The 72089-nt window shown below is 38.4% G+C and overlaps 2 protein-coding genes across 2 annotated transcripts; one reads left to right on the top strand and one right to left on the bottom strand.

The window, feature by feature from the left end:
• Positions 1-7810: 7810 nt before the first annotated feature.
• Positions 7811-8593, bottom strand: LOC121388137 (neuromedin-U receptor 2-like). Its single transcript, XM_041519376.1, has one exon. It carries the CDS (start codon positions 8591-8593, stop codon positions 7811-7813), a length of 783 nt encoding a protein of 260 aa, XP_041375310.1.
• A 16731-nt stretch (positions 8594-25324) lies between these two features.
• LOC121377670 (histidine N-acetyltransferase-like) lies at positions 25325-41500 on the top strand. The gene is made up of 4 exons (XM_041505748.1): positions 25325-25364; positions 32087-32258; positions 34153-34386; positions 39577-41500. The coding sequence occupies exons 1-4, from the start codon at positions 25336-25338 to the stop codon at positions 40210-40212; spliced, it is 1071 nt and encodes a 356-aa protein (XP_041361682.1). The 5' UTR covers positions 25325-25335; the 3' UTR covers positions 40213-41500.
• The last annotated feature ends 30589 nt before the right edge of the window (positions 41501-72089 follow it).

Raw genomic sequence — 72089 nt, 5'->3', positions numbered from 1 at the left:
GTCGTTTGTCCGGTTGCGTTTGCGGCTCCGTTTACGACTCCGTTTGCGGTTGCGTTTACAACACGTTTTGAGTGAATCCATTTGACGGCAAAGTATGCGTTTATACAGCCTTTTGGTGCTAATCTACACGTGGGGGAAAATTACACATGGGATTCCCCTAAAATTACCGCACGGCGAAACGGATGAATCGCCCCAGGGAGCGATTGAAATAAGCGCATGCGGTTTCGGATAACTAAACGCAAACGGACCGCACTAATGGAATCACTCTCACCTGGAACAAACTGGCTTGATTAAACCGCACCGCACCGCAAACGGAGCCCCAAACGCAACCGGACAAAAGGAATCTCAGCTTTACAGCGCTCGGCTGATACGCGATCGATCTAGGATCGAGTCCCGTCGATGGGCCCATTGGGCTATTTCTCGTTCCAGCCAGTGCTCCACAAATGGTGTAACAAAGGCCGTGGTATGTACTATCCTGTTTGTGGGATGGTGCATAGAAAAGATCCATTGCTGCTAACTGGGAATAAAATGTATTGAGTGCGTCGTTAAAGGCATATTGTCATAGATTTAAGGACCTTATTTCTCTAAGATTGGACATCAAATGAAAATTACAGTAACTTGTGATACCAACCCTCTCCAGTGTATCACCTAAACTGAACCACGATGGAGGGAAATCCATGTCAACCCTTTCGACTATGTCATGTCATGTCATAGTGTTTTACGTGCACATTCAAAACAAGCTGTTGTAGCGCACGTCTGTCGTGGGCACAAGAGCCGGCCTTGGCCTGCTCCTCCGTCCATGACAGGAAAGGTAGCAGGCGGGTGGGGGTGGTGGTGGTGCTATGGAATTTGAATGGAGCAGTTAATGCCAAAGAGAAAAGGGTGCGCAATTTTGATTGAGGGAATTTTGAACGGTCGGTCGAAAGGTAAATGCCGAGCTAATATAGGTTTTGATTTAGTGAATCGAGAGTAGCTCGTTAATTTTAGACCTCTACGATGCTGTGGTGTTTCGGCTATTTTAGTTTTTGAATTATGGACTATTGCTATAATTCAATTATTTTTTACAAAATATCATTAACAAACTTGGGATATGTTGGTTATATGTAGATGGATGAATTAAGTACTTTTAGGGACAAATCAAATGTATATGTGTATTTTCAGGTAATACTTTATTGATCCGTCAGATAGGTCAATGGTCTGTGGCAGTATGCCTTTAAATAAACCATTTCCTTCCTTCTGCGTCAAGGTATCGGAAGTCCACTGGGATAGCTGACACGACAAAGTGCGTCTCGATTTCACCGCCTGCTGAATATCGTTTTAGAGACAAACACAGACAGTAATGTAATCTACAATGTAGATGCTTAACACAAATGGTTTTGCCAAATTACTAACGTCAGTAATAGCCACGGGCCTAGTTTTGCACGTAAACGTAAATCTACGACTAAACCACAATTCTTATTACTATTATAGTACAACAAATATAGTTAGAAATACACATATTTCATTTTCTTTTGTCTTTAAAATAATCCATCTTCCGTAATGATGACATTTTCTGCGTAAAATTGATGCCAAACACGTGTAAACGCACGACCGGTATAACTGCTAGTAGCAGACGTAAACTTACGATGTTTAGTGAAATAGACCCCTGGTCGGAGTTTTTAGGTGTTCGATTAGTACCAGTCGATGTCACACTCATGCGTGCTACGCTGTACAGCTCCTGAGTACTCCGCCGTTCGAGAGCTAGACGGACATTTGGACGGTTAGGATCGCTCTCTCAGCCAGAGATAACTGTATAGCGAAAACACGGAATGGCTGCCTACCACACGGAAAGGCAAATATTCCCGCTCCAATACAATATAATAATAACGCTAACTACCTTTACATTAGTCATTTTCGAGTTAGCTGATAACAAATATTTCAAATAGTAACCACTAATACACACACTGCAGAAAGAAACCCGTCAGCAGCTACATAATTATTTAAGCGGAACATTATTGAAAGGGGGCGCTGTCGGCTGTCTTCCTGTAGTGTGTGTATTATACGTGTTCCCGAAACTTTCGCCAATGTCACCTTCAGCACCTCCTTGCATTCATTTCAACTTATTGTCGTGCTTATATCCAAATAAGGTTCAAGCATGCTGTCCTGGACACATACCTCACTTATCTGGGCTGTCTGTACAGGACAGTGGGTCAGTTGTTAGTTTGTTAGTGATTAGTGAGAGAGAAGATGGTGTAGTGGTTTTACACCTACCCATTGAATCGTTGAAACTCGCTCTGGCTGGGAACCGGTACCGGGCTGCGAACCCTGTACCTATCAGACTTATGTTCCATGGCCTAACCACGACACCACCGAGGCTGGTAACAGGATTTTATATTGGGGGTACCCACATTCGGGTTGGGCAACCACACTGTCTAGGAGTCATGTTTTTTGGCAACAGAAAAATGTAAAATGTCGTGCTGGGGGACAGGTGTTATTGGGGGGGGGGGGGGGGGGGTGGTGGCCACCGGCCTCAGTGGTTCCATGGTTAAGCCATCGGACATAAGTCTGGTGGGTACAGGGTTCACAGCCCGGTACCGACTCCCATACAGAGCGAGTTTGTACGACTCAATGGGTAGGCGTAAGACCACTACACCTCTGCTCTCTCTCTCTCTCTCTCTCTCTCTCTCTCTCTCTCTCTCTCTCTCTCTCTCTCTCTCTCTCTCTCTCTCTCTCTCTCTCTCTCTCTCTCTCTCACAAACCACTAACAACTAACCCACTGTCCTGGACAGACAGCCCAGATAGCTGTGGTATATGAGTATGTGTGTGCGTACGTGCCCAGGACAGCGTGCTTAAACATTACTTGGATATAATATGCACGAAAGTAAGTTGAAATGAAAATGAAATTGGGGGTCCGTGGCACCAGTGACCACCCCACCTCCACCAACCACCCACAACCCCCACACCACCCGCGGCTGCTTTATCGGTTTTATTTAGCACATCTCAGCCGATTGTAAACATTGTCCATCGTTTAATATGTTTTATGTATAGCTGCTTTAATATAATCGAAATGGTTCCCCATCTACAGTCGTTTCGGTTATTTAACTTCCATTGTCTGGCGTCAAAATCGATTAGTGTTGAGATAGCTCCAGTGTCCTCTAGCGTTGTTCTATTATATGTGAGAATAACACATATAATAGAATAACGCTAGAGGACACTCGAGCAAGTGTTGAGAATATATACGGACGACAGAGTCAAAATCCGGGAAAGGGGGGGGGGGGGGGCACTACTTTTATAAACAAATGAAACACTATACAAATTAAACCTTGAGATTTGTATGCTATTTTCTGGAATTATAAAAAAGTGAGATTCTCAGGGAGGGTACGGCCCTGGACGAGCTGTAATCTTTGCATTTCCTTCGTACATTCAGAGCCGGTTAATCCTAGTAGCACACGTAGGACGTGCTGTGTACCCAGCGCTTTAGAGGGTCCGCGTTTCAGGGGGCCCCGCGGTGATGTGTATATTTATTTTTCCCAGGTCATTTTTCCCACTCGCCCCGAGGGGGTTGCAAAATATATATCCTGGGAATGGGGAGCCGCTATTACGTGTGCTACAGGCCACGCGGATGCTTAAACCGGCTCTGCGTACATTCTAAAACAATGTGAAATAGAAACTACCAGTATCATGTTGAAATGGTATCAAATGGTGCCCGTGTGCTATACATAGAGAATAATACATGAATGGCCGTTAGATACCATTTATCTCACAACGAGTTGTTTTAAAATGTATCTGACGAGCGAAAGCGAGTTGTGAGATAAATTGTATCTAATGGGCACGAATGTATTATTCTATTTCTTACATATCCTCAAAAACCAGGTTTTAAGCAAATTTTAACACCTTTTTCGACTAAAAGTTATTTACAGCCGTTGCACTTGTAGCTGACTTACGCGTCACAAACACATGAATGTCAGGTTAACTATACACCACAGTCTAATAGATTTCCATCGTGTATTGATTCATTGGTTGTATTGCATTGGTGACCTGATTGATCATCACCTAGGAGCAGCCAGTCGTATGTCTTGAAATTGCTACCACACATACATGTGTTCACAACCATGTGTAACCAAAAATAACGCATGGTGTTCTCACCAACGGGTGTGTAAGAAATAGAATGAACACAGTGCAGGTTTTCCGTTGTGTTGTTTTACAGGAATGTTAAATGAATAACACAAGTCACAAGTTGGTCAGGTAGGTTCTTATTGTTATTTCAAACATGAAACATTTTTCACAAGTTAACAACATGGTAATACAGACAATATGGGTCTCAGCTCTTGGGCCAATAACACTAAGTCGTCTGTTTTTGATGTTAGAGAACATCAATACGCATGAACAGAACCTGTTCTCCCCTAGTCTGACGTCATGTATGTATGTATGTATTTATTTATGTATGAATATCTATATATTGTATGCATGTCGAGGTTGACTGTTACATACGTAGATATTAACGCACTGGAACAGGGGATAATTAAATCCTTTCTGGCCTCACAAATTGTCCCATGACGTTGCTGGGACTCGAACCTGTGGCACCGAATCGCCCGCAAATTGCAGACTAACCACGATGCGCTCTGAGCTATTGTATGTATGTATGTATGTATGTATGTATGTATGTATGTCTGTATATATATATGTATGTATGTATGTATGTATGTATGTGTGTGTATGTATATATGCCCACAAATGACTGTCAGGTCAGATGTCGGGAATTAACTTGCTTATATCAATTTAATGTTCAAGCACGCTCGTATGTATTTATTTATTATGTTTTTATACTGTCAACATGTGTTAACATTTCGACATTATCCACATAAACAAAGTGGGACTATCCTACCTGTTCACTCCTATTCCCTCCGCGTATTAAAAATAGTTCTGACTTAGAATACGTTTTAATCATGGTTGAAATATACTCTGATTTTATTTTAACACTACTAAATGACATGTAGCGGTGTTAAATCGACGATAACGTACCTCGAAAATGAAATCAGAGTATGTGTATCTCCTAATTATCATATAGGTTTATGACATCGATTTACTCCACTGCCACCGTAAGGTTGTACTATACCAAATAAAATCCCATCGGCGACCATGTTAACGTTTCTGTTTTTAAAAACACTGTATGCAATATATCAATCAAACTGTGACCCATAAATATCAGTACTACTACCCATACCTCAGAGTATTAACTGAAGAAAATAGTACCTTTCGCGGCTCATTTTCGGTATAACCAGATGTTTTTACAACACCCCTAGTTTTGCACACAATTTGGGTACTTTTTTTTTTTACAGGTACCCCATACTTGTTTCAAGCACAAGGCTACTTGACACAGTGGTACTAGACGAAATAAAAGTGCATACATTGTTTGTTTTGCCCAGATGAAACTAATTTATTTCTACAACCAACACACACATTCATCATCAATCACAGCACTTGTGGTGTTAACTTCTCTGTCAAAAGTTCGGTGCACCTCCTACTTTGGTCCAGCCGGAAGTTATTTGGTTTAGTACTACCATAACATGTGGAGGAAGACGGGTAATTAAGGTTCTGTTGGATCAAATCAATTCACATTGCCGATAATGTTAACATTTTCTATCGGAACTGATATTATAAACAGCATAAACAGTAAACGTATAAAACGTTTGGCACTTTACATTTCATCTACCTTTAAGAAAATGGATTGTCATGTGGTATTTAGAGGTATCTAAGAATGTCTGTATTAGCAATTCCAAGTTTTGCCAAAAATCGCACATCCATTTTTATTGTACCCCATGCTGGTTTCAAAACTAAAAGTACATTAATATATTGGGAATAGATAACAGTATTTGTCTTAATAATTAATACCACACTGTGTTAAGGTCTAAGATTACTACCCATCTGACAACCAAAGAGACCAAGTGAAAAATGATTTTATTTCTAACTACAGCAGTATATAATACAAGCAAAGAAAACAGTATGCAAATTAAGGTGTTCTGACCAGGTCAGCCCTTCCTCCCTGGTGCCAAACATTAAACATAAACACTCTTATCTCAGCACGGAAAGAAAGAAAGAAAGAAAGAAAGAAAGAAAGAAAGAAATGTTTTATTTAACGACGCTCTCAACACATTTTATTTACGGTTATATGGCGTCAGACATATGGTTAAGGACCACATAGATTTTGAGAGGAAACCCGCTGTCACCACTACATGGGCTACTCTTTCCGATTAGCAGCAAAGGATATTTTTATTTGCGCTTCCCACGGGCAGGATAGCACAAACCATGGCCTTTGTTGAACCAGTTATGGATCACTGGTCGGTGCAAGTAGTTTATACCTACCCATTGAGCCTTGCGGAACACTCACTTGCGGAACACTTTGGAGTCGGTATCTGGATTGAAAATGCCATGCCTCGACTGGCATCCGAACCCAGTACCTTGCGGAACACTTTGGAGTCGGTATCTGGATTGAAAATGCCATGCCTCGACTGGCATCCGAACCCAGTACCTACCAGTCTGTAGACCGATGACCTAACCACGATGCCACCGAGGCCGGTATCTCAGCACTGAGACAGACACTTAGGTTTGTTAATTACACACATCCGGATCAGTATCTCCCCTCACAAGTAGAAACTATTTTATATGGCGTAATTCCCCCCTTTGAACCTGAACTACGAATATAAAGTTAACCCCATATATTCTAACAATAATTAACTCCATATATCCTAACAACTGAAATTCACAGCTGTAGCTGCTTCCACTCCATAAATAGCTGAAGGTCTACAAGGTATATAATAAAGTTTGTTTTGTTTAACGACAACACTAGAGCACATTGATTTATTAATCATCGGCTGTTGGATGTCAAACATTTGGTAGTCTTAGAGAGGATACTCGCTACATGTTTCAATTAGTAGCAAGGGATCTTTTATATGCACCATACCACAAACAGGATAGTACATACCACGGCCTTTGATATCACAGTCGTGGTGCACTGGCTGGAATGGGAAATAGCCCAATGGGCTCACCGACGGGGATCGATCCCAAATCGACCGCGCATCAAGCAAGCTTTTTATCAGTGGACTACGTCCAGCCCCAAGGTATATATATATATACCTCGAACTTAGACACGGAACGTCTTGGTTTGCTTTATTTCACATTGCTATGCCGTGAATATCCTATTGATTCTGTCTTGTGTACAGATACGATTTTGATGTTGTTGTTGTTGCTGAGATTTTATGATGCCGATAATCCTGGAACTCCGCTACTCTGCATTTGCTATCATTCTAACACCTTAATAATCCTGGAACTCCGCTACTCTGCCATTTGCTATCATTCTAACACCTTAATAATCCTGGAATTCTGGTATTATAGCACTTGTTATCATTCTAGCACCTGCTATTATTCTACCACTTTAACGATTCTGGAACTTCCGTCATTTGCTATCATTCTTGCACTTTAATGATCCTGGAACACCGGTATTCTGTCACTTGCTATAATTATACCACTTTAATGATCCACAACATGTGGTTTCTCTGTAGAGCGACAAACTAACATTTTCAGTTCATTGCGAAACATCTTGTAAGAAACTAAATAAATTAAAATATTGAATGCATAGCGGGTAGTTCCGATCTCCTTAATTATTGTTTTTACTAGCAGGTATGTCTGGTAACGATTCCAGGCCAAGTCCTGGGAGAGCCTGGGATCGAACCCCGATAGCTTCTGGTGTGAAGTACAAAATACAGGATGAGAATGATCGTCACGGGAAGGGTTGTGACGATCTGGTAGAACGAAACGGCCAACAGCATCACAGTCATGGCGGAAGTCCTCTGGTGCTTCCTTTGTACTTTTGTATCTCCATCCTCGAGAATCTGCGCATCTGTTTGATGACGAAGATGTTTAACACAAGGGCTCCGACCAGCACGGGGAAAAAGAAGACCACTTCCGTACACACATTCCATATGACGAAGACATTAATATGGCCGCCCCGCGTCACTTCCTCTCGTAACGCACACTCAGCGTCAGTAGCGTTGAAGTGGTAAAAGTATCCGTAAATCAGACTCATACACACCGACAGCGTGACAAGAAATGCTATTACAATTTTGGCACGACTGGTGGTACAGTACTGTTTTCTCTTCAAGGGGTGACAGATGGAGATGTATCGCTCCACAGCGAAGCTGAGCACAAGGAGGGGCGATAAGAACTGAGTAGCGATGTAAAGAACAGGGAAGATCTCACACAGGCCTGGGCTGTCTAACGTCGGAACGTTCCACACGCTGTGCAGCTCCAGCATAGAATGTAAGACGAGGAAGATGAGGTTGCCTAGCGCCAGGGCGGCCAAGTAGTACCCAGACGAATGGCGCATGCGTGGCTGAAGCCAAACGATAAAGGATATGACATTTCCAGGAAACCCTATGACGTACATGATCGGCGTGACGTAGCGATCTGCGTAGACATTTTCTGGGGAGTACCTCAACTCCAGGTCCAAGTGAGTTGAAAACTTGATGTTGTTTATCCGGGAGTCCCTGAACGAGGACGAATTAGCGTCAACCCAGAACTGCGTGACCGTAATGGGGAGAGAGCCAGTCACATTCATCTGGAAGAAAGAAAGAAATGTTTTATTTGACGATGCACTCAACACATTTTATTTACGGTTATATGGCGTCAGGCATATGGTTAAGGACCACACAGATATTGAGAGAGGAAACCCGCTGTCGCCACTTCAAGGTGGATATAGAAACGTGTTAGAGACGATTAGCGACAGGACTTTCTACAGGTTCTAATAGACTAAACCAATTCCTACTGCCGATAATGTTAATGTTAATGAATGAATGAACGAATGATTAACGACACCCCAGCACTAAAAATACATCGGCTATTGGGTGTCAAACTGTGGTAATGAAAACAAATAAAGTGATGATCAACATCAATATAACAATTCAAGATTTAAATAAAAACAGTGTAAAGAACTGTGCAAAAACACAAATATCACAGATAGATACTGACTTTTACTCAAAATTTCAATTGTGCTGTATTGGCCATTCTCAAAGAGAATGTTACACCCCTGCACCACGGTGAGGTTACAGCACGCGCAGGGGCCGATAATGTTAACGTTTACTAATAAAACTGATGTAAACAGCGTATCAACACACCCAGGAAGTACAGCACCTCACATCTAATCTACCTGCAAGAAAATGGGTTGTCACATACCATTTAAGATATTTAATTACTGTTTTTATTAGCAATCGTCATTTTTGCTGAAAATTGCAGTTCCACTTTTTGAGGTACCCCGCATTAGTTTCAACCTCTGGTGTATACTGCATAACAACTGTACAACAAATAAATGTGTATTGATTTATTGTCAGTGGATAATGTTATTTGCTCAAATAATCAATGTCAATGACTACCAATCACACCCACAGTTGCTTTTACTCCGTAAATATTTGACGGTACACCTCGAACTTTGACACGGAACGGTCTTCTTTAGTACCGTGCAACCTTCAGTGGAGGCACTGTGAATAATTTTTTCATTACAACTTATTTTCGTGCTTACATCCAATTAAATTTCGAACACACTGTCCTGAGCACACACCTTAGCTATCTGGGCTGTATGTCCAGGACAGTGGGTTAGTTGGTAGTGGTTAGTGGGAGAAAAGAGTGTGTAGTGGTCTAACAACTACCTACCCATTGAGTCGTTAAAACTCACACTGGGTGGGAGCCGGTACCGGGCTGCGAACTCTTTACCTACCAGCCGTATGTCCGATGGCTTACCCATGACACCACCGATGCCATCCATTCCATCCCCGCCATCAAGCATACTTTGAAATTTGTTTTTCGTACTAAAGTTTAGACGAAGGCTAAAATAAAATGTGTTGAGTGCGTCGTTAAATAAAACATGTCTTTCTTTTTCCATACCCCCAATAGACAAATCATAACTTTGTTCTACAATTGGTACACCAGAGGTTGTGGTATATTCTATCCTATCCGAGAAACGTGCATACCTTACACAACATCCCTTACTGCCGACAGAACATGTAGCCTATATGGCAACACTTAGGGCCTCCACGACTCCACAATATTGGGCTCGAGTACTCGAGAGTCAAAGTCGACCCGGACCCGAATACCCGACACATATACCAGATGAGAATGAGACTAAAGGGCCTGCTACACGATACGATAGAATCGGACCGAGTTACTCGTACGAGTCACTGGCACGAGCCACACGTTACGATATGCTTGTTGGTGTTGCAATCCGAGTGACTCGTACGAGTCACTCGTATCGTGTAGCAGGGCCTCAAGGAATAAAGTAAAATAGCTTTATGCATCTTAATTCCAGGGCTGAACAGGAATGCCAAATAATGCCATTGCATTTTACACATTCAACTTTTGTTTTCCCTCCATACCTCAGCCCTATAATGTAACTGGCGGCAAGCATATGGCAAAATGAATTAAACAATATAATTAAATGATAGTGCTCTTCCTTGCACAGGTACTGGAGACCTCATCTTCATAAATCAAGGCTAATATTCGTTCCTCGTATTCAGCCTTGATACATGTCGTCAAGAAATCGTGCCACAAAATGCTTAAATTTCATTGGATGCGATGAGATCTGATTGCAACGAATCGCAACGCTCCTTATAGATTCCCTTGTTATGTAAACTCCATGTTGGCGGGCGAACACTGATATTGCTTTCAAGATTGTCACATGTTACCGATGCTGTGATTGGTCAGCGACGTCATCGTGTAAGGGACATAATCGGTGTTACAAATTTTCTTCCAATAGAGGGCGCTAGTAGTGGATATCAGTAATCTTGACTACATGTATCAAGGCTGAATACGAGGAACGAATATTAGCCTTGATTTATGAAGATGTGGAGACCTGTGAACGGACTCGAGTCTTGCTAGACTCGGCCCGTGCCCGAGTCCTCGTGGAGATCCTAGGCAACACCCGAGTATTCTCTTTCACACATTACAACCTTAATGTCGACCTCTGATGAGGATAAAGAAGCCGCTTATAAGCGCCCTTCAACCTTAGTAGATTGACCGTCCCACTCTAGGAAAAAATAGGAAGCGGAGTCAGCCTCTACTTCTCTTTTGTAGACTTTATTTTACATTGATACTATCTCGTACCCTTCGGAGCCGGGCCCGTCCGCACCACTATACCAACCCATGACGACTGGACTATATACGCTAGTCTGATACTCTCTCGTTCAGACGGACCCGGCTTCTCAAGATCTATATTTCAGCACAGCACTACACCTTATATTGATACCATGTCGTATCCTCCGGAGCCAGGCCCGTCCGCACCACTATACCAACCCATGACGACTGGACTATACGCTAGTCTGATACTCTCTCGTTCAGACGGACCCGGCTTCTCAAGATCTATATTTCAGCAGTGCACTACACCGTATATTGATACCATCTCGTATCCTCCGGAGCCGGGCCCGTCCGCACCACTATACCAACCCATGACGACTGGACTATACCCTAGTCTGATACTCTCTAGTTCAAACGGACCCGGCTTCTCAAGATCTGTATTTCAGCACAACACTAATGACTCAATCTAGGGTTTTCTTGACTTGATGCAAACCATCTCGTTCCTATAAGCTGTGCACCCTAACGGCCTTAACGAGGCCACACACGTGGACATATAGATCGGCCTTTAAACTGGTACACCTTCAAAATTTTATGTCGAAATTTCTTTTTTTCTTTTTTTTTAATACAATGTATTATTAAATAGTCTGATCCTTTCTTATTAATCTTATTTGTTTTGGGGCTTTCCTTCTAAAATGCTCCAAATTATATAAATATTCGGCCGGGCAGTCAATTCCTTTTTATTTTATTTTAAAATTCTATTAACTGTTTCATTAATTGCTATATTCGAAATTCTGCCCATTTCCAACTCTACCCCCACCCCTCTTCTGTCTCGGACCCAGTCACTGGCGAAATCATAAATTGTGCCCAGGAAGGACGTGTTTGAACCTTAATTGGATATAGGCATGTTAATATGCCATCCAATCGACCTTAGCATGGCATAATGACGAAACACTGTTATGTGATGCTAATGGGAAAATGCTGTTATTGCAGCCGTTTATTGATATTGTGAAGTTGTGAGGAATGTAAAATTTCAGAGAGACCGTCACACAAACAATATATTGTATTGAGTGATTTGTGTTTTGCAGAACATAACAATTTGATCGACATGGATGGTACAGTTTTCATTTCGATACATTGCTGACTTTTAATACGGGTCTCGTTCCAGCCAGTGCACCACGACTGGTATATCAACGGCCGTGGTATGTGCTATCCTGTCTGTGGGATAGTGCATAAAAATTAACCCTTGCTACTGAAACCCATTAAAGAAGTGTATTTTATCCTGGAATGAATGAACCAAACAATGCATCGTCCATTGGCTTTCAAAGGTAAATATATATATATATATATATATATATATATATATATATACTCTTCAAAAAAAGAAACGCAAAAGGGTACAAATGGGTTATAACTCCGATTTTATGTTTCCTACCGGTTCATGCTTTGTGAATATAAGGTCATTGCATGTCCCAAACACATTCCCACGGTTACATTCGATAAAACGCAGCTACTGTACAATAAAGTTCCAAAATGTAAATATTCGCAAAAACGCAGCCACGTGCAAACCATGTCACCACTGCACGTGCGTTGTCTGCACGTGCAACATGAACACCGACAGTATAAAAGTGCAGGGTGTTCGCTTGCCTGGCCTCTGTATCTGGCCGACAGTTGACAATCCAGGACATGCCACGTCTCAGTGAACCGCAGAGAAACAATGCCATCGGCCGACTAGACGCAGGCGAATCCAGAACGGCGTTGCCAGGGCATTCCATGTGTCCCCAAGCACCATCTCCAGACTGTGGGACCGTTACCAGCAACATGGATCAACACGTGACCTCCCTAGATCCGGTCGACCACGGGTCACTACCCCCGGGCAGGACCGCTACATCCGGGTACGCCACCTTCGGGAACGATTGACTACTGCCACCTCCACAGCCGCAGCAATACCAGGTTTGCGCAGGATATCCGACCAGACCGTACGGAACCGCCTACGTGAGGTAGGAATTCGTGCCAGACGTCCTATTCGAGGTGTCATCTTAACACCACAACACCGTCGACTCCGACTGCAGTGGTGCCAGATTCATCGACAATGGCCTCAACTGCGATGGAGACAGGTGTGGTTCAGTGACGAGTCCCGATTTCTGCTCCGACGTCATGATGGAAGATGTCGCGTGTATAGGCGTCGTGGTGAACGTTATGCGGCAAACTGCGTGCAGGAAGTGGACAGATTCGGCGGGGGTAGTGTCATGGGTGGGCAGCCATCTCACACACTGGCAGAACTGACCTGGTCCACGTGCAGGGCAACCTGAATGCACAGGGCTACATTGACCAGATCCTCCGGCCACACATCGTTCCAGTTATGGCCAACGCCAACGCAGTGTTCCAACATGACAACGCCAGGCCTCACACAGCACGTCTCACAACGGCTTTCCTACAGAACAACAACATTAATGTCCTTCCTTGGCCATCGATATCACCGGATTTGAACCCAATTGAGCATCTATGGGACGAGTTGGACCGACGCCTCCGACAGCGACAACCACAGCCCCAGACCCTGCCCGAGCTGGCAGCAGCCTTGCAGGCCGAGTGGGCCACCATCCCCCGGGACGTCATCCGTACTCTGGTTGCTTCAATGGGCAGGCGGTGCCAGGCAGTTGTCAACACACGCGGAGGCCACACCCGGTATTGACTCCAGATGACCTTGACCTTGGTGGTGTGTCCTATCACTTACTCACAATGGACTAGAGTGAAATGTGAACAATCCTGCAACATTTGGTAATTATCGGACTCACCATTCAATAATTAAATCAATTCTCCAAATGTTACGACAATGTGGTTTTGCGTTTCTTCTTTTGAAGAGTATATATATAAATTAACTGTTTATCAAAATCAGTACAAAAATTCTAAAGTTAAATAAAAACACATCGTTCCAAATCCATTTAATATTACACAAAACACTAGGCTGTCGGAAAAGACAATGGTGGGCCAATTGATCGTTTTTAATACGTATACTAAATTTGAGTAGGTTCTTATTGGTATAACATGTTTGACCGTACGTTTTGTATCGCACGATATTTAAAAAGATAGAGAAAAAACAGGAAATAGTTAACATTAAACAATTCAAAACTTCAATCAATTTTTTATTTTTTTTTAAAAGCCACAAAAAAAAAAAAAACATAAAAAAAGCCAAAACAAAAACATTAAATCAAGCATCTATTTACGTTGCAAAAAAAAAAAACAGAATGTGAGTAGGTTAATCAGTTTACACATCATGATTCGACCACTGACTGATCTTCTCAACTGTGAATTACAAAAACAATTAAAATGTTCAAAAAGATATATCTGTGCACAAAACAAAGTCCAAATGACGTATTGAAAAAGAGAAGGTACATTAAGCATGCTCTAACGAATTAATGTCCGGTGGGTCATCTATGGCTAGACGATACGTAACCGAAACACTGCCTCTATCCAATAAGGTTTGTTTTTGTTTAACGACACCACTAGATCACGTTGAATTATTATTCATCGGCTGTTGGATGTTAAACATTCGGTAATTTTCAAATATAGTCTTAGAGAGCAAACCATCGACATTTTGTGTTCATTATTAGCATGGGATCTTTTATAATGACCATACCACAGACAGGGTAGGACATACCACGGTTTTTGATATACCAGTCGTGACGCACTGGTTGGAACGAGAAATAACCCAGTGGACCCACCGATGCGGCTCGATTCCAAAGCATATACAAACAAAATGACTGGACGCAGGTTTGCCGAATTATTACGTCTACTTTTACGCTCCTGGTTTCGTACAACGTTGTAGTGCTTAGTTTTTGATTAAAAGAACCTAACACTTATTGCCCAGATAAAACTGTAATGGAAAAACTGAGCTATCAAACGTTGGGTGCAAGGTTGCACGTCCCCTGCGCGTACTGTAACCTCACCGTGGTGCAGGGGTGTAGCATTCTCTTTGAGAATGCTACAGCACAAATTGAAATTTTTAGTAAAAGTCAGTATCTATCTGTGATATTTGTATCTTCGCACAGTTCTTTACACTGTTTCTGTTTGAGTCTTGGGTTTTTTGTATTGATGTTGATCATCACTTTATTTGTTTGCATTACCATAGTTTGACACCCAATAGCCGATGTATTTTTCGTGCTGGGGTGTCGTTAAATATTCATTCATTTAGGTTGCACGTTTAAATTTCGGGGCGGGATTTAGCCCAGTCGGTTGAGTGCTCGCTTGAGGTGTTTTCGTCGCAGGATCGAACCACCTCGGTGGATCCATTCAGTTGATTGAGTTTTTATCGTTCCAGCCAGTGCACCACAACTGGTCAAAGGCTGTGGTATGTGCTTTCCTGTCTGTGGGAAAGTGCATATAAAAGATCCCTTGCTGCTTTAAGAAAAATGTAGCGGGTTTCCTCTGATTACTACAGTACCGAATTACCAAATATTTTACATCCAATAGCCGATGATTAATTAATCAGTGGGCTCTAGTTGTGTCGTTAAACAAATAAAAAAAATTATTCAGTTTTTCTTACACATCCGTTGGTGAGAACATCATTCGCAGTCCCCTCTGCACACACACACGCACACACACACACACACACGCGGTCTCGTACGCTTATGGACTGTTCCCTTCTCTGGTATCACTTAGAACCAATGTTCAAAAAGTTTGTTTTTGTTTAACAACACCACTAGAGCACATTGATTTATTAATCATCGGCTACTGGATGTCAAACATAATATGGTCATTTTGACACAGTCATAGAGATGAAACCCGCTATATTTTTCCATTAGTAGCAAGAGATCTTTTATATGCACCATCCCACAGACAGGATAGCATATACCACGTCCGTAGATATACCAGTCGTGATACACTGGCTGTGACGAGAAATAGCCCAATGTGCCCACCGGCGGGGATCGATCTCAGACCGACCGCGCATCAAGCGGGCGTTGTACCACTGGGCTACGTCCCGCCCCAAACCAATGTTCAGTGCATGTCATTATAATACAACTATGACACTCCAGAAACGCCTCTTGTCACAAGATCCCGTGTTAACGTTCCTCAAGTGGTATGTTCCCCCAATTCGCATCCCGAAAGATAAGATTTGACTGAGAAAACAACACCTACCTTTCCGGTTTCCTAGACCGCCACAGAGGACCAATCAGTAAACTGTTCCTGGCTGTAGCTATGACAAGCTTGCTCTTGGACTTGGTTCCCGGTGAACCCTGACTGGCACTGCGCCCGTTTAGTTGCGGCTCGTAGAAACCAATTGGTGTTACGGCGAAACCCGACATATTTATCATCATTTGGGGAATTGAACATGTTTAGTTCTTACACGTGAAGAACACGAGATGAAAAATGACCAGGCAATTATCAGCGCCTAGTCTGAGGGACGCAGCCTGACTTATCTCGGTTTGCTGTTCCATAGATTATTTTAAACGGCAGCTGTAACATGTATGACACAATGGTAATGGTAACCCGGTTGTCTCGTAGGATTTCAGTTTCTATACGTATTCTAATCACACGCTTCCTAGACAATCGATTTTTGATTACTTATGAAAGAAATATGCAAATGTGTTAACAATTGGAATTACTATCGTATACGCCTTAGATTCTATCAGTGTTATGAATGACAGGGCGAGATGTTGGTCTGTGGTAGAGCTGTCGCATCACGGACAATGGGTGATGGGATCGATCGACCTCGTAGGACCCGCCGTTTTGCCCTCGTTTCAACTAATCCCCATGTCTGGTATATCGAAGGTTTTGGTTTGTGATGTCGTGTATATTATGAGATGCTGTATATGATTGCTTGTTGCAATTTGTTAGGAGTAGGTTATATTGTAGCTCGCGTGTCCTCTAGCGTTATTGAATAACGCTAGAGGACACTGGAGCTAGTTATATTGTAGCAGCATGTATCTCTCTCTCTCTCTCTCTCTCTCTCTCTCTCTCTCTCTCTCTCTCTCTCTCTCTCTCTCTCTCTCTCTCTCTCTCCTCTCTCACACACACACACACACACACACACACAGAAATTACAAAGTTAGACATCAATTAGTTGCAGTTTATAATGTTCTGAGGTGTCGCTCGACAAACATACATTTCCTTTATGCAGTCAGTGACGTGCTGATAACACAAAATACAAACTCGTGCACTAATTGTACGTTATTTACTCGTAATGTATACTGTTTGTGTTACTGGCAACTCAGCACCAAACGAGAAACTATTTATGTAGTACAGCACTAACATTTCTGCTGTTCATGCGAACTTGCATGACCTGATTTTCGGCGACTTCGAGGCCTTTGAATCTATGTCGCTATAGTCTGTTGCTATAGGTAGCATTATACCAAATAACATCCGGCTGGGTCAAAGTTCGAAGTGCACCCAGTTTTTGACAACGCATTTAATACTGACAATCATGTGATTGGCGATTAGTGTTCGGTCCGAATATTCGCTCGCTAATTTGCTATTCGAAATATTAAACTAGTATTTTCAAGTATTCGAATATCTGGAGTTTTAGGTCGTATGGGGTAAATGTCCCTAAAAGAGACGTAGCCCAGTGGTACAGCGCTTGCTCGATGCGCGGTCGGTGTGGGATCGATCCCCGTTAGTGGGCCCATTGGGCTATTTCTCGTTCCAGCCAGTGCACCACGACTGGTATATCAATGGCCGTGGTATGTACTACCCTGTCTATGGGATGGTGCATATAAAAGATCCCTTGCTGCTGATCAAAAAGAGTAGCCCATAAAGTGGTGACAGCAGGTTTCCTCTCTCAGTATCTGTGGGGTCCTTAACCATATGTCTGACGCCATATAACCGTAAATAAAATGTGTTGAGTGCGTCGTTAAATAAATAAAAAATCTTTCTTTCTTTCTAAATGAGATGGACAGTGCGTTTTATTTGAATTCTGTAAGCTATTTTCCGTTCCAACCAGTGGTCCACAACTGGTTCATCAAAGGCCGTGGTATGTGCTGACCTGTATGTGGGAAAGTGCATATAAAAGACCCTTTGCTGCTTATCGGAAAGAGTAGCCTATGTGGCGGCAGCGGGTTTCCTCTAAAGAAATATGTCAGAATGACCGCATGTTTGACGTCCAATAGCCGATGAAAAGATAAAAATCAATGTGCTCTAGAGGCGTCGTTAAATAAAACAAAGTTTACTCTCTTCTTTTATTCCCTTTTTTTTTTTTTTTTTTTTTCTTTTTTTTTGAAATCTATAAGATCGAGCCTGCATTCTGCTTGACACCTGCATTCAGTCGGGAACATAAAGCATGTCTCGAGTTTTATAATATAGTATTCGTAGTGACGTCTGATCCAGGCGGTTGAAATTCATACGCATTTCAGTCATCCGCATCAGTATTTTCGATATAACACGGAAATGGGGCTCATCTACACTAGTTAATCAATATGTCGATCTCAAATCCTATAAACAGGAATTAAAACAAAAACTCTACGATAAATGTATACAACAGTGCTTTTTCTGATATTACAAACCCTTCGACGGACCATTTCTATACATGATTCAAAACGAAATTTTACTTCGAAACGTATTTGACGAGATTTAATTTAGTTTTCCAGTGTCTATTTTTGTACAATAATCATTAACCAAAATCGACACTGGATAACTAAATTGCGTAAGTTAAATTTAAGATTACCACTCGAAACTGATAGATGGTTTAACATTCCTGTTGAAAACATGTTTTGTAAACATTGTAATACTGATATACGAGATGAATACTATTATTTATTCAATTGATAAAACATTACTGAAAACATTAGAATCTTTTAATATTGTAGAACTAATCCTAGCGTTTTTAAAATGAAATGTATATTCTCTTTGTGTAATTCACCATTACTGAAAAACCTTGTTTTATTGATTAAAAAAATATCTAGCCTTGTGAACTTGTGAACTGATGTTTCTCCTTCGCACCTATTAGCTATTTTGATAACATACTCTGTGTTCACTGACCGGCCTCGGTGGCGTCGTGGTTAGGTCATCGGTCTACAGGCTGGTAGGTATTGGGTTCGGATCCCAGTCGAGGCATGTTATGTATGTTATTGTTCTCTTGTTACACAGGAGCGGGACGTAGCCCAGTGGTAGAGCGCTCGTTCGATGCTCGATCGGTCTAGGATCGATCCCATGTCGCTGGGCCCATTGGGCTATTTCTCGTTCCAGCCAGCCACCCTGTTTGTGGGATGGTGCATATAAGAGACCCCTTGCTGCTAATCGAAAAGAGTAGCCCATGAAGCGGCTACGGCGGGTTTTCTCTCTCAACATCTGTGTGGTCCTTAACCATATATGTCTGACGCCATATAACCGTAAATAAAATGTGTTGAGTGCGTCGTTAAACAAAACATTTCCTTCCTTCCTTCCTCTTGTTACATACTGTATCGTGTTCGACTTGTTAAATAAATTCATCCGAATCCGTTCCGTCGGCAGTTCATGGCGCGTCTCAAAATCATTTAAAGCTGAGCACTGTCGGGATGCTACATTTTTTGGCAAAAAAGAAAAACCCAGAAGAAAAAATAATAATAATAAACATGTGAACGGATCTGGTGGTTTTCTGTATGAGTTCCGCCCGCATATTTGTTTTCAGTCATTGCTTTCGTGTTTTTCGTAATTTGATATTGATAATCTAGTAATACTAGATGAGAAGTCAAAATATATAGCTAGATTATATACAATATACAGTAACTAGGCCGACTGCATTATGATTTATAATTGTTTACTGTCGTAAATTGCTTTTAGGAGGTTATTAAAAGTGCATTACACAATTCAAACTATTAAAAAACCTGTTAGTTTGATGAGTCATTTGTTGTCTAGTTAGTATTCGAATACTCGAATATTCGCTGGTCATTTTCATCCAATATTCGAATACCATTTTCGGACCGAATACCGAAAACTATTGGTGATAAATGTGACAGTGTTTGTTGTCCAAAAATAAAATAGTTTTATCTGAATAGTAAATGTATTTTCTTCTCAAGTAGTCTTGTGCTTGAAACATATATAATATCAGGTACCTGTAAAACTAAGTACCGTCGATAGTGTGCGAAACGATTATGCTTAAAAAGAAATTATTGTGTTTCAGGGAACGGAACGAAGGAAATGTTTTATTTAACGACGCACTCAACACATTTTATTTACGGATATATGGCGTCGGACATATGGTTAAGGACCACACACACATAATGAGAGAGGAAACCCGCTGTCGCCAATTCATGGGCTACTATTTCCGTTTAGTATCAATGGAATTTTATATGCACTATCCCACAGACAGGATAGTACATACCACGGCCTTTGTTACACCAGTTGTGGCGCACTGGCTGGAACTAGAAATAGCCCAATGGGCCCACCGACGGGAATCGATCCTGTACCACTGAGCTACGCCCTGCCCCGTGTCAAAAACAATTTGGCAGAGTAGATCGGTGTTTTCGTTTTGTTTTGTTTTTGTTTTTGTTTAGTTTTTTTACTAAGACTAATCCTACGGGTCCAGATAAAATGTTATGTTTAACGGATCACTGGTCGTACTAACTGATTAAAACTGTCACAGAATGGAGCACATAGGGCGGGGGTGGGGGGAGGGAGAAGGGATGGGTAAAGACGGAATGCAATATTGTGTAATTCTGTATATGTTAACATCACCTACAATATTTCGCAGAGAAAAAAACCTGCAGCAGACATGTTAATTGCTCTGTCTCCGGACCTCCCCATGCGATCAGCTACGGAACAGGTTTTTTTCATCTTCGTAGGCTACAACTAACGATATTATCAACTCAGACGAAGGTAGTTTGGCCATTAGTGGCAGATTCACTAATGGAAACATTACGATTAATGCTCCAAACGCTTTCACCACAGCGACACAGACAGTGGTAATGGAATGGGTTTTGTATTCGAGTGCGTTAGTGAAACAAACGGCGTATGAATATAGTACGTACGTTAGCTGATTGAAACTATAAATAATTCAGTGTATTAAAGTTATACTCTGCATGTTATTACTGGAGCCGGCAGTGTAGGGTTTAAGCCATCGGACTTCCATCGGTCTACAGGCTGGTAGGTACTGGGTTCGGATCCCAGTCGAGTCATGGGATTTTTAATCCAGATACCGATTCCGAACCCTGAGTGAGTGCTCCGCAAGGCTCAATGAGTAGGTGTAAACCACTTGCACCGACCAGTGATCCATAACTGGTTCAACAAAGGAGATGGTTTGTGCTATCCTGCCTGTGGGAAGCGCAAATAAAAGATCCCTTGCTGCTAATCGGAAAGAGTAACCCATGTAGTGGCGATAGCGGGTTTCCTTTCAAAATCTGTGTGGTTCTTAACCATATGTCTGACGCCATATAAACGTAAATAAAATGTGTTGAGTGCGTCGTTAAATAAAACATATCTTTCTTTCCATCGGACTTAAACGCTGTTTTCAGACCTGACTCAGCAGTATATTATTATTATTATTATTATTATTATTATTATCATTATTGTTGTTGTTGTTGTTGTTGTTGTTGTTGTTGGGACGGGACGTAGCCCAGTGGTAAAGCGTTCGCTTGATGCGCGGTCGGTCTGGGATCCATCCCCGTCGGTGGGCCCATTGGGCTATTTCTCGCTCCAGCCAGTGCACCACGACTGGTACATCACAGGCCGTGATATGTGTTATCCTGTCTGTGGGATGGTACATATAAAAGATCCCTTGCTGCTAATCGAAAAGAGTAGCCCATGAAGTGGCGACAGCGGGTTTCCTCCCTCAATATCTGTGTGGTTCTTAACCATATGTCCGACGCCATATAACCGTAAATAAAATGTGTTGAGTGCGTCAAATAAAACATTTCCTTCCTTGTTGTTGTTATTGTTGTTGTTGTTGTTGTTATCATCATTATCAGTTACCAATATTTGTTATGATGAATTAATTTTGGAATGTATGAATTTGCATTTCAGGACATCTAGACTCAGATTTCATGTAAACACTTCCAAGGAAGTCGAACCGGTTCCGTTAGTTTAAATTCAAAGTAACCGCAGTGTCCTATATAGCAACATGGAATAAATACATTGCAAAGTAAAACATTTTTTGTTATTAGTATTAATTAATTTGCCTAATTGGCTGAACTACTCATACTATTGACTGTAAGTAACGATTTGATTGGATCAAGCAGGTAGGTACGTGCCAGCGGTGTTTATATTTTTAGCAGTTTCTGATGAGTTATTTAATAAAAACTGTGTTTATCCGACCACTCATGGCCCACCGTTCGTCAAAAACAATTCGCCCCCTCCCCCCCCCCCAAAAAAAAATAAATAAATAATAATAATAATAATAATAATAATAATAATAATAAATGCTAGAAACACAAAATTTTGCAGGAAACGTCGACAAAAAGGCACATCATTGTTCCAAAAGGGCAATGGTAAGTGGATCCCTGCGTGTGCTGTAACCTCACCGTGGTGCAGGGGTGTAACATTCTCTTTGAGAATGGCCAATACAGCACAAAATTGAAGTTTTGAGTAAAATTCAGTATCCGTAAAATTCTGTGATATTTGTGTTTTTGCACAGTTCTTTACACTGTTTTTGTTTAAGTCTTGAATTTTTTTATTGATGTTGATCATCACTTTATTTATTTGCATTACCAAATTTTGACACCCAATAGCCGATGTATTTTTCGTGCTGGGGTGTCGTTAAACATTCATTCATTCGTTATTCGTTTGGTAAGTGGAGAAAAACATCCGAGCGTGAAGTGAACCCTGTAGTGAGACCTAAGGTGGGCATTTACGACAGTACAAATAAGTCATCTTGTTACTGTAAAATGGGTAGTAGGTCTTTCAGACTACTTCTACCGGCCTCGGTGGCGTCGTGGTTAGGCCATCGGTCTACAGGCTGGTAGGTACTGGGTTCGGATCCCAGTCGAGGCATGTTATTTTTAATCCAGATACCGACTCCAAACCCTGAGTGAGTGCTCCGCAAGGCTCAATGAGTAGGTGTAAACTACTTGCACCGACCAGTGATCCATAACTGGTTCAACAAAGGCCATGGTTTGTGCTATCTTGCCTGTGGGAAGCGCAAATAAAAGATCCCTTGCTGCTAATCGGAAAGAGTAGCCCATGAAGTGGAGACAGCGGGTTTCCTCTCAAAATCTGTGTGGTTCTTAACCATATGTCTGACGCCATATAACCGTAAAATAAAATGTGTTGAGTGCGTCGTTAAATAAAACATTTCTTTCTTTCCATAGTTCGATAAGTTACTCATATGTACATGAATGAATAAATACTTTAATAAAGCTGAACTATTTATGCCTTGTGATGACACAGCGTACTGTGGAAATGATTACCATCAAAGCAAATGAATTAAAGGAACATTGCAAAAAAAAGTTATTTATATTATATTTTTAACCATTATTATCCATATCACGAATGTTATATTAGACAGCCATTGCATCTCCGAAAAAGAGTAACTCTTCATAGACAACAACTTGTTTACGCACACCTGTAAATTTCCAGACATATTCATTCTTGTACGGCTGCTTATTTTAAAGGGACATTCCTGAGTTTGCTGTATTGTAAGATGTTTCCGATTAATAAAATATTTCTACGATTAAACTTACATATTAACTATATTTTCTTGTTTAGAATATCAGTGTCTGCATATTCAACGTGTCTGTGGTCGTCTTAATATTTGTAAGAAGCTCAAACTGGATTTTTTCTTCAAATAAATTCGTACGTACGAAAAAAACGTTTTTAGGAAATAAAATGAAATTTAACCTAGTACAAATATTAGAACGATCAGAAACACGTTTAATATACAGCCACTAATATTTTACGCAGAAAAATGTAATTACAATCGTTAAAAAGTCTCTGTTAGTCGATAACATCTTAACAGTTGCTGCAAACTCGGGAATGTCCCTTTAAGATATTTCCAATGTACAAAGTATATGCGAATCAAGAACAAAATGTTAATCTCCTACTGGACTGGAAAGAAATGCATTTCATTAAGTTGTTTATTTATTTCATTTTAACTTATTTTCGTGCTTATATCCAGTTAAGGTTCAGGCACGCTGTCCTTGGCACACATACCTCAGCTATCTGGGACAATTCTCTTGACATGGAGAATAATGGTTTATATATATATATATATATACACACACACACACACTGTCACACTGTCACACACAGTCACACACACACATACATGTGTGTGTGTGTGTGTGTGTGTGTGTGTGTGTGTGTTTTACAGTGTGTGTGTGTTACAGTGTGTATATATGTTTTTATACGTCATATTAATTTCAGGTATATCTTTTATTTTATGTATTTGGAACGTACATTGCTCACAATATGAAATGGAAGTAATAACGTTCTTACAGTTTCAGGTATGTGTCTAATGTGAATTTAGAGAGCTCAAACATCTAGCTCGGGTCACCTTTTACCCCACATATGATTATCAATAAGGGGTAGGGCTGGATGTGACTCGAGCTATCAAAGTAAAGTAAAGTAAAGTTTGTTTTATTTAACAACGCCTCTAGAGCACATTGATTTTTATCTTATCATCGGCTACTGAACGTCAAACATGCGGTCATTCTGACATATTTCTTTAGAGGAAAGCCGCTGCCGCCACATAGGCTACTCTTTCCGATAAGCAGCAAGGGGTCTTTTATATGCACTTTCCCACAAACAGGATAGCACATACCACGGCCGTTGATGAACCAGTTTGTGGACCATTGGTTGGAACGGAAAATAGCCCAAACTGCAAATGGGTCTACTGAGAAGGATCGATCCAATGACCGACTGCTTCGCAGGCGGACACGCTACCGCTTGAACTACATCCTGCTCCCTCGAGCTGTCAAACACTGACAAACTCGATATAGTTCTATGTTCTTGAACTCTGAGTTGTCGAAGTCTGTCTGTAGATATTACGGTGCCCTTATTCGTATATTTAAAACGCTTTTCCTTCACCCCCACCTTGGTATTCTAGGCTATGACCAGATTTTCCATACTATGTGTGTTGGGGTATTGACCTCGTAAAACAAAAACACTCGACGTTTGACGCAGTTTGCACGGAAAGGTGCGGCGACCGACATTCGTGGAATTGTTATTGATATTCTTATTGCTATTTATTTACTGCTCTTTGTCATCTTCATCACGAATCCGTGTCAATTATGTCAACACTATGTCGTTCAAGGACACCCGCCAATTTATATATATATATATATAACGGGTGAATCGGAGATACTGGAAGAAAGCTTTCCGGATTTAAACATCTTCATTATGTCAGTGTCCTTCCAGTCCTCAGCAGAGTAAGTATTTTGTGATAGTGGCATTCCTCCTTTCGTTCTTTCACTCTTTCACCCATCCATCTGTCTTTCCGTCCGCCCGTTCGTCCATCGGTCTATCCATCCAGGCATTCTTTTACGCATTTATTTATTACCATTCGATATTCAGCCATCTGTCCAAGCAATCCTAATATACCGCCCACCTGTTAACTGACTAATTAGTTAATTCGTTAAACATTTATTCATTATAGCCGATGTTTATTTTTGTGCTGGGGTGTCGTTAAACATTCATTTATTCATTACAGCCAATGTCTATCTTTCTGCTGGGGTGTCGTTAAACATTCATTTATTCATTACAGCCGACGTCTCATTCCAGCCGACGTCTGTCTTTGTGCTGGGGTGTCTTTAAACATTCATTTATTCATTATAGTCGACGTCTGTCTTTGTGCTGGGGTGTCGTTAAACATTCATTTATTCATTACAGCCGACGTCTCATTCCAGCCGACGTCTGTCTTTGTGCTGGGGTGTCTTTAAACATTCATTTATTCATTATAGTCGACGTCTGTCTTTGTGCTGGGGTGTCGTTAAACATTCATTTATTCATTACAGCCCACGTCTGTCTTTGTGCTGGGGTGTCGTTAAACATTCATTTATTCATTACAGCCCACGTCTGTCTTTGTGCTGGGGTGTCGTTAAACATTCATTTATTCATTACAGCCCACGTCTGTCTCTGTGCTGGGGTGTCTTTAAACATTAATTTATTCATTACAGCCGACGTCTATCTTTGTGCTGGGGTGTCGTTAAACATTCATTTATTCATTACAGCCGACGTCTATCTTTGTGCTGGGGTGTCGTTAAACATTCATTTATTCATTACAGCCGACGTCTATCTTTGTGCTGGGGTGTCGTTAAACATTCATTTATTCATTACAGCCGACGTCTATCTTTGTGCTGGGGTGTCGTTAAACATTCATTTATTCATTACAGCCGACGTCTATCTTTGTGCTGGGGTGTCGTTAAACATTCATTTATTCGTTACAGCCGACGTCTATCTTTGTGCTGGGGGTGTCGTTAAACATTCATTTATTCATTACAGCCGACTTCTATCTCTGTATTGGGGTGTCGTTAAACATTCATTTATTCATTACAGCCGACGTCTATCTTTGTGCTGGGGGTGTCGTTAAACATTCATTTATTCATTACAGCCGACTTCTATCTCTGTATTGGGGTGTCGTTAAACATTCATTTATTCATTACAGCCGACGTCTATCTTTGTGCTGGGGTGTCGTTAAACATTCATTTATTCGTTACAGCCGACGTCTATTTTTGTGCTGGGGTGTCGTTAAAAATGAATTCATTCATATACAGTGAGACCTCGATAATACGGACAGTATGTTTGTTCCTAAAAGTGTCCGGTTTAACGAATTACCGTAGTATATATATATATATATATATATATATATATATATATATTCCAAAACATTGAACAGATCTATTGACGAAAAATAATTCTTCATGCATATTTTAAGAAAACAATTCAATTTTAAAAGTCATTTCTTAACTGGATTTTTTATTTTTAAATGTATTTGTACCGAAATTTTTCTTTCATTTTAAAGGCTGTACTTTTGTGATATTTTCATTTCTTGGGATTAGTGTAAAAATAATATACATGTACAGTTACGTTTCACCAATGACAATAGGTCTTAATTTTATTTATTTATTTATTTATTTAAACTTATTTTCGTGCTTATATCCAATTTAGGTTCAAGCTTAATTTTATTAATTGCATTCTATAAAGGCAATGGAGGTGTTAAGAAAACGGTATGGTGTTTACCTATATGAATATGTATTTTATGTATGTATATTGTCATATATATATATATATATATATATATATATATATATATACAGTGGACTCTGTCTAAACAGGATTCTGTGTAATCCGGATCTCTGCGTAAAACGGTCCATTTCTAAAGTCCCGTCCAGCTACCGTTTATCTCTTAGGTATAAATCTCTGCCTAATCCGTACTCTGTCTACTACGGACTCCGGATCAAAAATCAAGAACGAAAGAACCGTTCATGCATTAATTATCTCTGTCTACACCGGATTGGGATTTGACTGAACGACGGGCTGCTTAATTAGTTGAACACTGATCGTCATTTGCCCAGTAATCAGGACGCCGTCGCAAGATTAAATACAAAATGTAATCACACTCGTGTGAAGTTTACTCTTATTGCGGTAGGCCGTTAGATCTGGATTTTGTATTCAAATAATTTCGTACGTACGAATAAATTTAATAATGTTTTAGGAAATAAAATGAAATTTAACCTAGTACAAATATTAGAACGACCAGAAACACGTTTAATATGCAGCCACTAATATTTTATGCAGAAAAATATATTTGATATGTAATTACAATCGTTAAAAAGTCTGTTAGTCGATAACATCTTAAAAATTGCAGCAAACTCAGAAATGTCCCTTTAAGTATAGTTTTATGTCTGCGAAATAATCGATTGCAAGTCTGGCTTGTATGACTGTTTTCCAACCATCCTTGGGTTCAAATGTCATTGTTGATCGCGAGTTGTCGATCATTCAAGAACCATAATTCTGGATGAACTCTGTCTAAACCGGTCCTCTATGTAAACCGGACTATTTTGACGATACCTAGTGAGTCCGGTTTAGACAGAGTCCACTGTATATGTATGTATGTATGTATGTATGTATGTATGTATGTAAGTGTGTCTGTCTGTCTGTCTGTCTGTCTGTCTGTGTTTGTTTGTTTATTTATTTATTTATTTATTTATGTGAAATACTTATACGTTTGCCATCTTGTCAAAATATATGTATAATTGTATTATGTAAGTTAAATTAAATTATCTGTTGCAAGAAATTACGTCCGGTCAAATTGTCTTTATTTTTTTACAAATTGTTTTGGATATTGGTCGTCCGGTTCCCTGAGCTGCATATCCGGGAGCTGAATGTCCGAGTTGACGAACACATTTACATAGGTGTAGAGTTTGTTTTGTATGTCGGGTGTCCGTAAGGTGTGGTTTGCGGACTACTGGAGTCCGAATTATCGAGGTCTCACTGTATTTGTATTTGTATCTATGCGTTGTTGAGAGGCGGGGTGTATCTATACTTTGTTGAGAGGCGGGGTGTATCTATACTTTGTTGAGAGGCGAGGTGTATCTATACTTTGTTGAGAGGCGGGGTGTATCTATACTTTGTTGAGAGGCGGGGTGTATCTATGCTTTGTTGAGAGGTGGGGTGTATCTATACGTTGTTGAGAGGCGAGGTGTATCTATACTTTGTTTAGAGGCGGGGTGTATCTATACGTTGTTTAGAGGCGGGGTGTATCTATACTTTGTTGAGAGGCTATACTTTGTTGAGAGGTGGGGTGTATCTATACTTTGTTGAGAGGGGGTGTATCTATACTTTTGTTGAGAGGCGAGGTGTATCTATACTTTGTTGAGAGGCGGGGTGTATCTATACTTTGTTGAGAGGCGGGGTGTATCTATACTTTGTTGAGAGGCGAGGTGTATCTATACTTTGTTGAAAGGCGAGGTGTATCTATACTTTGTTGAGAGGCGGGGTGTATCTATACTTTGTTGAGAGGCGGGGTGTATCTATACTTTGTTGAGAGGCGAGGTGTATCTATACTTTGTTGAAAGGCGAGGTGTATCTATACTTTGTTGAGAGGCGGGGTGTATCTATACTTTGTTGAGAGGCGGGGTGTATCTATACGTTGATGAGACCTCCTCAGTGAACCCATTGTCTGATTGGGTTTTCCCGTTCCAACCAGTATCACAGGACTGGCGTATCAAAGGCCGTGGTATATGCTTTTGAAAAGTGCGTCACCATTATTTGGCTTTGTACCCAATCAGTTTCAGATATTTTACCGACATTGCACTACATTTAAAAAAACAAAAACATGTACTATTGTTTTTGGTGTTTTTTCTTTCAAATACGATTGGTTGCATTGGTAATCATAAAACTAAAAACGATGAAGCGACACTGGCCTCATTAATCAGATCGTAATAAGTTATAAGGGAGATAATTTAATCATGAAGTTGTTCACCAAAATATAAATATGATTTCTTTATTATATATAACATTTAGTGAAATATCTTAAAATATCAGCGAAATAAAAGTGTTATCAGTCACTCAGTGACGATAACACATTTTAGAGTGAACATTTCACTATTTCATTCTAAAAAGTGTTATCTTCACTGTAAGAAAGCCGGAACTATTTTGCTGCTATCATTTTAAAAAATAAAGGTAAATTGCCAAAAGTTACATAATAAATAGAAAATTACTTGGTTTTTTGGCAAATATGATTTATATCTCACCTCGTGAAGTTTGCAATCATATCACACTCGTTGTGCAAGCGCGACTCGTGAGATATGATTTATATTTCATCTCGTGAAGTTTGCAATCATATCACACTCGTTGTGCAAGCGCGACTCGTGAGATATGATTGCAAACTTCACATATATACACGGACCAGTAACATTTAAAATCTACTAGCCCACCAAATTTTCTACTAGTCCACCAGCCTGTAGGACACTATAATAATTTTTAATAATACTACAATATACACTTCACTTCCTATGATCATCCACAAAAGCCAGAACATTTTGACATTAATTTATATTATACCTTTAATACTGATAACAGAGCACAAACGTATTCATAAAAAGAACCAAACTTAAAGTAAAGCTAGTTCACCAATAAACAATGACTTGATTATCGAAACTATATTGACCCCTAACAATCCGATTTATTGTGTATATATTATTTTGACTTCATATTTCTTAAACTGTTGAAGACAATTTGAAGCTGATACTAAGTTCCGGATTTGCCATGAAATAACTATTTTACTTAAGTAGTCAGTCAAAAAACAAAACAACAAAAACAAACAAATTAACAAACAAACAAACAAACAAAACCAGGTTGCCCGTTGGATTGGCAGATACATTGTCAGAATTTTCACTTGCATTTGGCGAGCGGGCGGGTACTTTCTGTACCCCTGTTATTATATACTTATTCATCAAACATTTTGGTAACATTTTCGTGTTTTTCATTTCCGGTGTTCATACTACCATTTTGTTTGAATCATCACTTATACAGATGTTCAAGCCATTCTTTCACAGTTTTCTGGTTGTGCACAACATAAGCATACAACAGCATATGTCACATGTCTGCCAAGGTTATTTGGTCACCTTGAAAGCCACAGTGCCAGGGATTACAAGCTTCACAACTAATGCGTATTACGCTAAGCCAAATACGTCTTAGAGTTCGAGTAGCCACACCACTCTCTCTTTTTTCTTCTTTTGGCATTATGTATTAGTTGTACTCAGTTGTGTATGGGTCAATAACCAAAATATATGCATATCTATTATACAAATAACACACCCCCCCCAAAAAAAAAAAAAAAAAAAAAAAAACCCAACAACAACAACAAACAAACAAACTAATGTTTAACAAATCAAACCCCCCCCCCCCCCCCCCCAAAAAAAAAAACTTTCGATTGGAGTTACACCCGCATAGTTTATTATATTATATATATGAAGGATATATACAGTCAGACCTCGTAACAACGACCATCATTACTACGACATTTACACCATCTGACCACAAATTGTCGGGAGCAAACGTACATCAGTGTTATTCTGTTCAGTACACGTTGGCAGTACACACACAGCCTCTTAGAATCCTTGTTCTCGTATATTTAATATTTGTTGTTTTTAATAATAATTGAAATGCATTAATTATTTAAATGCTATTCAATCATCAGTTAATATTAATTAGTATTTTTTTGTTGCGTCATTTTGGCAAAGGAGACAACTCACAACAGTTATAATTCGATACAACCGCAATTTCGATATAACGACAAAATTATCCAGAGAGACGAACATGGTCGTTGTAACCAGGTCTGACTATATATATATATATATAGATAGATAGATAGATAGATAGAGAGATAGATACCCTGCATATGTTATACACCTCTTGCTTGATGCGCGGTCGATCTGGGATCGATCCCCGTCGGTGGACCTATTGGGCTATTTATTGTTCCAGGCAGTGCACAACGACTGGTATATCAAATGCCGTGGAATGTGCTATCCTGTCTGTGGGATGATGTACAAAACGATTCTTTGCTACTAATAGAAAAAGATAGCGGGTTTCCTCTCTAAGACTGTATGTCAGAATTAAAAACGCTTGATATGTAATAGCCGATGATTAATACATCATTGTGTTCTGGTGCGGGACGTAGCCCAGTGGTAAACCGCTCGCTTGATGCGCGGTCGGTCTAGGATCGATCCTCGTCAACGGGCTTATTGGGCTATTTTTGTGTTCCAGCCAGTGCACCACGACTGGTATATCAAAGGCCGCGGTATGTATTACCCTGTCTATGGGGTGGTGGATATAAAAGATCCCTTGTTACTAATGGAAAAATGTAGCGGGTTTCCTCTCTAAGACTCAAAATTACCAAATGGTTGCCATCCAATAGCCGATGGTTAATAATTGAATGTGATCCGGTGGTGTCGTTAAACAAACATTATTGAATAGAGGCAGTGTTTCGGTTACGTATCGTCCAGCCATAGACGACCCACTTGACGGTGCAATACCCGATGATGTATTAATCATCGGGCTATAGCGGTCTCGTTAAACAAATTCAACTTTTTATGTCACACGGCAAATGGCCGTAATTTTAATGTGCCTATTCCTTTGTGTGTTACAGAGAAGACGTGGGCGTGGCGGTCGCTGTGCGGGAGGCCACGGTCGGGGACTACGACCAGGTGTTGTCCATCGCCAGGGTGTACGACGGGCGGGATTACCTCCCCTCGAAATACAAACACCTCGTCACATCCGCCAACTGTAAGGGATACGTCGGCGTCGTCGACAAAAGCATCGTAAGTTTTATTATAGGTGTTTCGCCCGCTAGGAAGCTGGGGGCTGGGGGGGGGGGGGGGGGAGGGGTACATGTGCCCCCATCCCCACCCCCACCCCCACCCCACACACACCTTTCTTGATCCAGTAGCATTGATGGTTTATATATATGTATCTATGTATGTATGTGTATATATATATATATATATATATATATATATATATATATATATATATATATATATATATATATATACACACACACACACACATACATACATACGTGTGTGTGTGTGTGTGTGTGTGTGTGTGTGTGCCTCCACTTTTTCGCACATTCCTAGGTCACTGCTAGTGAGATTTGTGCAACGTTTCTGACAATGACACTTTATTTGCGAATTCACAATATAATTATAACAAGGTTAGTAGTTTTGCTGAAGCTCAGTGAAGGAAGGAAGGAAATGTTTAATGACGCATTCAACACATTTTATTTACGGTTATATGGCGTCGGACATATGGTTAAGGACTATACAAATATTGAGGGAGGAAACCCGCTGTCGCCACTTCATGGGCTACTCTTTTCGATTAGCAGCAAGGGATCTTTTATATGCACCATCCCATAGACAGGATAGCACATACCACGGCTTTTGATGTACCAGTCGTGGTGCACTGGCTGGAGCGAGCAATAGCCCAATGGGCCCACTGACGGGGATCGATCCCAAACCGACCGCGCATCAAGCGAGCGCTTTACCACTGGGCTATGTCCCGCTCCCCAGTTTCGCATGAGGTCGGCATTCAAAGTATGAATTGACCTTCCTACGGTAATGAGCGTATAACAGTCTAAAGGTCCGTCTACCTCTCTTACGGTCAGAGTACTCGTACTAATCATATCATGCATCATGTACCCGACTTTTAAGATTAAGTTTTGTTTTCTTTCGTTTGTCAAAAGACCGTCACCCCCTGGACTGTTTTGATAAATTATAAGCAAGGCGCGTGAGCAGGAAATTGTGCCAGGAAGGGGGTCTAAACTGTAGCGAGCGAAATTTTAGGGGGCCGGTTATGCTACTCCGAAAAATAAATTTAAAAAGAACCCCTAATTCACCCACCCCCTACACATTCTCCTGCACCCCAGATAAAAAGGAAGGAAATGTTTACTTGGAGCAGGTGGTGGAACCCCTAATTCACCCACCCCCTACACATTCTCCTGCACCCCAGATAAAAAGGAAGGAAATGTTTACTTGGAGCAGGTGGTGGAACCCCTAATTCACCCACCCCCTACACATTCTCCTGCCCTTGGAGCAGGTGGTGGAACCCCTAATTCACCCACCCCCTACACATTCTCCTGCACCCCAGATAAAAAGGAAGGAAATGTTTACTTGGAGCAGGTGGTGGAACCCCTAATTCACCCACCCCCTACACATTCTCCTGCACCCCAGATAAAAAGGAAGGAAATGTTTACTTGGAGCAGGTGGTGGAACCCCTAATTCACCCACCCCCTACACATTCTCCTGCACCCCAGATAAAAAGGAAGGAAATGTTTTATTTAACGATGCACTCAATACATTTTATTTACGGTTATATGGCGTCAGACATATCGTTAAGGACCACACATATATGGAGAGATCAAACCCGCTTTCGCCACTTCATGGGCTACTCTTTTCGATTAGCAGCAAGGGATCTTTTATATGCACCATCCCACAGACAGGCTAGTACATACCACGGCCTTTGATATACCAGTCGTGGTGCATTGGCTGGAACAAGAAATAGCCCAATGGGCCCACTGACGGGGATCGATTTCAGATCGACCATGCATCGAGCGAGCGCTGCACCCCACATAAAGACAAAGCTTTAAATGATATATAAAGTGAAAATATATCGGTTTTGTGATTTTTGATTACTCAGCATTTCTCCTATTATCAGGTGGCGTTTTTAATTGCTTGCATCGTCGACGACGGTACGACGTTGGTGACGCGGGCAGGACGAGTTCGATCGGACTACCGAGGTAAGGGCGTGTACGGCCAGATGAAACAACTCGTCCGCAAACAGATAGCCCTCCAAGGACGAGTGGAACACGAAACGTTCACCACCAGCGACATCAACTACGGCAAAAACAATACCAAATTCAAAAAAATCTTTACTGAGAGATTTTCTAAGGTACTTACTTTGGAAATAAAGGCGGGGTGTACTTATTTTAAAGAGGGTCAGCTCTATGTTCTCTCAGGATTAGGGTTAGGGTTCATCAGCCCTATGTTCCCTCAGGGTTAGGGTTAGGGTTCCTCAGCTCTATGTTCCCTCAGGGTTAAGGTGATAGTTCATCAGCTCTATGTTCCCTCAGGGTTACGGTGATAGTTCATCAGCTCTATGTTCCCTCAGGGTTAGGGTTAGGGTTCATCAGCTCTATGTTCCCTCAGGGTTACGGTGATAGTTCATCAGCTCTATGTTCCCTCAGGGTTAGGGTTAGGGTTCCTCAGCTCTATGTTCCCTCAGGGTTAGGGTTAGGGTTCCTCAGCTCTATGTTCCCTCAGGGTTACGGTGATAGTTCAAGCTCTATGTTCCCTCAGGGTTACGGTGATAGTTCAAGCTCTATGTTCCCTCAGGGTTACGGTGATAGTTCATCAGCTCTATGTTCCCTCAGGGTTAGGGCTAGGGTTCATCAGCCCTATGTTCCCTCATGGTTAGGGCTAGGGTTCCTCAGCCCTATGTTCCCTCAGGGTTAGGGTTAGGGTTAGGGTTCCTCAGCTCTATGTTCCCTCAGGGTTAGGGTTCTTCAGCCCTATGTTCCCTCAGGGTTAGGTTTAGGGTTCCTCATCACTATGTTCCCTCAGGGTTAGGGTTAGGGTTCCTCAGCTCTATGTTCCCTCAGGGTTACGGTGATAGTTCATCAGTTCTATGTTCCCTCAGGGTTAGGGTTAGGGTTCCTCAGCCCTATGTTCCCTCAGAGTTAGAGTTCCTCCGCCCTATGTTCCCTCAGGGTTAGGGTTCCTCAGCCCTATGTTCCCTCAGGGTTAGGGTTTTTCAGCTCTATGTTCCCTCAGGGTTAGAGTTCCTCAGCTTTATGTTCCCTCAGGGTTAGGGTTCCTCAGCCCTATGTTCCCTCAGAGTTAGAGTTCCTCCGCCCTATGTTCCCTCAGGGTTAGGGTTCCTCAGCTCTATGTTCCCTCATGGTTAGGGTTCCTCAGCTCTATGTTCCCTCAGGGTTAGGGTTCCTCAGCTCTGTGTTCCCTCAGGGTTAGAATTCCTCAGCCCTATGTTCCCTCATGGTTAGGATTGCTCAGCTCTATGTTCCCTCAGGGTTAGGATTCCTCAGCCCTATGTTCCCTCATGGTTAGGGTTAGGGTTCCTCAGCTCTATGTTCCCTCAGGGTTAGGTTTAGGGTTCCTCATCACTATGTTCCCTCAGGGTTAGGTTTAGGGTTCCTCATCACTATGTTCCCTCAGGGTTAGGGTTAGGGTTCCTCATCACTATGTTCCCTCAGGGTTAGGGTTAGGGTTCCTCATCACTATGTTCCCTCAGGGTTAGGGTTAGAGTTCCTCAGCTCTATGTTCCCTCAGGGTTAGGATTCCTCAGCCCTATGTTCCCTCATGGTTAGGGTTAGGGTTCCTCAGCTCTGTGTTCCCTCAGGGTTAGGGTTAGGATTCCTCAGCCCTATGTTCCCTCAGGGTTAGGGTTAGGGTTCCTCATCACTATGTTCCCTCATGGTTAGGGTTAGAGTTCCTCAGCTCTGTGTTCCCTCAGGGTTAGGATTCCTCAGCCCTATGTTCCCTCATGGTTAGGGTTAGGGTTCCTCAGCTCTGTGTTCCCTCAGGGCTAGGATTCCTCAGCCCTATGTTCCCTCATGGTTAGGGTTAGGGTTCCTCAGCTCTGTGTTCCCTCAGGGTTAGGATTCCTCAGCCCTATGTTCCCTCATGGTTAGGGTTAGGGTTCCTCAGCTCTGTGTTCCCTCAGAGTTAGGGTTCCTCCGCCCTATGTTCCCTCAGGGTTAGGGTTTTTCAGCTCTATGTTCCCTCAGGGTTAGGGTTCCTCAGCTCTATGTTCCCTCATGGTTAGGGTTCCTCAGCCCTATGTTCCCTCAGGGTTAGGTTTAGGGTTCCTCATCACTATGTTCCCTCAGGGTTAGGGGTAGGGTTCCTCAGCTCTATGTTCCCTCCGGGTTACGGTGATAGTTCATCAGTTCTATGTTCCCTCAGGGTTAGGGTTAGAGTTCCTCAGCTCTATGTTCCCTCATGGTTAGGGTTCCTCAGCGCTATGTTCCCTCATGGTTAGGGTTCCTCAGCGCTATGTTCCCTCATGGCTAGGGTTAGGGTTCCTCAGCTCTGTGTTCCCTCATGGTTAGGGTTAGGGTTCCTCAGCTCTATGTTCCCTCAGGGTTAGGATTCCTCAGCTCTATGTTCCCTCATGGTTAGGATTCCTCAGCCCTATGTTCCCTCATGGTTAGGATTGCTCAGCTCTATGTTCCCTCAGGGTTAGGATTCCTCAGCCCTATGTTCCCTCATGGTTAGGGTTAGGGTTCCTCAGCTCTATGTTCCCTCAGGGTTAGGATTCCTCAGCCCTATGTTCCCTCATGGTTAGGGTTAGGGTTCCTCAGCTCTATGTTCCCTCAGGGTTAGGGTTCCTCAGCTCTGTGTTCCCTCAGGGTTAGGATTCCTCAGCCCTATGTTCCCTCATGGTTAGGGTTAGGGTTCCTCAGCTCTGTGTTCCCTCAGGGTTAGGATTCCTCAGCCCTATGTTCCCTCATGGTTAGGGTTAGGGTTCCTCAGCTCTGTGTTCCCTCAGAGTTAGGGTTTCTCCGCCCTATGTTCCCTCAGGGTTAGGGTTCCTCCGCCCTATGTTCCCTCAGGGTTAGGGTTCCTCAGCCCTATGTTCCCTCAGGGTTATAGTGAGAGTTCCTCAGCTCTATGTTCCCTCAGGGTTAGGGTTCCTCAGCCCTATGTTCCCTCAGCGTTAGGGTTCTTCAGCTCTATGTTCCCTCAGAGTTAGAGTTCCTCAGCTCTATGTTCCCTCAGGGTTAGGGTTCCTCAGCCCTATGTTCCCTCAGGGTTAGGGTTCTTCAGCTCTATGTTCCCTCAGAGTTAGGGTTAGGGTTCCTCAGCCCTATGTTCCCTCAGGGTTAGGGTTCTTCAGCTCTATGTTCCGTCAGGGTTAGAGTTCCTCAGCTTTATGTTCCCTCAGAGTTAGGGTTAGGGTTCCTCAGCCCTATGTTCCCTCAGGGTTAGTGTTCTTCAGCTCTATGTTCCGTCAGGGTTAGAGTTCCTCAGCTTTATGTTCCCTCAGGGTTAGAGTTCCTCAGCTTTATGTTCCCTCAGGGTTAGAGTTCCTCAGCTTTATGTTCCCTCAGGGTTAGGGTTCCTCAGCTCTATGTTCCCTCAGGGTTAGGGTTCCTCCGCCCTATGTTCCCTCAGGGTTAGGGTTCCTCAGCCCTATGTTCCCTCAGGGTTATAGTGAGAGTTCCTCAGCTCTATGTTCCCTCAGGGTTAGGGTTCCTCAGCCCTATGTTCCCTCAGCGTTAGGGTTCTTCAGCTCTATGTTCCCTCAGAGTTAGAATTCCTCAGCTCTATGTTCCCTCAGGGTTAGGGTTCCTCAGCCCTATGTTCCCTCAGGGTTAGGGTTCTTCAGCTCTATGTTCCCTCAGAGTTAGGGTTAGGGTTAGGGTTCCTCAGCCCTATGTTCCCTCAGGGTTAGGGTTCTTCAGCTCTATGTTCCCTCAGGGTTAGAGTTCCTCAGCTTTATGTTCCCTCAGGGTTAGAGTTCCTCAGCTTTATGTTCCCTCAGGGTTAGGGTTCCTCAGCTCTATGTTCCCTCAGGGTTAGGGTTCCTCAGCCCTATGTTCCCTCAGGGTTACGGTGAGAGTTCCTCAGCTCTATGTTCCCTCAGGGTTAGGGTTCCTCAGCTCTATGTTCCCTCAGGGTTAGGGTTCCTCAGCCCTATATTCCCTCAGGGTTAGGGTTCTTCAGCTCTATGTTCCCTCAGAGTTAGAGTTCCTCAGCTCTATGTTCCCTCAGGGTTAGGGTTCCTCAGCCCTATGTTCCCTCAGGGTTAGTGTTCTTCAGCTCTATGTTCCCTCAGGGTTAGAGTTCCTCAGCTTTATGTTCCCTCAGGGTTAGAGTTCCTCAGCTTTATGTTCCCTCAGGGTTAGGGTTCCTCAGCTCTATGTTCCCTCAGGGTTAGGGTTCTTCAGCTCTATGTTCCCTCAGGGTTAGGGTTAGGTTTAACTGAGGGAACATAGACATAATCCCTTTTAGTCCATGAGCCAGGACCCAAAATGTGACCAATTGGTACCACCTGGGGGGACGAAAGCTCATTGTGATTTTTGTCAAGGCCTATACCCAAGGGATGGGAAATGTATGATAGAATTGCAGGACTCACAGCTTTCAGTGTGTATCTATCCGGTTTTTTTTACTCTACCCCCATTTCAACGACAGTTATAATTTTACAGAATTGCTAAATGGTGACTATATTAAAAGCATTGTAAAATATTTGTCAGGGCATTTAGGAATACAAAACTTGGAGGATTGGGAGAATTCAAATATGTTGCCAATTTTGAAATCCTTTGAGGATTAGGGTCTCGTATAATACTTTTTCTGTAACTTTACAAAATACAGTTCACAGAGTTTTATTTTTCAGTAGAAATTTAACATAACATTTAGCCTCAGCACCTGAAATATTATCTTTAAATGTTCTAATTACAGTAGAAGCTCATTTCGGACATCCAGTTTATTATTTACATCCAATAAATAAAGTTTTGTTGCAGGATTTGCTGTGTGATTACACATTTTATAGCCCTACCGCTACTTCCTCAACAGCAATATTTTAGTGGAATTGTTAACAGTGACTAAAATAAAACACATTATAAAATGTTTATTATGATAGGCAAAGCAAAAATAAGGGAAAATCAAGTTAGTAGAATATAAATTGTAGAAATAGAAGCAATCGTGTCATCCCTAGAGGGTTAGGGTCTCACGTAACACTTTCTTTTACATCAGGTAATGCAATTTCCACCATTTCACAACAGTAACTTTATTCGATGCTTTATTGAGTAAAACATTGTTGGCTATTACATTTATGGGTTTTTTGGTAAACTTCATATTATTTACCACATTTTCTTAAAGTATCAATTTTGGCAAATCTAACGTGTTTTTGTCCATCCTAGTCTCTGTAGTAGCTCAAGTCAATTTCATGAGAACCCTCACACACACACACACACACACACACACACACACACACACACACAAATAACACACACCCAAGTACAAATCTCGTAAACTTTGGGTCTGCTAATTTACATATTAAAAATACACAGGCGATTGATTTGTTTGTTGTTTTACTAAACTATACGTTAACTTTCAGACTGTCGGTTCTTACAAGTTCCAGATCAGTGATGTCTGCCAACTTCACCTCGATTCGAGTCCGGGCTTACAGCTTCTTGACCACGTGGCATTCGAGAATCTGTTTTCATCTCCAGCAACTTGCAAGTACCTGTTTCCGCATAACAAGATTGTCGTTGACTGGGTACCGTTAAAACTGCTCTCTACAAATATCTCCTATATTTTGTCGTCCACGTCACTGGCGCTGGCTAGCCTGTCTTCCGACTGTCTGTGGAATGACGTCATCTACTCGCTTCTGACAATAGGGTCATACTACATGTGTTCTAGTTGCATCGCATATCAGCTAGACGTGTTTGGTAGTGACGTCACATATTTACGACACCACCTGATGGCTCACGTGCAGAACATTGTCAGACTGACAGCCAATGAAAACTGTGGAACTGTCTGGCTGGAGATCTATACCAATGGAGACGTAGATCGTTCGCTGATCAGGTCCGTGTTGTGTGAATTCTGCCGGCCCCAGTCCATCAACACGACTACCATTATGCATGTCCTTGAAAAACCACTGAAACCTTCCAACGTCAAAACGTTTACCACATGCAAGGACTGTGAAGGAACACACAAGTTACAAACATCATGCAATAATACCATGTTGTAGTTTTGTGTGTGCGTGTGTGCGTGTGTGCGTGTGTGTGGTTTTTGACGAAATTAGTATCGGTAACGAACTAATGGAATATTCCGGTACGGGTTCTGTGCAAATGATAATCATGTTATAAATGTAGTACTAAACCAAATAACATCCGGCTGGGTCAAAGTTCGAGGTGCACCTAACTTTTGATAGAGCAGTTAATATCACAAGTCCTGCCATTGGTGATAAACACGACAGTGTTTGTTGTCAAAACATAAAGTTTCATCTGGGCAATATATGTATGTAATTTTATTTCATCCAGAACCAGTCTCGAGTAGCCTTAAGTTTGAAACATGTATGGGGTACTTGTAAACAAAAGTACTACATTTACGTGCGAAACTAGGGTTGTTGTAAAAACATTCGGTTATATCGTAAATGAGCCACGAAAGGTTCCACTTTCTTCAGTTAATACTTTGAGGGAGGGGTTGTAGTACTGGTATATATGGGTCATATTTTGCTTGATTTATTGCATAGGGTGTTTTTTTAACCACATACGTTAACATTGTCACCTATGGGATTTTATTTGGTATACTACAACCATAAACGCCTGTTGGAGAGAGTTTGTGATTCCTGTGACGAGGGTTTATTTGTGAGAATGGTCTCTTTGATGAATAAACTCCAGGCTCCGTATTCATAAACGTACTTAAGTCAATGTATGATACTTATTTATGTACTTTAGGTATGTATTTAGGTATCATACATTGACTTAAGTATGTTTATGAATACGGAGCCAGGGCCGTAGCTAACGGAACAAGTTATAGAAACTTAAAGAAAATTATCTTTTTAACCGTTTAAGGAGTTTTTGGCTATTAGGCCTACAGGTCTATCGGCCATCTAGGTATCTCCGTTCTAGCTAGCAAAACCTACTGGCTGTCCCAGGATGGAAGCTTGAGTCTTTTGGTTCCCGTTCCTTTAGCGTGAGTGCTGTGAAGAAATGGAATGAACTGCCAGGCACTCTTAAAAATGCCACAGATCTTATATCGTTTAAAAAACATCTTAAAACACATTTGTTTATCCAGTAGTTTTAATTATCCAGTTTGACTTTTTATTTGCCCCCTCTTAAGCATTTATAATAACTCATTTATTTGTTCTTTTAGTATTATCCTACCAATTGTTTTACTATGTTATTGTTTTATGGCATTCTATATATGTAATGCGCTTTGAACATACATTAGTGTGGAGTTTAGCGCTATATAAATGAACTTATTATTATTATTATTATTATTATTATATAAACTTTATTTTTATTTTTAATTTGTTTTACGAAAATGGCGGTTTCTAATAAAAGATTTTTTATATCTTCTAAATTTATGACGCCTCAAATCCTAGATTACACGTAAGGTGCCTCTGATTTTCATATTTTAAACAATATTAACATTATCACCAACACGATTTATTTGGTATTAGTGGGGTCAAATATGACTTCCCCGTGACTATTTTTCGGTGACTAAAGTTTGAGGGTGGATTTCAAGTAATTAGGACCTTTAGAAAAAAATCGCAAAAGTTTTAGCTAACTCCACCAGGGGGCCAAATCCATGATGGCTGCCGGCAGCTATACTGGAAATCAAAAATCGCCGTAAGTCTCTTAATATGTAAGTTAGAATCACGAATAAGGTATCTATTCCCATTACACAGAGGGTGTCTATTCTTCTGGTGGGGTTATTTTTGCAATTTAAGGTCATCTTCACATTCAAATCCAAGATGGTCGTTGTTCACCATACTGATAATTAAAAAACAGCGGAACTCTTGAAATATTTGGTTTAAAATCGTATAGAAGTGTCCATGTGTACAAAATGGCGGATGTACAGTATTTAGGCGAGTTCATTTTTGAATTTTTAGGTCATCTCGATCTTCAAATCCAAGATGGCCGTTGTTCACCATACTAAAATAAGAACATACTGAAGTCCTTAAACTAGTAGCGTTAGAATAATAAACGAAGTATCTATTTCCACCAAACAGGGAATTCATAATCGTTTTGTGTGGGGGGGTTTTCCCCCAGGTCATTTTGACCTGGAAATCTTAACATGGAGGGCGTGGCAGCTGTATTGAAACATTAAATTGCGCAATCTATTTCAAAATAAGTTTATGTACGCTAGAACTGCAAATTAAATAACAAAAGTTCATCATGTATGATTGGGCATAATTGAGACCAAGTCTGTTTCATACAATTGAACTTCATTCGTTATAACTAAAATCGGAAACATCAGATTCTGACGATGTGCTGTCAAAATGTATGTACTGAATGTTCCACAGTTTGGGTTTATGAGAGTACTGGGTAAATGTTGCTAACGGCAATAGCATTTTCTACTCACCAAGCTCCAGTCAAAATCAACAACCTCGGTTGTGTGACTGAAAGAAGGCTATCTGATACAAGCTTCATTATTCCGTTGCTCTTCTGTTGGAATCACATGTTAGCAAGGGCTTCTGCAAGATTTGAGCTCTTCATGTCACCTTACACAGATGTTGTTGTTTTTTAAAGGCATTCATTAATTTAGTGGATATAAAAGTGATGATCCAAAGTGGGGCATAATAGCTCGAGCTTCCAAATAGTCACACTGCACTTGTCAAATGTAAACCTCTTACCCTGACCTGACAGACCAGAGTCACAATCGCAATGTCATGCTGTGTGTTAATGAATATGATGGTCCCCTGTCTCTTAGCCAAGGCGTTCACAACTTGTGTATGCTTGTTTAATACAAACTGATAATTCAGCAGCTGTTGATGGCATTACTCATCAGACTTGCCCTGGACAATGGACTAATCATCTTATTCTATTATTCTGGTGTACAAATTTGCTGACAGTAGAGGACGTCCCATCACTACAACGTGTTGGCAGGCTGAAGTAGATATAACCGTATCACTATATACGTACAACTCTGCACCACTGATGTCAATAATCATCGACACTAACAATGCTCATATGTCAGTGCATCATCAGACATCTCATTTGTGTATGTTCTATATCTAGAGGAAAGGTCCAAACATATGGAGGTCAATGTGTAACGAAGTAATCACCATAGCTGTCATCATCGCTTGATTGGATCTGATAGTAACTGTATTAGTATTTCTGGTCATGGTAAACGGGCTGTATATGAGAAATCTACTACGAACCAATTAAAGAAGCTTGAGCTTTCCTAGATCATTAATTCCTATCTCCATTGAAACCACGAAAGCCCGTAACACCTTTGTCATGAACTTAGTGTATTGTGACATGGGTAGCTTAAACCATTTACAAACCTGGGATAAAAGTGGCACTAACAAATACAAAAGATGCAATAAAGCTCCCATCAATCAGATTTTTCGAACAACACTTAAGCACCAGAGCCCCGTTCCACAAAGCGATATTAGCCCTAAGATCACCTTAAGTGCATAGCTACCTTATGCACTAAGGTGATCGTAGTGCTAAGATCGCTTCATGGAACGGGGCCCTGTTGCCTAGCCTTCATATACCTGCCAATTCTTTCTCACATACCCCTCTTTTGTTGGTCCCGGTTGGAGCTAGCATTCTAATGAACATCTAGTACGCAGACAGTTCAGCATCAGTATCTGATCTGTTCAGTTTCAGTGAGAGAGAGTCTAGGTTTCAGTTATAACCTATATTCACTGAATTTACAGCTCTAATGGTCATGACATTATTTCAAAATAAATGGCACTTTCCAAAATGGCATCAGATTGTTAAAAGGACCCATAAAAAGAGTGTGAATGCCCTGAATGGAAATAGATACCTAATTTATTATTATATTTCAATTAGTTCAAGAATTCCAGCATTGTCTCATTTTAAATATGAAGAACAGAGGCCATCTTGGATTTGAAGATGAAGCTGATCACAAATTTCAAAAATAATATCATCAATAGATTGTGCATTCACTTTTCAGTATAAAAAAATTATTGACATATGATCTAACGCCAATATTTCAAGAGCGCTGACGTTTTCTAAGTATCAATGTGGTGAACAACGGCCATCTTGGATTTCAGTGGCAAGATGCCTTCGAATTACAAAAATAACTCCACCATAAGATTAGGCATCCGCCGGCAGCCATCTGTGATTTGGCGCTCTTGTGGAGTTAGCCGGAACTTTTGCGAGGAACATGGCGGCTAAATGTTTTCTAAAGGTCACAATGACTTGAAATCCGCCCTCAAACTTTGGTCCCCGAAAAATGGTCACGGGGAAGTCAAATATGACCCCACTATATTAGAGACTTGACAGTGTCCAGTTACATGCTGTTATCAACATCCCTTGTTACCAATGAAAAACATGTAGTGGGTTAAAAGATTAGAATTGCCAAATGTTTGATATCATATTAATACATCATTGAGCTGTAGTGGTGTCGTTAAATAAAACAAACGTTAACTTTAGAACGTATTTTACATAACTTCTGAACATAATTTATATGGGACGTTCCGACAGTTTAGGAACTAATTTTGAAATTAGGTCTATTATTAGGCCGAGTTTACAACCAAGGAACTAAAGTTTGTTTTGTTTAATGACACTACTAGAGCACATTGATTTATTAATCATCGCCTATTGGATGTCAAACGTTTAGTAATTTTGACATATAGCCTTAGAGAGGAAACCCGTTAATTTGTTTCTATTAGTAGCAAGGGATCTTTTATATGCACCATCCTACAGACAGGATAGCACTTACCACGGCATTTGGTATACCAGTTGTGGTGCGCTGGCTGGAACGAGAAATAGCCCAATGGGCTCACCGGTGGGGATTGATCCCACACCGACTGCGCACCAAACGAGCGCTTTACCTCTGGGCTACGTCCCCACCAAGGAACTGCTCAGTGAGAGATTAGCCTGGGGGTGAAGTGAGCTCACCCTGTTTAACAAAGAACTAGAACGAGATGTTTGGTCCAGACGTCTTTCTGCACTGGGACCACGCGAAGTCTCTCTAAATCTGTGATCCATGGAAACGCAGTCCGATCGTCGGTCGGCACAGATGTAATGGTGACCTGCAATACAATCAAGACCATAGTTGCCATAATAACCGTTTGATTACATGACTGAAAACTGACACTCAGTAGTAACAAAATATGACAGGTGTCCGTTAATATATCTAGTATGTAGAGTAATTATAGAAACATGTTATTAAACCTAGATGATATGGCATACCTGTTAGAACTGTTCAGGGGCGTAGCGTGATCTGGACCTTGGGGGGGGGGGGGGTCGAATATGAACCAAGTGGACCTTTTTTCTATTTTGTTTTGCACCACCAGAAACTCCATATGTATAAACCTCCGACCCCCCCCCCCCCCCCAGCCTACGCCCCTGCTGTTTACTCGTTTCATAAAAATGGTATGACAGGCAAGCTCGTTTAGTATTCTATATATGCAAAACATTACTTTAGCCACACCCCGAACTCTGTCAGCCCCTAGACCACGGACCAACTTTAATGACGTCATCAATTATTTGACGTCACATGATTGTTGCGATATGTTTATGGAACCGTTTGGAAGCTTGGTGAGTTTTTATTTCGATATCTTCGTGTGTGTGTGTGTGTGTGTGTGTGTGTGTGTGTGTGTGTGTGTGTGTGTGTGTGTGTGTGTGTGTTCGTGCCTACTAAAGTCAGAACCAAATTGTTAACAACTACGATAAATTACTCTCCAACCTTTAATTACCGTTACATTTCTCGCAAATTTTGTCCAGACACATAGATTCTACATACGAGACTGCAACGATGTCACCAATATCGACTTTGTTGAGATCGCATAGGGCAATATACATTAATTTTCTGCCGTCTGCCATTTTACTTTTTTGTGGAATAGTCTTCAAGAGGGGTGAAAGCCTCCGAAGTAAGTGAAATAATTAATATGAAATCAATGTGCTCTAGTAGTGTCTTTAAGCAACACAATCTTTAAAAAAAAAAATTCGTCATCACGTTTGTTTTTATGTCATAACACGTTATGACGTTGTTGCATTAAGTCATATCCTTCCACCGTTCTTGGAAAGTATTTCATAAAAAAAAAAGGCAAAATGGCAGCCAGTACAAAATCACATGCTTTTTGCCCTATACGATCTCGATCTCTAAGTCGATATAGGTGACATAGTTATTATCTAGTATGTGGAATCTGTGTCGTAATGGGGTTTTCAAGATTTCTGTCTGGACAAAATGTGGGTAAAATGTAATCGAAAATAAAGGTAGGGGAGCAATTTATCGTAGTTGTTGACACTTTGGTTCGGACTTTAAGTTTGTTTTTGCTTGTCTCTTATAATTACCGATATCGGGTCCACTTGAAATTAACTTAAAATGGAGGAAGATGCAGTCGAACACCCCCCCCCCCCCCCCCCCCTTCAAACAAGATGCCCTTTTGAAAATTTTATTATTATTAGATCCACTTCAAAAAACAAGTTTTATTCACCATGTTAGTGGCGAACGAACAACAAAGCGCCTGAAATATAAATAGTTATTATTGAAAATTCAGACAAACTATCATATCATGCAAGTCATGCCATTGTATAGGATATGTCGGAACCAGTTAACTAAATCTATTGTTTTCCTCTTCCATGTAAACAGAAGTATACAAAAATTGTTTAAAAGATTTGATAAACCATAATATGAAAATGCATAATATTATAGTAATTTAACATATAAATATATTTCTAGTGTTCCCATATGGTTGGGGATTGGCAAAGAAAGCCAAGATGCTATGATTCATATCTTGGAAAGAGTTGAGAAAAGTAGAAGGAACGAAAGAAAATACAATAGAATAGAAAGAAATTAATGAATGAATAGATAGATAGATAGATAAATAGATAAATAAATAAATAATGGGGGGGGGGGGCTTAAAATCTATGCTACGAAAAGATACTTATATTTCGAAACGAAAAAACCTGCAATTACAAACGAAAAGACCTGTAATTCGAAACAAGCTATTTATAAGAAGTTTCAGTTAAAAAGATTAAGCCACTGTGTCCATTGATTATTGAAAATTTCATGTTCACAATTTTTGTATGAAATAAACCTTTCGATTTCAAATTTGTTTCGCAATATATTTTTAACTCCATTTATATTTAATACTTTTTTCTGTACTTTCATACTATAAATATAATATTTAATATTGATAATTAACCAATTTACAAAGTTGCTGTGTTCATTATTAACCATACCAAACATAACAATATCTCGGTTAAAACAAATATCAATTCCAGTTTCAGTCTGTATCCAATGTTTTGTAGCTCCCCAAATGTGGTTAACCTTATTGCAGTCAAAAAATAGATGTGGTATCGTTTCTGGAGAATTTTGACAGAAGTCACAAGCATTTGAATCAACATAATGTATCATGTGTAAAAATTTATTTGTAGTTTAAGATTCTATGCAGTATTCTGTATTGAAACCATGAATAGGTTGAATCTTTTACACATCGAAAAGGAATAACATAATACTTTTCCCATTGCCTGGTATCGTACATAAATCCTTCGTTCGCATATTTTAATTGTGCTTTGGGGGTCATAGTTTGTGAAGTTATCATATCATAAATATCTTTACAACCTTTTTTGTCTTTTAATAAACATTTTAGTTTAAACGGAAAAACCGGATTTTTTAGAATTGTGAATGTGTCATCCCTTATTGTTCCAAGCTTGTTTATAAATGATTTAATAGCACTTGTAAGTGAAGCATATTCTAAGAAGTTTGTATTTATATGATATTTTGTTGCAAACTGTTCGTATGTATAAAAATCACCTTGTTCATTTAATAAATCATTTATAAATATAATACCGTTATCTATATACATTTTGTATATAAATGGTTTGTTACCTATACATATTTTGCTATTATACCAAATATTAATTCTTAAAATATCCTCAACATTTTGTGGTTTTTGATATTTGTGTATCTCTAACCAGCTGAACAAGGTGTCTCTCCAAAACGTATTTCGGACGTGTTCAATATTTCACATTAGGAAATAATCGCCTTGTATAATCAAGTCTTTTAAAGATATGTTTGTAACCGATTTCAATAAAGGCTGTTATAAAATTTGATATGTTTATCATTTTAATACCACCTGTTTTGTAATTTTGTATTATTAGATTCCGTTTCAGTTTTTTAGTATTGCTCTGCCAGATAAATTTAAAAAATAATGTATTTACATTATTTATCAATTTGTCATTTGGATTTGGTAGCGCTATTAACAGATGGGTTAGCTTTGGCATTATTAAAGTTTTCAGTACTGTTATTCTTCCTAAAACTGTTAATCTTCTAACAGACCATAACCTCATTAATTTTTGCATTTCTGTTATTTTAGAATCATAGTTCAGTGCAATTATTTGTTCCATGTTAACTGCGAAGTTGATACCGAGCAAATTAAATTGTGTTGCGCCCCATTCTAACTTCCACCGCGTACGATGGAACACATCCTTAGAAAACTTTTTCTTTCCGATCCATATAGCTTTTGATTTAGAAAAATTAATTTGTAGGCCTGATATATATGCATAATAATCTAAAACCTTCAATGTATTGTACAGACTCGGGAGAACCATCAAGAATGAAACTTGTGTCATTTGCATATTGCGAAATTAAATATTCTTCGCCATCAATACTGATTCCCTTAATATTGCTAGAGTTTCTTATTATAATTGCAAGTACTTCAGCACACAGAGTAAATATATAAGGAGACAGAGGATCTCCTTGTGAACAACCCCTTTCTAATTTGAAAGCTTCAGCTAAAAATCCATTCTGTATTACACTAGATAAAGAATTATTGTAACACGTTTTTATCCAGTTTTTAATGGATGTTTTAAAGTTAAATAGATCTAACACTTTATATATAAACGACCAAGATAAAGAATCGAATGCTTTTTCAAAATCAATTAGTAGCAGTAATCCAGGAATATCATGTTCTTCTGTGTATAACATAATGTCATAGATTAATCTAATATTTTCCCCAATGTATCTTCCTTTAACGAAACCAGTTTGGTCTTTGTCTATTAATTTATCCAAAATGGTTTTAATTCTATTCGCGATACATCCTGACGCAATTTTATAAGTACAGTTTAAAAGGGTTAAAGGTCGCCAATTTTTTAAGAATTCTTTTGATTTATTAGGTTTTGGGATACATGTTATAATACCTAGCTTTTGTACATGAGACATTTCTTTAATAGTGTAACTATAGTTGATAGATCTAATTTAATATAGTGTCCTAAATCCATCCAAAACATTTTAAAGAATTCAGCCGTAAATCCATCAGACCCCGGGCTCTTGTTATTTTTCATAGCTTTAAGAAATGTTAATACCTCCGTATATTTTATTTCACCCTGTAATTCTTCAGCTTCTTTATCAGTTAATTTATTAAAACTAAAGTGAGATAGTTTTTTAATAATATCATCATCATTTTGCCACGATGGTTCGGAATAAAGATTTTGGTAAAATTTCTTTGTTTCTTTTAAAATTTGCTTCTGATCCTTAATTTCTATTCCATTATCTAACTGAATTTTTGATATTAATTTACTGAAATAATTACGAGATTCTAAATTGCAAAAATACTTAGTTGGTTTTTCGCCTTCTTCTATCCATTGTGACCTTGACCTAATATAATGACCTTTGAGTTTTTCTTTACGTAATTCTAATAATTCAGACTTTTTGCTTTCGATTCTTTTCCAGTCAACTACATGTTCGTTTTCCTCTAAAGCTTTTATTTCATCACATATAGTTTGTTCTAATTCGGTGTTTAATTTTTTCTTATACACGGAAAAAGATATACTGTTCCCCCTTATTTCCATGAGTAATGTTTCTAGAAAGAGTTGACTATTTATTGAAAAATTGATTTCATCTTTCGGTATTGCATCGATATTATCTAAATCATAAACTGGTAAAGCATATTGCCGTGTTATTTTAGTAATAGTTTCCTTGACTAAGTTAACATATTCTTTATCACGTAACAAAGAGTTATTGAATTTCCACAAGCCTTTGCCTTTTTCTATATGACTCATTTTTATATTTAAAACTACTCCTGAATGGTCTGAACGATAGCTATTTTCGATTATAACCTTTTCCACCATAGACATCAGGTTATTAGATATTAAGAAAAAATCTAATCTAGCTTGTTTTAATGGAGTTTTTTTCTTCCATGTGTATCTTCGGAGATTAGGGTATAATTCTCTGAAAGGATCTATTAAATCAAATGTTTCCATGTTTTCGTTAATTTGTTTCCAACATTTTGGATGGTTTATGTCTTTATAGTTTTTGGTATCGAGATCCTGGTTTAACACTAAATTGAAATCTCCACAAAGTATATATTTTTCATTTTGGAATTCTTCAATACAGTCTAAAATATATTGATAGAAAATATCGTTATCTGCATTCGGTCCATATATGTTCACCAAAGTAATTCTCTCTCCCTCTATTGTTATATCGATTACAATATAGTTTCCTAAGTTATCTTTTTTTATATTATGTATTTTATATTCAAAATTGTTATTGAACATTATAGTTACTCCTCGTGCGTTTCCAGTATAAGAACTAAATATGCATTTATACCCCCACTGTGCCACTATGAATGGTTCTAATTCTAATGTGAAGTGTAAGTGTCTTGTAAACAGTAAATGCTAAATGCTTTGCCTTTTAGGTAATGTAATATATCTCTTCTCTTTTCCTTGTCTCCGAGCCCCTGACAGTTAAGGGTTATTATTTTTAGACAAGCCATGATTTGTTCTTTTCAAGAATATGTTTGAAATATGTACACACATGTATAGACCTAATACTGTTATAGTGGTTATTAGTCTTTTTATTATGGATTAGTCTTTTTATTATGGATTAGTATTTTTAACTTGTTAGGAAAAAGCAGGTCTTTAATTTGAGCAAAACTATCCTTACGTTTTTTCCCCCAAAAGGAAAAATAGATTTCATAGATTAAATGAAATATCGTTAGTTCTTGATGTAAAAATGTATACAGCAAGGATAGAAAAATTACACTAAAAATATTAATTTCTACCCAGAGGAAAGGAAAATAAAAAATTGAAAAACAAACAAGAAAAGAAACCTATTAATCAAGGGTTACGTTGTCCCCTTCTCCAACCTTTAAGATGTATTGAAACTAAGATCCTGATAGTGTCAGTATATTGGTATATGGAACTATAGGTATTGCTGATCGTATTTTCAGACTATATGTTTTAACTGCTAAATATATCTAGGGTGCATATGTATATATTGGAATATATAAGCAAATATAAACTCGTGAATCAAACAAGCACATATAAACGTTTGAATGCCGTTTCTAAAATAGTAACAAGTTGTCAAACCACCCGGTCGCTTATTTGGTGAGTAGTATTCAGTTGACCGTATCCATAGTTAATAATGATTTTTGAAGTATACCGTTTCAAGTTTAAAATAGTAATAATTTACGCCAGTATGATTTGCATTATATTTTACATTTTTACCAATCATATCAAATTACATTATTACTACTAATAATATAAATTTGAAAAGTGTAGAACAACCAGGTAGTTTGATTTTTTGATGTTTCCATAATATATTGTAACAGTTATCTGATGAACATCTAAATATGACACCCCGCGTATGTATATATATACACTATAAATACAAATTAAATATACTTATTAACAATATACATACACACACACACGCACGCACACTCGCCCCCACAAACCATCCACACATTACACACACGCACACACGCGCACACATACATACATATATGTATGCAAGCTCACGCACGCACAAAAACAATGCACGCCATGCGTCACACATGCATACAGTTATGCAGATAGACTTGTATACATATATTAATATATATACCTTTCGTGTACATCATCTGACGTGCATACCTACATACATTTCATATCAATTACTATAAGTATATAGAAATAGTCACTCTATCGAATGGATATATAAAATGTATAACTTAATGGGTTTACACAACATTACACACTCGCAAATTATTGTTAATTACCTCTCACAACCAACACAAACAAACAAACAAACAAACAAAAACACATTATTGTTAATTACACAACCATTACACAAACAAACAAACAAACAAACACATTTATTGTTAATTACCTCTCACAACCAACACAAACAAACAAACAAACAAACAAACACATTATTGTTAATTACCTCTCACAACCAACACAAACAAACAAACACACACATTATTGTTAATTACCTCTCACAACCAACACAAACAAACAAACAAACAAACACACACATTATTGTTAATTACCTCTCACAACCAACACAAACAAACAAACAAACAAACACCTCTCACAACCAACACAAACAAACAAACAAACAAACACACACATTATTGTTAATTACCTCTCACAACCAACACAAACAAACAAACAAACAAACACACACATTATTGTTAATTACCTCTCACAACCAACACAAACAAACAAACAAACAAACACACACATTATTGTTAATTACCTCTCACAACCAACACAAACAAACAAACAAACAAACACACACATTATTGTTAATTACCTCTCACAACCAACACAAACAAACAAACAAACAAACACACACATTATTGTTAATTACCTCTCACAACCAACACAAACAAACAAACAAACAAACACACACATTATTGTTAATTACCTCTCACAACCAACACAAACAAACAAACAAACACACACATTATTGTTAATTACCTCTCACAACCAACACAAACAAACAAACAAACAAACACACACATTATTGTTAATTACCTCTCACAACCAACACAAACAAACAAACAAACAAACACACACATTATTGTTAATTACCTCTCACAACCAACACAAACAAACAAACAAACAAACACACACATTATTGTTAATTACCTCTCACAACCAACACAAACAAACAAACAAACACACATTATTGTTAATTACCTCTCACAACCATTATTGTTAATTACCTCTCACAACCAACACAAACAAACAAACAAACAAACACACACATTATTGTTAATTACCTCTCACAACCAACACAAACAAACAAACATTACCAACACAAACAAACAAACAACACACACACACATTATTGTTAATTACCTCTCACAACAACAAACAAACAAACAAACACACCTCTCACATTATTGTTAATTACCTCTCACAACCAACACAAACAAACAAACAAACACAACACACACATTATTACCTCTCACAACCAACACAAACAAACAAACAAACAAACACACACATTATTGTTAATTACCTCTCACAACCAACACAAACAAACAAACAAACAAACACACACATTATTGTTAATTACCTCTCACAACCAACACAAACAATTACAAACAAACACAAACACACACATTTATTGTTAATTACCTCTCACAACCAACACAAACAAACAAACAAACAAACACACACATTATTGTTAATTACCTCTCACAACCAACACAAACAAACAAACAAACACACCATTATTGTTAATTACCTCTCACAACCAACACAAACAAACAAACAAAAACACACACATTATTGTTAATTACCTCTCACAACCAACACAAACAAACAAACAAACAACACACATTATTGTTAATTACCTCTCACAACCAACACAAACAAACAAACAAACACACACACATTATTGTTAATTACCTCTCACAACCAACACAAACAAACAAACAAACAAACACACACATTATTGTTAATTACCTCTCACAACCAACACAAACAAACAAACAAACAAACACACACATTATTGTTAATTACCTCTCACAACCAACACAAACAAACAAACAAACAAACACACACATTATTGTTAATTACCTCTCACAACCAACACAAACAAACAAACAAACAAACACACACATTATTGTTAATTACCTCTCACAACCAACACAAACAAACAAACAAACAAACACACACATTATTGTTAATTACCTCTCACAACCAACACAAACAAACAAACAAACAAACACACACATTATTGTTAATTACCTCTCACAACCAACACAAACAAACAAACAAACACAATTATTGTTAATTACCTCTCACAACCAACACAAACAAACAAACAAACACACACATTATTGTTAATTACCTCTCACAACCAACAAACAAACAACACCTCTCACAACAACACAAACAAACACACACATTATTGTTAATTACCTCTCACAACCAACACAAACAAAAACAAACATTGTTAATTACCTCTCACAACCACACAAACAAACAAACAAACACATTATTGTTAATTACCTCTCACAACCAACACAAACAAACAAACAAACAAACACACACATTATTGTTAATTACCTCTCACAACCAACACAAACAAACAAACAAACACACACATTATTGTTAATTACCTCTCACAACCAACACAAACAAACAAACAAACACATACATTATTGTTAATTACCTCTCACAACCAACACAAACAAAAACAAACACATACATTATTGTTAATTACCTCTCACAACCAACACAAACAAACAAACAAACACATACATTATTGTTAATTACCTCTCACAACCAACACAAACAAACAAACAAACACACACATTATTGTTAATTACCTCTCACAACCAACACAAACAAACAAACAAACACACACATTATTGTTAATTACCTCTCACAACCAACACAAACAAACAAACAAACACACACATTATTGTTAATTACCTCTCACAACCAACACAAACAAACAAACAAACAAACACACACATTATTGTTAATTACCTCTCACAACCAACACAAACAAACAAACACACACATTATTGTTAATTACCTCTCACAACCAACACAAACAAACAAACAAACAAACACACACATTATTGTTAATTACCTCTCACAACCAACACAAACAAACAAACAAACAAACACACACATTATTGTTAATTACCTCTCACAACCAACACAAACAAACAAACAAACAAACACACACATTATTGTTAATTACCTCTCACAACCAACACAAACAAACAAACAAACAAACACACACATTATTGTTAATTACCTCTCACAACCAACACAAACAAACAAACAAACACATTATTGTTAATTACCTCTCACAACCAACACAAACAAACAAACACACACATTATTGTTAATTACCTCTCACAACCAACACAAACAAAAACAAACAAATTGTTAATTACCTCTCACAACACACACAAACAAACAAACACATTATTGTTAATTACCTCTCACAACCAACACAAACAAACAAACAAACACACACATTATTGTTAATTACCTCTCACAACCAACACAAACAAACAAACAAACACATTATTGTTAATTACCTCTCACAACCAACACAAACAAACAAACAAACACACATTATTGTTAATTACCTCTCACAACCAACACAAACAAACAAACAAACACACACATTATTGTTAATTACCTCTCACAACCAACACAAACAAACAAACAAACAAACACACACATTATTGTTAATTACCTCTCACAACCAACACAAACAAACAAACAAACAAACACACACATTATTGTTAATTACCTCTCACAACCAACACAAACAAACAAACAAACAAACACACACATTATTGTTAATTACCTCTCACAACCAACACAAACAAACAAACAAACAAACACACACATTATTGTTAATTACCTCTCACAACCAACACAAACAAACAAACAAACAAACACACACATTATTGTTAATTACCTCTCACAACCAACACAAACAAACAAACAAACAAACACACACATTATTGTTAATTACCTCTCACAACCAACACAAACAAACAAACAAACAAACACACACATTATTGTTAATTACCTCTCACAACCAACACAAACAAACAAACAAACAAACACACACATTATTGTTAATTACCTCTCACAACCAACACAAACAAACAAACAAACACACACACACATTATTGTTAATTACCTCTCACAACCAACACAAACAAACAAACAAACACACACACACATTATTGTTAATTACCTCTCACAACCAACACAAACAAACAAACAAACACACACACACATTATTGTTAATTACCTCTCACAACCAACACAAACAAACAAACAAACACACATTATTGTTAATTACCTCTCACAACCAACACAAACAAACAAACAAACACATTATTGTTAATTACCTCTCACAACCAACACAAACAAACAAACAAACACATTATTGTTAATTACCTCTCACAACCAACACAAACAAACAAACAAACACATTATTGTTAATTACCTCTCACAACCAACACAAACAAACAAACACATTATTGTTAATTACCTCTCACAACCAACACAAACAAACAAACAAACACATACATTATTGTTAATTACCTCTCACAACCAACACAAACAAACAAACAAACACATACATTATTGTTAATTACCTCTCACAACCAACACAAACAAACAAACAAACACATACATTATTGTTAATTACCTCTCACAACCAACACAAACAAACAAACAAACAAACACACACATTATTGTTAATTACCTCTCACAACCAACACAAACAAACAAACAAACACATACATTATTGTTAATTACCTCTCACAACCAACACAAACAAACAAACAAACAAACACACACATTATTGTTAATTACCTCTCACAACCAACACAAACAAACAAACAAACAAACACACACATTATTGTTAATTACCTCTCACAACCAACACAAACAAACAAACAAACAAACACACACATTATTGTTAATTACCTCTCACAACCAACACAAACAAACAAACAAACAAACACACACATTATTGTTAATTACCTCTCACAACCAACACAAACAAACAAACAAACAAACACACACATTATTGTTAATTACCTCTCACAACCAACACAAACAAACAAACAAACAAACACACACATTATTGTTAATTACCTCTCACAACCAACACAAACAAACAAACAAACAAACACACACATTATTGTTAATTACCTCTCACAACCAACACAAACAAACAAACAAACACACATTATTGTTAATTACCTCTCACAACCAACACAAACAAACAAACACACACATTATTGTTAATTACCTCTCACAACCAACACAAACAAACAAACAAACACATTATTGTTAATTACCTCTCACAACCAACACAAACAAACAAACAAACACATTATTGTTAATTACCTCTCACAACCAACACAAACAAACAAACAAACACATTATTGTTAATTACCTCTCACAACCAACACAAACAAACAAACAAACACATTATTGTTAATTACCTCTCACAACCAACACAAACAAACAAACAAACACATTATTGTTAATTACCTCTCACAACCAACACAAACAAACAAACACACACATTATTGTTAATTACCTCTCACAACCAACACAAACAAACAAACAAACACATTATTGTTAATTACCTCTCACAACCAACACAAACAAACAAACAAACACATACATTATTGTTAATTACCTCTCACAACCAACACAAACAAACAAACAAACACATACATTATTGTTAATTACCTCTCACAACCAACACAAACAAACAAACAAACAAACACACACATTATTGTTAATTACCTCTCACAACCAACACAAACAAACAAACAAACACACACACACATTATTGTTAATTACCTCTCACAACCAACACAAACAAACAAACAAACAAACACACACATTATTGTTAATTACCTCTCACAACCAACACAAACAAACAAACAAACAAACACACACATTATTGTTAATTACCTCTCACAACCAACACAAACAAACAAACAAACAAACACACACATTATTGTTAATTACCTCTCACAACCAACACAAACAAACAAACAAACAAACACACACATTATTGTTAATTACCTCTCACAACCAACACAAACAAACAAACAAACAAACACACACATTATTGTTAATTACCTCTCACAACCAACACAAACAAACAAACAAACACACACACACACACACACACACACACACACATACACACATACAAACACGGGTTTCAAATTACATGTATTTGTATGGTGCACCAAAAGTTTTTAATATGTTTCTTCTTCCTCTGTGTCCGAGTCGTACACAGTGTCTTTTAAGAACACGGGTGGATCGACACGAGTTACCTGTTCATTGGATTTTAGTTTGACGTAAAAGTTCGTGTCTTTGGTCCATGCTGCCGAGACAAGTAGCGTTAATATAAGGGGTCATTTTCTATTCTATCTTGTATTTTGATTGAACTACAGACATTTTTGTTATCCCTACCCCTAATTTCTTCATGGCGCATATTTCACCACCGTTATTAAAAACATCAACATTTTTAATGATCGGAATAGATTTGGCCACTAAGAAACCTCATATCATTCCATAAACTACATATATTAGAGTATTAAACAATACCTTCAGACTTGTTGGACCTTTTGGGTTAAACACCCCTTAGCTCTTGGACTAAATAGTTTGAGTGGAAAAAAGTGACAGTGGCGGAAGAGGTTGGGTTACCGTCGTATTCGGCTGTTCGGTTTAAATGCATTAGGTGCTGCTGGGGATCAAGCGACGACGTGTGGTTATTAACATCGGTGGTAAATTAGTGGTCTTGAAGGCCGGCCAGTTAGTCTCTCAAACGGGGTTGGCGGGTGGGGGGATTCTTATTAGACCTGTCTGATAGATCATGAGTTCAGTTGATCCCCAAGAATAATTTTGATTTTAGTTAGTTCACCACAGCGGAACATTAGACAGACATAGGGATGTCTAGGCCCGTCAAGGAGCGGATGCGGCAAACATCACATGCTGATGGATCAGGAGACCTACTTACACAACAAATGTTGGATTTTTGTGATTCTGTATGGGCTTATGTTTTAGCACCAAACATTTAAGCTGTTTAAGAGGAACGTGAAGTTCCTTGGTATGGTAAGTACTACAGACATGATGGAAATGGGACCGGATATATAGGTTGTGAAAAAAGGGAGGGCCATTTTTCGACATTTTTACAAAAGATATAACCTTTGTTTTATTTTTTAAATATGGGTACAATTTACACCAAATCATCTTACAAATATTATTTTCATGTTCTTTGACCCGAAAAACCTAGGGTTTGACAGCAAAAACACATTCCTAACTGGAACAGCCACCGAGTTATGAATCAGAATGTTAAACATACGCTATCTTGAAAATGGCCGACATTTTTTTCGCACGCTCACAACACCCCAATGAGAACATATGTTACCTGTCCGTGACCACGTACTCAAAAACTACGCCTCTTTTGCAGGACTATTAGGGTTAGCTGAGGGAACACAGACATGATGCGTGTATTCGTGTTATTGTCGTTAGCCGAACGCAGTTTGGGGACGTCGATGGTATTTCCACAATGTTTTGCTTATACTCTCTTCATATATGACACATTTATTGCCACTTAACGTGCATTTACAAATACCACAAATTTCGATCCCTATTATATAAATGATACACAAGGTCCAGCTCATCTCATTGGTCAATAACTTAAACTTTTACAACAACAAAAAATGTTTGTTTTCTTTAACAACACCACTAGAGCACATTGATGTATTAATCAGCGGCTATTGGGTGTCAAACATTTTGTAATTTTGACCTGTAGTCTTAGAGAGGAAACCGGCTACATTTTTTTTCTTTAGTAGCAAGGGATCTTTCCTATGCATCATCCCAAAGACAAGATAGCACATACCACGGCCTTTGATATACCAGTCGTGGTGCACTGGCTAGGACTAGAAATAGCTCAATAGGCCCATCGACGGGGATCGATCCCAAACCGACCGCGCACCAAGCGTGAGTTTTACCACTGGGGTATGTCCCGCTCCGGAACGCAGCATTGATATCGTACCGTATACAGGGAATTTTCCACATTTGTTATTGCATGGTATATGTGGGTGTTTTGTTAAGATATATGGAGGGGATTTTCCTCTTTTTAAAATCGACATTGATAAGTCAAACAAAATTCATCTGGGCTGTGATGTCACCATCCCCAACTTGGTAACACCATATTAAATGAATGGGGAAAGTGTTTTTCAACTCTCATTTACACCACTGTTTACATACTTGATTTATGTTACAATTATTTTGCTCAGTTTTTATTATTGTATTATGTTACAGTTTGTTCAGTTTTTATAACCGAATTTTGTTACAGTTCAGTCCTCAGTTCTGGTTTCTGTATTACAGTCTGTTCACTTCGCATTAATGATCTTTGATAATAATCTGTTCAGTTCTCATTATTGGTTTCTGTTACAGTTTTTTCAGATCCATCATCATCTTATTTGTTTCTGTTACAGTTTGTTCAGTTCCATTATCATCTTATTGGTTTCTGTTAGTTTGTTCAGTTCCATTATCATCTTATTGGTTTCTGTTACAGTTTGTTCAGATCCATCATTATCTTATTGGTTTCTGTTACAGTTTGTTCAGATCCATCATTATCTTATTGGTTTCTGTTACAGTTTGTTCAGTTCCATTATCATCTTATTGGTTTCTGTTACAGTTTGTTCAGATCCATCATTATCTTATTGGTTTCTGTTACAGTTTGTTCAGATCCATTATCATCTTATTTGTTCTTGTTACAGTTTGTTCAGATCCATCATCATCTTATTTGTTCTTGTTACAGTTTGTTCAGATCCATCATCATCATATTTGTTCTTGTTACAGTTTGTTCAGATCCATCATCATCTTATTGATTTCTGTTACAGTTTGTTCAGTTCCATTATCATCTTATTGGTTTCTGTTACAGTTTGTTCAGATCTATCATCATCTTATTGGTTTCTGTTACAGTTTGTTCAGTTCCATTATCATCTTATTGGTTTCTGTTACACTTTTGTCACTTTCGTTCAGTTCTTATTGTTGGGTTCTAGGGGTTTTTTCTTCAGTTATTAATGTTTGTTGCAGTTCATTATTTGTTTCTGTTACAGTTCAATTCTCAATTCTTTCTGTTTTACAGTTTGTTCTGTTTTAATTTTTAAAAACATTTATTATTGTTATCATTTTAACTTCTCGTGATTGATTTCTGTTACAGTTTGTTAGGTTTGTTTCACTTGTTTTTGCTGTATTTAATTCGGTTCTCATAATTAGTTTCTCTCACAATATGCCCAGTTCGTATTATTCATTTCTGCTAGTTTGTTCAGTTCTCAATGTACATGATTGGTTTCTGATACTGTTTGTTCGATTCGCATTGTTGATTTATCTTCGTTCAGTTTTTATTACTGTTTTCTGTTTGTTAGTTGTGTAGTTCAATTCATTTGTTGGTTTCTGCTAGTTTCTTCAGTTTTAATTATTGTTTGTTACAGTTCAAAGTCCTCATTATTTCTTTCTATTACAGTTCAATTCTTAATTATTTCTGTTAAGAATTTGTTCAGTTCTTATTACTGATTGATGTTACAGTTTGTTCATTTTCCATTTTTTTTAAACTTTTATTATTATTATTTTAAGTTCTTGTGATTGATTTCTGTTACAGTTTGTTCAGTTTGTTTCACTTGTTATAGTTAATGAAGTTCTCATAACTAGTTTTTGTCACAATATGCTAAGTTCGCATTGTTCACTTCTGTTAATTTGTTTAGTTCTCATTATATATATATTTTTTTTTTTTTTATTATTATTGTTTTTGTGGGTTTTTTGGGAGGGGGGAAAGTTAAGTCCTCAGTTTCATCATTGGTTTCTGTTACTCTTTGTTCAGTTCTCATTGTTGATTTCTCTTAGTTCGTTCAGTTCTAATTACAGTTTTCTGATAATTTGCTACATAGATCATGTCTTACTGTTGGTTTTTGCTAGTTTTAATTATTAATTTTTCTTACCGTTCTCATTATTTCTTACTAATACAGTTCAATTTCCAATTATTTCTGTTAAGAATGTGTTCAGTTTCATTAGTAATTGATTTTACAGTTCAGGTTTCTTTCTTTTTGTTTTTGGTTTGCCGTTATTTATTATTATTATTATTATTATTATTATTATACGTTCTCGTGAATGATTTCTGTTACAGTTTGTTCAGTACGCTTACTGGTGTTTGCTACAGTTAACTTATTTCTCATAATTAGTTTATGTCACACTATGCTCAGTTGGCATTTTTCACTTCTTTTAATTTGTGCAGTGTTCATTATATATTTCTGTTAGATTGTTCGATTCTCAGTTACACCATTAGTTTCTGTTACTCTTTGGTCAGTTCACATTGTTGGTATCTCTTGGTTCATTCAGTTCTTATTGCTGTTTTCTGTTATTTTACAGTTCAGTTCTCATTATTTATTTCTGTTACAGTTCAATTCTCAATTCTTTCTGGAAATAATTTGTTCAATTTTCATTAGTGATTGCTCTTACAGTTTGTTCAGATTTCATTAGTGATTGCTCTTACAGTGTGTTCAGTTTCTGTTAGTGTTTGCTCTTAAAGTGTGTTCAGTTTTCATTAGTGATTGCTCTTATGTTTTGTAGTGTGTTCAGTTTTCATTAGTGTTTGCTCTTACAGTTTGTTCAGTTTTCATTAGTGATTGTTCTTACAATTTGTTCAGCTTCAGTTACTGTATAATACTTTATTTTCGCGGTATCAAATTTTTGCGATTTAATGAAAATGAGTCAATTCGCGAACATTTATTTTCGCGAATCCCCCAACCCCTAAAAAAAAAAAAAACAGAAAAGAAAAAGAAAAAAATAGAAGTAGTAGTACTGATATCAATAATTTTGATTTGAAAACGGAACTTAGTTTTGCCGGTTCACCGGTCGTGAGGCTAATCTGTAGAACAAACCCCATAATATGCACACACGAGTAGGCCTACTGTACACAGTAGAGATCTGCTGTAATAATCCTCATAATTGTTGTAAAAACCGAAACCGAAAAAAAAACGAAACGAAATTTGAAGGCACAAGCTACTAGTGCTCAGTAACTGAGTTTGATTGGTAACAATACTAGTAATAAATTGCCGTCAAAATACTAATTAAAAACGATTTGTGATTGGCTAACAGGCAAAATCTTTAGTGTAAAGTCGCGACGTGCATTATGAATGTAGCGCTTACATTCATTTCGAAAATGTATAGATGCATTGGTAAAGTTCTAAAATGTCGTTGTTCAAGTGGAATACAGTTCAGAAACCAAAATTATCGGGTTTACCAAATCCTAAAGAATGTTTGTAAACCCATTCATGCCCAGTGGCTTATTCGAGCACATGATGCTATGAAAGGAAAAACGGATTTAATACGAACAGGCTTCAGACTTACAGGCCTTTGTGACAAATAAAAATAACATTTTGAATCTGAACATCTATCAATAATATCTGTGATAAGCCTAGTCCGGATTTTTTCAATTCCACATTTTAACATGTGTAACTTAATGTTAGTATTGTTTTATTATCATGTATGTACTTTGCATCGTGTTCTTGATTTAAAGTTTTAAACAGATTTTGTGTTTTGTGTTGTTTTTTTCCGTGACAGGAGGGACATTGCATTGTTACTATTAGCCTCGATAATTAGAAACTAATGAGTTATAGTTGAACGAGACTATATTTTTTAGTCGGCCTTTATTTTCACGTAGAATATATTTTCGCGAATTTCATTCACACGCGAAAAACGCGAAAATAAATTCCACGCGAAAATAAAGTATTATACAGTAGTGATTGCTCTTACAACGTGTTCAGTTTTAATTAGTGATTGCTCTTACAGTTTGTTCAGTTTTAATTAGTGATTGCTCTTACAGTGTGTTCAGTGTTCTTTTTTATATATTTTTATTATTGTTGTTTTAAGTTCTCATGATTGATTTCTATTACAGTTTGCTTCCTTTGTTTCACTGGCAATTTACAACACACGTTAAATATATTCTATCAATATTGTAATATTAATGGAAATTCTAAAGATTATAAATATACTTTTAAGATTGGAAAAACTACTCTCGAAAATGTCAAAGAATACAAATATTTAGGTGCCACTTTTACTAAACCAAATATATTTTTAAAATACTAAGATTTAGACTTCAACAACAGGCGACAAAGGCTGTGTATTTCGTTCTAGCAAAAGCAAAAGATCGTCATCTATCAATAGAATGTAAACTCAAAATGTTTGACTCGACGGTTCTGCCAATATTATTATATGGATGTGAAATATGAGGATTCGGAAACAACGACATCTATAACTCTGTTCAAATCAATTCTATTAGACATATTCTTCCTGTGAAAAAAGCGACCCCAATCTGTGTTATATGGTTAACTTGGTAGAATGTCAGTCGAGTTCGCTCACTATCCACAAAAGATTAATTTGTTATTGGGCACGAGTTATCTCAGGGAAACCATCTAAACTATCTCTATTATTATACAAATCAATGACGAGAGACCATATTAGCAATGGAGCTAATTATAACTGGATGGCTGCTGTTAAATAATATTTTAAATCATCTAGGAATGAGTAATATATGGCTATCACAAACCTTTCTATCGGTAAAATGGCTATCACAACAAAATGACCAGTATTTACAAACATGGAAAATTAATATTTCAGAATCATCGAGAGGTAAAACCTGTGAACATTTCAAAGAGCAATTAAATTTTGAAAATTATCTTAATATTATTCCTGAAAAATTATGGACCGTTATGATAAAATTTAGGACTTCTAACCATTATTTATCTGTTGAGACTGGACATTGGAATACAGTTTTATTAGAAGATAGACGTTGTACGATATAGGAAACGAATTTCATTATTTATTTGTATGTAGTTTTTTCAATAATACCCGGAAAGAATGTTTACATCCATATAATTATATACGACCAAATATATATAAATTTAGAGAACTTATCAGCAGAAAAAGAATAAGCATACTAAAAAAAACTAGCTAAATTCATGAATATAATTGTTCAAGTATTTAAACGTATTTAAACAACAACAATACACAACAACAACCAAAATCACCATACATTAACCAGTTAATGAAACTAAAGGTCAACATACAACTATACTTGATATATTTTAAATCGTACTACATTATTTTATGTCTTTAGTGTTAATTTATGAAATTTTATTTTTATTATTATTTATTTATATCTATATATTGTAATATCAAGAATTGTAAAGTACACACTTGTAACTGAAATATTCTGAATAATTATATTTTACAATATATCTCCAACTCTGTTACATCGCGGAATGTATCCATATTGTTAATACGCATATCTCTATAATGTAATATCATGTATTTATATTGTTAATACGCATATCTTTATAATGTAATGACATATACTGTATTTGCATTTGTATTCATATATGTACCAAGCAATGTGTTATGTATGTTCCTCTTACTCTGTCGCACTGTTCACTTCTGTTCATTTGTTTATTTTTCATTATTCATTATTGTTAATTCATTCAGTTCACTCTTTTCTATTAGTTTCTTATGTAATTGAGTTTTTACTTTTGTTTCTGCTAGTTTCTTCAGTTAACATTATACAATTTTGCTACAGTTCAGTTCCCATTATTTCTTACTGTTACAGTTCAATTGTCAATTATTTCTGCTAAGAATTTGTTCAGTTTTCATTAGTGATTGCTCTATCAGTTTGTTCAATTTTGTGCTTGTATGGGGTTGGGTTTGTTGTGGAGTTGATTGTGGTTTTTTGTGTGTGTGTTGCTTTGTTTTGTTTTGAGGTTTGGGTGGGGGTTTTTGGGGGTTTTTTGTTCTTGTTTTTGTTTTTAAGGGGCGGGGGGGGGGGGTATGAATTTGTTCAGTTTCATTACTGATTGATCTTACAGTTCAGTTTTCTTTTCTTTCTTTTTTCTTCTTATTTAAATTAACTGTTATTATTATTTGTTCCATTCGCATTGTTGATTTCTCTTAGCTCGTTACTGTTTTCTGTTTGGTACGTAGTTCAGTTCTTATTGTTGGTTTCTGCTAGTTTCTTCAGTTTCAATTATTAATGTTTGTTACAGTCTAGATATCATTATTCCTTTCTGTTGCAGTTCAATTCTCACTTTTTCTGCTAAACATCTGCTCAGTTATCATTAGTGATTGCCCTTACAGTTTGTTTAGTCTTCTTGCTTCTTTTTTTTTCTCTTTTTATTTTGCTTCTTTGTTTTTATTTAGGGTGTTTTATTATTATTATTTGGTTGTGGTTTGTTTCTTGTGTACATGTGTTGTATTTGTAATGTTTATACATATGACCTGTATAGCTGAATGTTAATAAACAATTGAAACTGACTAAGCCAACAGGTGATACCTTACATTTGGTGTCAGGTTAGAGATAGATTAAAGTTCGTATCCAGAACAGTGTTCGTTAGGAAACGTAAGCATTTTGTTCAACGTGTGTCCAACGTGCTAAGCACAATCATGTGACGCATATTTCAAGTAAATTAAACAGGATGGCTGATGGTAAACCGTCGACATTTTGGAGGAAAATCGGAAAGCTGGCTGTCGGTTGTGGTCGTAAATATAAAATTCCTATGGAAGACGTCAATGGGTATACTTTTTCTCCAATATTGATGATCTTCTCAATAAATGGAAAATTATTTTTGTACTGTTTTTAGATCCAGTTTTTAACCAATCTTCTACTAATGAAAACTGTTAAAAATACATCAAGTATATCTAATTCATTTGAAGATACAATATCATTAAATGAGATACTAGAAATTGCGGCCTTGTTATAAACAAAGTCTGGTACGGTCTCACGTATTGATGACATTCCAGTGGAATTACTACGAAACGAATCTGCTTTAACATTCTTACACAGATTATTCAATACTTGCTTCACAAAAGATATCATTCCTAGTTGTTGGTCACACACCATGTCCTTGAACAATCCACCTCGGACCGTTATGACCCACTTAACTACAGAGGAATCACTTTGTCACCGGCAAAAATAGAATTTCCATAAAACTGCTATTTCCATGTTTGCGATCGTGTTGTTGACAATGAAGGATAATTTATTTCATGGGGACTTTCTAACAAAATACATGTTATTTAATACGAACTGGTTACACTTAATGGCTAATGGTAAATTAGAAACCAGGCAATGGGGACAGCCGGTTTTTTACTACCTTCTCAGGGAAATATTATAAGAAAATGCCAGAAATATAAATTACAACCTCAAAATAATGTAGATACAGGGCCGTAGCTAGCAGGGGGCAGTTCCCCCCCCCCCCCACCCCCCTCCGAAAAAAAATCCGGAAAGCATTATAGAAACTGAAAGAAAATTCTCTTAACCGTTTAAGGAGTTTTAGACTATTAACTACTCAGTTGCCCCCCCCCCCCCCCCCCCCCAAAATCGTAGCTACGGCCCTGCGATATTAGAATGAATTGTTTGCTATGATGACACAAACAAAAATATTACTTGAATTTGTTTTTGTTTTACCGAGTTATTCAGTACTAAAGTTAGGGGACATCAATTTGCCCTGTTACTGCAGAATGACCCAGAAACTGCTCAGTGACGCCCCACTTCAAGTAGCGCCCAGAGCACCTGTCATATCTGTCATACCCTAGGTACGCCATTGGATGGGACACCATGTAGATTTCTATATCAATTTTAAATCGAAATCGGCAAGATAGATCACTGCTGCCCCTACGATTATTGAATAATGATACTAATCTACCTAGCTGGTGAAGAACAAGAGACAAAAAGTAGTCAAAATTTTATTTTAATTGGACCTGAAATCTGCCAGTTACTGCAGAATGACTCTTCTATTAAAGTCAGACGTTATCTAAAAGATGGGTGTCAGATGTTTGGTCATGGGCGCAATTTCAGTGCTTGCCATAGGTGCTATTTTTCGTAGATAGTGGCATGAGAGAGGCTATTCCTACCATAAATGCAAACGGGTCTTGTATATGCATCTTCCAATAGGCAGGGCAGTATTGTGGCATGGGTTCGGCAGATTGTTTAATGGCTATGAAGCAAAGACATTTTATGGAGTGTTGTACAGTGAATGGCTTGAATGTTCAATACATTCTTATCACTTTTGCGTCTTCACTTCTTTTAAATGGCCAGTAAGACTGGGTCCACAATCTCGAGTGAAACAATCCATTTGTTTCTGAGGTACGAAACGTGGAATCATTTTTAAAATATATAAATTGAGGATCTTGAACATACAGGCGATGGATGGGGGCTGGGGGGGGTGCTTTAGCCCCTCCAATAATTCTGAATCAAAACTAGTATGGGTACTCGGTAGTATATCTTAAGCCAGAGATGAATTTTATTTGTAGAATGCAAAAAATTGCATTTCAAGACATCTATTTTTCAAAATGTTACGGGGCAGCATACGCCCGAAACCCTTAGAAACTTTGCTTTGCGCCCTCGATCTAAATTAGCCTCTCCAATCTCAGTCAGCCCCTTCAATGTCTACTTGCTTTCGCCGTGCCCGACACATTGGACAAAAATGAGAAGTATGTGATTCGTTCCGTATCATGATTGTTATCAGGAGATACCAGACGCTTTAAAAGATCGTTTGTTAAAATAATTTTCTCTCTCAAACTCGCTCATTTGTATTGAGCATTAATTGTATCATTTGTATCGATACGCCTCATTTAAGCCATGGTTATCTTGTTTGTATTTAGTCTAGCCGGATATCTTTAATAGATGTGTGGGGTTTCCGCGGACAATACCAACGATTCATCTATTGTTGGCATACCATTAACAGAACTAAAACTAAAAGAGACGTTAAAAGTCATTAGCTTTGAAGACAAAAAAATTATGTTGTTTTGGGGGTTTTTTTTTGCCACGACGTGCATACGTCTAAATAGAACAATTGTGGCTGAAGGTACTTTCCATTGGTTTATCACATCATTGTGGAAAGGAATAATGAAGCCAAAATGAGCATTAATACTAAACAATTTATAACTTGAATACTGGGTTTGTTGCTACATGTGTTAAATTTTGGTAGACTTGGACATTTGTTGACATGGATCGGGTCCGACAAAATCTAAATTGTTTTGCTCTGTGCGTTCTGCTTTTGTGTTTTCTGTTAGCAAACCAGGAAAGCAGCAAAGCTCCAGTGTGGAATGAGCACCAAGAGCGAGGAAACGGGTTTCTAAGATGCGCTTTAAAATGTTTGGAATTGCCGAGGTGTGGGTGGATAATACAGGACCATAACCGCAAACAGTGTTTCACCAACGACTCTGTGGACTGTAGCGTTCTGAGAACTGAACAGGCAGATGTTAACAAATCATTGGTGGTATACAGAAAACTACCTGGTGCCATGCATCTTCAAGGAAGCAAGAGATCTTCACTGTTTTAACTGATGGATGCAGCAGACACGACGTGTACGACGACGACGATGACGTCGTGTGTCCCAGCATCTGCTGCCAATGCTACTGTCGAGTACGAGACGCAGATTCCGGGACTAACAGCGAGGCACGACTGTCACGACGGCTTCTTGTTTTGTGGACCCGTTCAGAAAGAGGTCACGTGTTTGGTGAACGGATCGTGGGAGGAACTCGGTACCGGTTGTTTTCAGGACACGTGGCTTATCCGGCCGAAGCCTTTCGCGCCGTTACCCTGCTCTGTGCAGTTTGGGTCTGTCATTGACATCATTGGAGTGCCCAACAACGACACTAGTTTTTTCGCTTTTTCTTTACTGGCCGACAATTTGGCGATCATATTTTACTTCGAAGTTCGTTTTATGAAGTCCTATGAATGTTGTACTGATCAACAGCCGCACAAGTGCAGGCGCGTGGGAGGCAGATGAACGACCGCCTACGTTCCCTTTCAGTGTAGGGAAGCAGTTCAACCTCACCATTACCGTGACCGCCACACAATATGACGTCATGGTGGATGGTGACAACTTCGCGTCGTTCGCGCATCGCTATCCTATCAATACAAGCCGGGCTTTCAAGTTCGTGGGCGGTGCTCACCTAATTAGCATCAAGTTCAGATACAACTGAACGGAACTGAACTTCAGTTACACTCCGGCTGTAGTTTACGGCATATGAGTATATATACATACAGAGGTCAATATCATTGTAACAAGATGGTGGGTGTACATTAAATAAAGATTATTACAGAGCATACATGCCATACTGATGTTACGAAACGAGTGTCATGATTTTGTTTTATTGCCCTAGCGAGAGTAAGGGTAATACACGAACCATGACACAATTTTCGTAAAATCAATACGACTCGCACGCGAGTGTAATCATTTCTTTATAATGCATATTATTATTGTTATTTGTGTTATGAATAACAAGGACCATCTCAAAATGTTTCAACCATAACTAGGAGACGACGAAATGACGTCATATTTCACACGCAAAGTCTGAGTTAGGACTGGGAAAGCAACGTCATGATATGACGTCGCTTACGAAAATTACGTCATTACACTCGTTATTACACGTGTGCTTTGTGTGATTTTTATTAACTCGATTATGTTGAACCATGTGGACAATAATGTACATAAATACAAAGATACACAAAAATACATGAATATCAGCCAGATGATTCAAACATATTCATAATTAAACTACAAAATATAGAAAGTTTTCTGAGGACACCCGCTTTTTTAGTTAAATAATTTATAAAATTCATATATACTTGGTTGTGTGTGCTTGCACGCCCCCAGAAAAAAAGGAGGCCTTTTTAGTTTAAATGTGCCCTTTTTACCCATCCAGAGAAGACCCCTATTACTGTGCCTTACTTATTTTTGTGCTGACATTGCACATGTGTTAGACTAGGTGCGGTAACGTATTGCCAGAATTATTCTGAGGGAGAAACACTTAAAACCCGATTTGTATAATAATTTTTAAAAAACGTACATTATAGATTACAAATCCATGAAAACAAAATAGTCAATTCTTTTATCTGTTCGTATTTAGATGAATGCAAATCCGTGGAAACAAAATAGTTATCTTGTTTTATCTGTTCGTATTTAGATGAATGCAAATAGTGTGAGTTTTGTTTAACTAAAAATTTGTTTTATTTAACGACACAACTAGAGCACATTTGATTAAATAATCATCCGGCTATTGGATATCAAACATTTGGTAATTCTGACACGTAATCATCAGAGGAAACACACATTGGTTCTAATAAGGTAAGGGATCTTTTGTATGCACTTTCCCACAGACAGAAAAACACATATCAAGACCTTTAACCATTTGTGGTGCACTGGTTGGAACGAGAGAAAACTCAATCAGTTGAATGGATCCACCGATGTAGTTCGATCCTGCGACGCAAACACCTGAAGCGAAAACAACCGACTGAGCTAAATTTCTCCCACAGAAATAGTGTGAGATGCAGGACAATATTTTCTTTTTTCTGTTTGCGTCCTCGTTAATGGCCTCGTGTTATCTCCCTGGTCTGCGTGTTAAAATAAGAACATGATGCACAGAAGGTAATTTAGGTATCGTCCGACAAAACAGACGTCACGACATAGTATTTTCATCAAGAAGCCACGACTCCCATCACGAACAATTCGATTTCAAACGGATAATCGAATCAGTAAATATGAATTCAATAATTACGAAATGGTAGTGTTTATTCAACTTCCACCTGCATCGGTCAGATCAGTAGGCATTAGGTATTGTATATATGGAAGGTTTTGTTGCTTAAACGTGGTGTTCCTTTTTGGTTTTGTTAATTCAGAGAGAGAGAGAGAGAGAGAGAGAGAGAGAGAGAGAGAGAGAGAGAGAGAGAGAGAGAGAGAGAGAGAGAGAGAGAGAGAGAGAGAGAGAGAGAGAGAGAAAAAAAAATATTGCAGATCGTTAACGATTCCACTCTAATCGACATAGTTCGATTAATATTCAGATTAAATCAGTTAATTAGTTTAGTAATTTATGTATTCGATATTCACAATCGCAAAAAGTTACGTCATGTCGACCGCCAATTCCGTTTGTGTAATTCTTACAATGAAAGAAGACATTTATTAAGATGGGCCCACAAAAACGACAGCTAAATATTACATCTCAGTTTGTGTTGTCTGTATGTTGCCTACACGCTAACCACGACACTGTTTATACCAACAATAGTTCCTACACTTATTAAGATGGACCGACAAAGACGACATCTAAATATCGTATC

Source organism: Gigantopelta aegis, chromosome 2 (assembly GCF_016097555.1).
Source record: "Gigantopelta aegis isolate Gae_Host chromosome 2, Gae_host_genome, whole genome shotgun sequence".
Classification (NCBI taxonomy): Eukaryota; Metazoa; Mollusca; class Gastropoda; order Neomphalida; family Peltospiridae; genus Gigantopelta; species Gigantopelta aegis.
Note: the sequence above shows the minus strand (reverse complement) of the source record. Positions and strands in the feature narration are given on the sequence as shown.

Coding starts and splice junctions, on each gene's coding strand:
- LOC121388137 (XM_041519376.1), bottom strand. CDS start 8,593: ATGAATGTGACTGGCTCTCTCCCCATTACGGTCACGCAGTTCTGGGTT.
- LOC121377670 (XM_041505748.1), top strand. CDS start 25,336: ATGTCAGTGTCCTTCCAGTCCTCAGCAGA. Junction 25,365..32,086: donor TCCTTCCAGTCCTCAGCAGA/GTAAGTATTTTG, acceptor TGTGTGTTACAG/AGAAGACGTGGGCGTGGCGG. Junction 34,387..39,576: donor TTACTGAGAGATTTTCTAAG/GTACTTACTTTG, acceptor GTTAACTTTCAG/ACTGTCGGTTCTTACAAGTT.